General features: G+C 37.8%; 4 protein-coding genes, 1 long non-coding RNA gene and 1 pseudogene across 6 annotated transcripts; 5 read left to right on the top strand and 1 right to left on the bottom strand.

The window, feature by feature from the left end:
* Positions 1-10,136: 10,136 nt before the first annotated feature.
* On the top strand, positions 10,137-13,696 carry LOC147477782 (dynamin-related protein 4C pseudogene; annotated as a pseudogene). The gene has a single exon (XR_015208068.1). The product of XR_015208068.1 is annotated as a dynamin-related protein 4C pseudogene (transcript).
* A 3,232-nt stretch (positions 13,697-16,928) lies between these two features.
* On the top strand, positions 16,929-17,713 carry LOC147477781 (uncharacterized). The gene is made up of 2 exons (XR_015208069.1): positions 16,929-17,073; positions 17,242-17,713. It is a non-coding gene; the product is annotated as an uncharacterized LOC147477781 (long non-coding RNA).
* A 92-nt stretch (positions 17,714-17,805) lies between these two features.
* On the top strand, positions 17,806-20,445 carry LOC147477780 (F-box/LRR-repeat protein At4g14103-like). The gene is made up of 4 exons (XM_086583170.1): positions 17,806-17,960; positions 18,491-19,471; positions 19,627-19,800; positions 19,920-20,445. Exons 2-4 carry the CDS (start codon positions 18,521-18,523, stop codon positions 20,202-20,204), a joined length of 1,410 nt encoding a protein of 469 aa, XP_086439296.1. The 5' UTR covers positions 17,806-17,960; positions 18,491-18,520; the 3' UTR covers positions 20,205-20,445.
* A 13,464-nt stretch (positions 20,446-33,909) lies between these two features.
* On the top strand, positions 33,910-39,186 carry LOC147477779 (uncharacterized). Its single transcript, XM_086584890.1, has 6 exons — positions 33,910-34,045; positions 34,463-34,566; positions 38,074-38,159; positions 38,711-38,822; positions 38,959-39,033; positions 39,108-39,186. Exons 3-6 carry the CDS (start codon positions 38,083-38,085, stop codon positions 39,159-39,161), a joined length of 318 nt encoding a protein of 105 aa, XP_086441016.1. The 5' UTR covers positions 33,910-34,045; positions 34,463-34,566; positions 38,074-38,082; the 3' UTR covers positions 39,162-39,186.
* A 594-nt stretch (positions 39,187-39,780) lies between these two features.
* Positions 39,781-42,217, top strand: LOC147477778 (uncharacterized). Its single transcript, XM_086586080.1, has 4 exons — positions 39,781-39,914; positions 41,160-41,352; positions 41,643-41,804; positions 41,936-42,217. Exons 1-4 carry the CDS (start codon positions 39,781-39,783, stop codon positions 42,215-42,217), a joined length of 771 nt encoding a protein of 256 aa, XP_086442206.1.
* A 2,218-nt stretch (positions 42,218-44,435) lies between these two features.
* LOC147477777 (uncharacterized) lies at positions 44,436-44,837 on the bottom strand. The gene has a single exon (XM_086586079.1). The coding sequence runs from the start codon at positions 44,835-44,837 to the stop codon at positions 44,436-44,438; it is 402 nt and encodes a 133-aa protein (XP_086442205.1).
* Between the last annotated feature and the right edge of the window lie 27,252 nt (positions 44,838-72,089).

Raw genomic sequence — 72,089 nt, 5'->3', positions numbered from 1 at the left:
ACGCGGGTATCTATTTCTTCAAATAACAAGTCCAAACACTTGCGTGAGACAAGGCCTCTGAGTTCACGAAACAAAGGAATCCGGTTGTGGTGCCGAAGTTACAATCATACTTCTCTCGAAGGTAGCTCCAATCTCGGACATCTGGATCTCTAGAATCGGGTGGATTAAGCTAAACATACTCAAAAAATCATGACAGTTTGCATTTCCTAGTACATGCTTCACCTGAGCATGAGACCCTTCAACTCTATTAGTCGTTGTACTCCCAAAGTGAAATGTGTTGGTCAGTCCAACAACATACGAATCGATCCCCTCGTGAGAAAACCAAGTCTCTCACAAATAACTAACAAAATTGAGTACTCACCCCCGTAATATTTTTCCAAAGCATCTCATCTACTGAAAATAACCTCTCTTCGATTTGATTACGTTGTTCCACGAGAACTGGACTTCTACAAGTTCTCAGTAGTTGGAAAAAAATATCGTGAATCGATCTTAGCACTTTTCAGGTGTTTTTAGAAATTTACTTACTACGTGTTAAAACTCCATAATTCCTTACTCACCGCTTTTCTTTTTAGAATGCCAATCTAGTTCGAGTAGGGATTTCATTCCAACTTCTAAGACAAGAATCTAAATGATCACAACTGAAATCTACACCTTGGAGAACTAAGTGAGAAGGATTTGATAGATAGATTTTTTTTTTACACAAGTTATCTAAAATTTGTAAGTTTGTTTTATAGTTAAATGAAAGAGAGAGAAAGATAGGGAATGATTAATCCTACTCATGCAAGGCCTAGCCACAAATCTTTTAGAAACAGGTCACTACCATCTCAAATCCCTAACATAATATACCTATCTCTAAACACATCATGCTAAATTTGTAGCCTGATCCTCACATGAGCATCATTAACATCTCAAATCCCTAACATCTCTAAACATATCATGTGGAATTGAAATGATATTTCATCTCTGAAATATCATTCCAACTCCTAGTTCTACTTTACAACAGTTGATCAGATATTTGTCAATCTCTGTCATTTTGGGACAAGATGAAAAATAGAACCTAAGTCTTTTAAGTAGTGATTTTGGAATCCTAAATTTGTAGCCTAATCCTCACATGAGCATCATTAACCCTCCCCTTGGGAGAGTTTTAGCTTATGATCCTAGGATTTGATTAAAACTACAAGTAAGATAAGTAAAAAGAGATAGAAAGAAGAAATGAATACAAAGCCAACTAATTACCTAAGGAAAACAGAAGTTTTTATTCAAGAACTAGAAGGTGTAGTCCTCCATTAACAAGTTACAAGCTTTTTTTTCTTAAAACTAAAAACTAAAAACTAAAAGTAAAGACATAGAAGTAAATGAAAAGTAAAAGTCAAGGAAGTAAAAGCTAGCTAACTCCCAAAATCAGCCCCCCTTTACATAAGAGAGCCTTTTTCTCTTCTCCCACGTGAAACACTCTCTTCTCATTTATTTTTCACTTATCCACAACTAACCCCCATTTGACACCTTTCATTTTTTTAGATAATCATCACCTAAATCCAACTAACTCATTAACTTCATGCAAGGTGTCAAATTTGCAACAATTATTTGCACCTTTGTCTTGACTTGCATGATGACTCATCAAATCTTATGGGCCCGCCTTAGTGGGTCCACGGCAAAGTCCAAAGGCAGTCCGGTCTTTTGGCATTTTACAACTTCCCGCCTATGCGTAGAGTTTGTCGCACTGATCATCGGAACAGCTCACTCATCGCATTCGGAGTCCTGGTTCATGAGATATGAGCTTTGGAAGTTTGACGCTTCTGTGCACGTAATCCCGTTTCTGACTGGATTCTGTACTATTTGAGTCTTTGGGCTTTAGTCCGGATTTGTTGGGCTTCACATGGGCTTGATCTGAAGGCATGTGTTTACTCCCTATTCCGTGCTTAAATACTGGCTTTATCATAATTTTTACATTAGTTGCTCCAACCTGCAAAAAGCACGAAGATGCGATTATTTCATGATTATTAAGCACAAAATTGACCGAAATGTTATGTCTCTACAGGTTTTTATAATACAGTTTTGGGTGTTTATCAGTAACTTTTGAAAGAACGCACATAGCGATATGCCATCTACATAGATGTTTGTGTGCGTTAGGGAAAACTCTGTCAGCGGCACTCATTAGGGCCAATTCCCTGTCAGACACGATCACAGATGGGCTTATGTCACCAAGCAAGCCACTAAAATGATGTAGGGCCCACTCATAGTCGACTGTTGTTTCAGACTGAAGCAGCACCTGACACACGGTGAAAGATTTCCACGTTGAAGTCACCCCAACAAACTGTACGAAAGGCCACCGATACCTGTTAGTTTTGTAGGTAGCGTCTAACATGAAAACTATTGGAAAAGTCCGAGCCAACTTAACACCTTCTGGATGGGCCCATAACAATCTCGTTATCTCCTCGGTATTCTCATCATGTCTCAACTCCTCAAAATAATGTTCTTTTGCTAACAACTCATGCAATCTCTGCAATTGAGTGAGACCGTTCATATCCAATTTCCTCACCTTCTGCCTTGCAGTGTAGACTTGGGATATACTAGAGATGTTATCATGATACCTATTCTTGATGGAATCCAAAATTTGTTTAGGTTTTATTCCACACTTACTCATCTCTGACAAATACTCGAACTCTGGAACAGTTAGTTGAGTAGCAAATGCATGTCCTTCAAGGGTCTTTGCCAATGGATGGTTGTGAACACCATTAAGAACGACAATTTTCCAACTATATATCGACAATGCCGCTTTGGAAAACACCTTTTAACTTAAATGGACATCCCGATTTCTTGGTTCCCAACCTTCTCTTATTAGCCATCTCTTCGCCTTCCTTCTTGTGTGACCGAGACACACCCGAGCACTTGCAAGCCAAATTCAATCTCGCTACTCGGTTTCCTTTGGCACACTCCGACTTTTCAATGACCACAACAACATTAACTTGTCTTCCTCTAGCGGTTGCCCAACCGATTGCCTCGCTACGTGTATGAAAGACCTAAACACATAAAAAACAACAACTATTATTAATACACTAATAAAATTACATTTAGAAAATTTAAAAAAAAAATGAAATCAATGCCTACTCAATCATACCTCTTCCGTAGTAAAAATTTCTGTTGTATCACTTAAAATCGGTTGACAATCCACATCATTTGAGTTTGCAGAGGATCGGTTCCCGGATAGCGGCAAAGAATTCTACATATAGAAGAATAAAACAAGAGTCTCAAACAATTTGCATTTAGTTTCAAAGTCACAAAAAAAAAAAAAAAAAAAAAAAACTTTTAATTAAATTTAGTCCAAACGACCCAGCCATGTAGTTTCATAGAGGGTCCAAATGACCTGGCCATGTAGTTCTATAGTGTCCCCAAACGACCGGACATGTCCTTTTATAGTGTTACCAAACGACCCAGCCATGTAGTCCTATAGTGTAACCAAACGAACCGGACATGTCGTTCTATAGTGTTTTCAAACTACACCGCCATGTCGTTCTATAGTGTTCTAAAACTACACCGCCATGTAGTTCTATAGTGTTCCCAAACGACCCAGCCATGTCGTTTGGGCTCGGGTTTTGCATTCATTCAAGTGTTTTGCATCCATTTATTCATTCATTCAATCAATCAAGTGTTTTGTATTCATTTTAATCAAGTGTTACCTCATTATTTAGGTTTGCACTTTGTCGTCGACGATTTCTCGGCATCTCATTTGCTCGACTTGTCGCATCTTCAAATTCTTCACCTTGACCTTTAACATTTTGTTCCACTTATTCACTTTCAACATATCTTCTATTTTCTCCTTCTCTAATTTGTTGTTGTACCTCAAACATTACCTCAAATGTTTCTTCTTCATCTTCATGTTCCATTTAGAGAAACTTAAGTATTCTAATATGTAGAGAAATTTGAGTATTCACTACACCATAATAGCCATTTTCTAACGGGCCTAAATTTACGTTAGTAACGGTTATATCTGTTATACATAGTATGACGGATATATTTGTTAGTAATGGAAGCAATCGTTAGAAAATATCAATAATAATATTTTTAATATTTTTTAGTAGCTTGGTCACGGTTATTCTAACGTTTACATCCGTGAGATAAATACCAAAAAATAAAATAAATTAACAAAAAAGAAAAAGAAAGAATGACAAATAAATAAAGCAGGCAACATTAGCTTAAGCTCAAGTTCTATTTTCATTCTCTCTCTCTTTGTAAAACCTTTGTAAAACCCTAACTAGTTGAATCAATGAATTTTCGTCTCTCCTCGCAAACCCTTTCAATTCCCTCTCTCTGTTTAAACGAATTCAGAGTTAAGTCTAACCCTTTCAATTCCAACTCTCCATGTAATCGGTTGGAGGAGGAAGACAAACATCTCGATATGCTCACTTTCACTGTAAAACCCTAACTTGATTGGAGGAGAAAGTCGACAAATCAAGAGCGCAAGCCGGGTTAACGAGAGCTTGACGGAAGGAAGACGAACTAGGTAAACTTCGATCTTAGACAAATTTGTGTCTCCTCTAATTCTTTGCACGACCTAATTAATTGCTTTTCTTTTTTGGTTTTAATTTGGGGATTAGTGTATCTCGACCCTTTGCTAAAAAAGGAGGTATCCTTGAAATTTGAGGTATGTAACGACGTTATCTGTCATTTTTCTTTTGTTGCAACAACTCTGGAATAATTAAACCAAGACTTGAAGAAGAACTGAAGAACTATATGTATGTATATTGAAAACAAAATGATGTGTTTGTGTTGAAGGGTGGATTTTTTCATGTTGTGACACGATAGGGGTCTCAAAACACGACTAAAAAGTGTCTGAATTACTTAACTTTTATACAAGCTAAGGTTTTATTTTGATGTAGTAGTGTGAAGAATAGGTGTGAAATTATGTGAAGTTTCCTGGAATATTGTGAACGTAATTGTTTGTCCTTAATTTTTTGTTTGGGTGTTAAACCTGCTTACTCAACTAGTATTCTATATTAAACCAATGAGCTTAGTGTCAACCTAGTAGGATGAATTCTATATATGAGGAAGGTTTGATCAATACTGGATGACGCACACATCTGTAGAAATATATGCATTTATGTAAGATACATATTTGTATCACTAAGTTAGCTTCCTTGTATTTAAGGTTGTAGAGCAGATGACAACTTGGGTATAAATGAAGGTGACTTGGAGCAACTAGTAGTCAATCGGCCCTGGTTAGTTTTTCTCTTTTATCAATTTTAAATTAAACTTTTCATTTTCGTTTATGTCACTAACAATGTGTATTTGTTTGATGATTGCAAGGTTCACAAAATTATATTGAAACTTTATTGTTGCTATCTATCGCTATTTGTGATTACGAGAACTCTGGTACATACTATCTATCCTTTTTGCATTTTTTCTTATTTGACCAATATGGAGTCATGCATGGTATCCTTTTGTTTCGTTCTGATTGAGCTGCTGCTTGTTGTATTGTGTTTGTATCCTGATAATGTAGAACCACCCCCCCCCCCCTTCTTCAACTTGAGTTACTTTCTGCTATGTGCCCATGAACTGTTCTGTCAAAATCTGTGTAACAATCTCAACATTAATTTTATTTGCATGTTACGGGTCCTTTGTTCAGTGCTTGTTCCCACGACACCATAACAGGATATTTGGCAGATTCATATTTGATTGGGGTTACAACATCATATCTTTTGACATATTTTGCTTAATGAAATTTTGATTGGGGATACTTGTTTAAATTTATTTGTGTATTTTTCTCCCTTTGCATCTACAATGTGTTAATTATTCAACACAAACGTGCTTTCTAAGTGCTTGATTTGTGCCAGATAGTATGCTTCACACTTGTTTATGGCGTAATTACTTTTGTGATTCGTCTAGTTAATTCCTTATGAAAGTTAACACTTGTAGGGAGTTGGTTAATTTATGGAGTAATGGAGAAGATGGTGAATAGGGTAGCCAATAGGGTGTTATGTAATCTTTGTAGTTGGAAGGGATCCATTTGAATGAAACCGTAGCATTGTACAGTGGCTGAATTTAGGCATTAAGTCATGCCAAAGTAAGTGTTTTCATATTTTTTTTTTCCCTTCACTTAGTCAAGTATTAATTCATGGCTGGCGTAGTTAGATCTAACTCTTTTTTCTGTTTTCCTAGAGGTGGATGGAGTTTTACCCGAAAACAATTCCCACCCCAAAACCGTTTCCATTGAAATTCCATGTTGAAGAATTATGTTAGTTTCTTAAGGAAAGGTGCAATCATACACAACAGGGTACTGAAAGTATGTTAAAATTGGTGCTAGAGATATTTTGACCATTCCCAAGGGGACTTAGTTGCAGTTATGGTTTGCCATCATTTTTTGATAAGTAATGAGTTTGCTCACAATCATTCCCTTGGAGGATGAGGTTCTGGTGCAAGGCTTGAGCCTGTCATTTGTTAAAGGTACCGAGTTTTCCTTTTAATTTTTATCAGTTCAGTTCTTCACTTTCCATGTTCCTACTTACATTGGTTTTAGACTTGCTTATTCTTCGACATATACTCTTCTTATGGTTATTCCAAAGCTAACCGTCATTTTTTCTTTATCGAGTACAGTTTAATCAAATATCATACTTCGATATCAGAGAAATGAGAAGAGGCCTAAAATTATTAACAAGCCACCTAAGTCTCTCTCTCCCAAATTATTCATTACATGAAAGGATAGGTGTATATACATACTTTAATTTACTAAATTCATTTCTCTTGATGGGGTTGCTTTGGAGCCAAACATGGTTGTTCGAGGGTTGAGTAACATAGTTCTTGGTTGTGTACATGCCCCCGCTGGAAGTTAAAATTTCATAGAGATATTTTAGAAGTTCTCTACTTAATATATTACCATTTGTAGGCGTAATTATATTAAATATATGTGGGGTTGCTGAATTGGAAGTGGGTAGTTTGTTGTTGAAAGGGATTCTCTTGTTGGGGTTGGATTGGATATTAAATTATTGAATTGATCTTTGGTGCAGATATAATGATAGTACTGATTTTCTTTGATCCTTTTTGTCTTTCTCTATTCTTGCTTATACATTTATTGTTGTGCGCATTGTTTGATACACTTGCCAAGATTATCTAATATGCCCCATATGTTTGCTTTAATCGCCTTTGTTTTTCTCGTTGGTATTTTGGTTGTGGTTGTGCTTGTTAGGTTGGGGTTTGTTTCAGTGCTTGCTTCTTCATCAGAACTACAGTGCAAGTACAGATGGGCTAGGGTACAATAATCACAGTATGCCGAGGCTTTAGATATGATGCAGAAATTTCCTCACTTACGTAATGATTGCTTAAGGGTAGGTAAGTGGCTACTTTCATCAAATTTTTACTAGCTATAAAACAAATGACAAGCTTGGGTTTCCTTTAGGTTTCTTAAATAAGTGGTCGGCAATTCTGAGATTCAGTTTCGTGTTACTAAAGACAAATGCAAGGTTCTTGGGTTTGTGAGAAATTCTTGTTATATTGTTTCTTTGTTTCAATGTCAAGGACGGAAAACATTTGGTAAGTCTTAAATATCGTTTCACTTTTTCTTTGGCCCAAGTTGCATTGCTTATTAAAGGTTGTTGCTTTGCTGCAAAATTTTTCTTAAATTTTTTATGCCAAACTATCAGTTCTGCAGGTGGTTGCAATTGTCGAGCAACCCCTTCTTTTACACGTGAACAAATCAATCTCTAGTTGAGGATAATATGGAAGACTGTTGAAAAGCTAGCTAGACTATGCAATTTGATTTTAGTTGTTAATGTTTGTTGATATGTCTATTTTGTATATGGTTGAAATGAATTAAGGAAAGAAGTAGAAATCATTAAGAGTAGGATTTGTTTATATGTATGTAAATTGGGATTTGGATTGAAAGCTTTGTTTCTATGTAAATTGAGATTTGGATTGGTGGCTATATTTTTATAATAATGTTTAATTGATTGGTGGTTTTGTTTATTGTTATTCATTTATTGATCAAGTTTGTACAATGTGATCTTTATAAGTGAATAATCATATGTGCTAGTGCTAGAGCTAGATGTGCAGGGAGGAAAACAATTTTACCAAGGAAAATAAAAATATTATTTTTTAGTTGGCTATACTTTACTAACGGATATTTCCATTACAAAAACAGTTACTAACAAAGTGACACATATATTACTAACGGATATATCTATGACATAGCAAGTAACTAAAGCGCGCTAAACTTACTAACACTTACATCTGTTAGAAATTACAAATTTAAACAAGCTATCAATAGTTGGCTATCCGTTACAAAGAATTATAGTAACGGATATAACTGTTACTAAAATTAATTTCAGTAACAGTTGTATCTGTTACTAAATTTGGCCTAAGTGACAGTGACACTCCAGAGATAACGGATATAACCGTTAGTAAAAATATAAGTAACGGATATAACTGTTAGTAAATGCCCTTTCTGGTGTAGTGATTCTATGTAAACCCTAAACTCTAAACTGAGTGAATGAGTATTCTATATATATTTGAAATTTTGATATATTTCGAATAATTGAGTGAAATATATTTGTAAACCCTAAACTCTAAACCCCCCAAATTAGTTTATTATTTACAATTGAATAAAAAAAATGGAAAATAACAAGTTTAGATATAAAACAAATTATTATTTTAGATTTGGATAATTGAGTGAAATATATTTGAAATTAATTTTTTTTTATGTCGGTACGAAATTTGTAAACCATAAACCCTAAACCCAAACCCCAAACCCCAAACCCCAAAACTAGTTTATGATTCAAAATTTGAAAAAGAAAATAAAAAATAATAAGTTTATAAATAAAACAAATTATTATTTTAAATAATTAAGTAAAATATGTTAGTACGAAATTTGTAAACAACTCTAAACCCTAAACCCCAACCTAGTTTATGATTCACAATTTTAAAAATAAAATAAAAAATAACAAGTTTAGATATAAAACAAATTATTATTTCAAATAATTAAGTGAAATATGTTGGTACGAAATTTCTAAACCCTGAACCCTGAACTCTAAACCCCAAACTAGTTTATGATTTACAATTGAAAAAATAATAATAATAACAAGTTTAGATATAAAACAAATTATTATTTTAGATTTTAACATGTTTTATTACATGTAGCATGTTTTATTACATGTTTTAACTTGGTTATAAAGATACTATGTCATAACAGATAAAGAGTGTAGAGTGCATGTAGTTTTATTGATGTAATTGTGTTGTTTCTAACCCAATTTTTTAAATCGGATTTTAATTTTTCTAATTCAATTGAAATCGTTTGAGTACGTTTGGGTGCGTTTGAGTGCGTTTGGAATCGTTTGAGTGCATGTCTACACTCAAACTACGTGACCAAGTCGTTTGAGTGTATACTCAAACTACATGACCACGTCGTTTGATTGTATACTCAAACTACATAGACAAGTCGTTTGAGTGTTACTCACACTAACACTCAAACGACTTGTCCATATCGTTTGAGTATACACTCAAACGACTTGGCCATGTAGTTTGAGTGTAACTCAAACTCAAACTAACACTCAAATGACGTGACCTTGTAGTTTGAGTGTACACTCAAACGATGTGACCACGTAGTTTGAATGTATGTACACTCAAACGATACGGTCACGTAGTTTGAGTTTACACTCAAACGATGTGATCGCGTAGTTTGAGTGTGCACTCAAGCGACGTGGTCATATCGTTTGTATGTATACTCAAACGACTTGGCCAAGTCGTTTGAGTATAAACAGAAACGACCCGGAGGGTTCGTTTTGGCGATACCGGTTGAATTGGTTACTGGGCTTGGGCTTTGATGGCAAACTTGTAATATGACAAATTTGTAAAATTTCTTTTTTTTTGATGGGTTACCCAATTCAATTTAATGAGTGCCCGATGGAATCACCTTAAAGAGTTACATCTCATTTTTCGCAAAAGGAACCTTGGATTTGTATAGAAAAATGATAATACTTTTTCAAAAATAAAACAACAAAAAGGAGAAAAAACAAGCAAAAGAAGTTGGAAAGAATCTAACAAAATAAAGAAAAGGATTATCGGGAAAAAATAATAATAAAGAAGGAAAAGAAAAAAAAGCTAAACCCTATTTGTGCTTTTGTTCTACTTCCTACTCTATAAATTTTGATGTGCTTTGCCACGCTTAAAGAGCTCACAAAAGTTGCAGAGAGTACTCAGTTGTATGAACTATTACTCGTTTTACAATGTAAAAGATGTTGAATTGTTGGTCCCACAATAAAGATACTGGTCCCACTGAATTATTTCAATGTGTAAGCCGTCTTCCAAGTCAACTCTAGCCAGGCCAAGTGACTGATTATCTGGTTACTAAGCCGTTTCTTAGAAAAAAATAATGTTATAATAACTCAAAGTCTCAAATATCCCTCATATAGGCTCATAATATGTGACTTGCAAGAAATTATAAAGGGTAAAAATGAAAAAGAAAAAGGGGCCAAATGTCTAGTTGACGGATGACCTACTGTAGATCAAGTGATCAACCAAGCACCGTAGAAGACCATGGGATAGATGTAAACCATCTCTATTTAAAGAGTGCAAAGGAAAATGTGAGAACTAGTTTTCAAAGCACACCAGCATTAACTTTTCTTTCACTGGAAGAGAAAATGGCAACTTCTGATCTCAGGACCTTCAGGTGTGATAACAATAATGAACTTGCATTACCAGTAGTTCCACCCTTAGTGTCCACCTACAATGATCGAATTCGACCTCTTCTCGACGTTGTAGACCAACTTCGACACCTTCAGATCATGAAAGAAGGAATTCAACTCCCTACTATAGTAGTAGTTGGTGATCAATCTTCTGGCAAGTCAAGTGTACTTGAATCACTTGCAGGTATTAGTCTTCCTCGTGGTCATGGTATCTGTACTCGTGTTCCCCTTGTAATGCGCCTTCAACACCATATCATTCCAGAACCTGAGCTTTACTTGGAATTTCAATAAAAAAGAGTATATACTGATGAAGACCACATTTCAGAAGACATTTCCATTGCTACAGATGAGATAGCTGGTACTGGTAAAGGTATATCTAACATCCCTTTAACTCTAGTAGTTAGAAAGGAAGGAGTACCTGATATTACTATGGTTGATTTGCCTGGAATTACTAGAGTACCTGTTCTTGGACAGCCTGAAGATATATATGAACATATATCTGGTATCATCATGGAATACATCAGTCCTAAAGAGAGTATAATCCTTAATGTTTTATCAACTACTGTAGATTTACCTACTTGTGAATCCATTAGAATGTCACAAAGAGTCGATAAAACTGGTGAAAGAACATTAGCTGTTGTTACTAAAGCAGATAAAGCTCCTGAAGGACTTCTTGAGAAAGTCGCTGATGATGATGTTAATATTGGACTTGGTTATGTATGTGTAAGGAATCGTATTGGAGATGAAAGCTATGAAGAAGCTAGGAGGGAAGAGGCGAGATTGTTTGGATCTCACTCCCTTTTGTCTAAAATTGATAAATCCATTGTAGGTATTCCTGTTTTAGCTCAGAAGTTGGTTCAAATCCAAGCTACAGGTATAGGAAGAAACTTGCCTGGTATCATAGGGGACATAAATGAGAAACTAAATCAAAATGTTGCTCAATTGAGCAAATTGCCCAAGAATCTGTCATCTATTGCTGAGGCCATGACAGTATTTATGCAGATTCTTGGCTCAACTAAAGAGTCTCTGCGAAAAATCCTTGTGAGGGGAGAGTTTGACGAATATCTAGATGATTCAGAGATGCACTGTACTGTTAGGATGGCTGAGATGCTTGATAAGTACACGAAACTACTCCAACCAAGCTCAGATGAAAGCACTAAGGATAAGTTTTTAATGGAGGAAATTGCAGTTTTAGAGGAAACTAAGCTGATTGGACCAGGGCCGTCTCAACCCTAGATGTGGCCTTAGGCGACCAATTCAAGCTAGGCCTTTTTTATTTTAAAAATTTATTGAAAAATTGAAAGTAGTGTGTGTGAGAGAGATGTTGAGAAGGAGAGACGTTGGTTAATATGTATTTAATATGTCTTTAATTAGTTAAGTTGATAAAGAGTGGAAAAGGTGCCATAGAAAGTGGAGATTCTTGCATATATTGTGGAATTTTATATTTTCTTTGATTCTTTGTAATTAAGATATCTAACTAAATGAGGACACTCCCACAAAAATTAAGACAACTACGCAATAGCAACCATTAGATTCATCCTATAACTCTAAGATGCAAATTGTGTAGTGGTCTATTGGATTAAACTTTCTTCAAACCAATTCACTCCTGAGATTTAGTGTGTGGGGAGAAAACTAAATAGACTCCTACTATCTTTTTTGTTTATTTTTTTCTTTATAAAAGATGGTAATATCAAATTTATGTAAGGAGAAATAAGGAAATTTGGAGGCCTTCTAAATTTGAGGCCTTAGGCGGCCGCCTAAGTCGCCTTATGGATGAGCCAGCACTGACGCTTACACTGGTTATTTATAAATTATTATGAGATTGTTTATTTGTTTTTGTGTTAGGGTTTCTTCAAACTTTGATAAAATTTATAATTCAATAATTTTTTAAAAATAAAATAAATAAATCAATGAGTATTTTTAATTAGTGATAAATTTTATTAATCATTATTTATTTGATTTTGAATATTAGAAAATTTTGTAAAAGAAAAATTATGTTTTGATTATTAATAAACTATTTTAAAATATTATTCTTTTCCGTCTTAATTTTAGGATCCGTGTCCTAGGTAAAATCAGTGGTGTCTATATGAAAACCCTTAATTGAACAGTTGCACTTATTTTTGAAAAAAAAAAATAGTAATGCCAAGCAGTTGTATTCGAATACCAATTAGTGGAATAGTGCCATACTGAGATCACATTGCATCTGATCACTTAAGACTAGTATACCGCAATGGCGGTGTCGACCGACCTTAACTCACCCAAGAGGATTTGGGAATTGGATTTCAGTTATGAGAGAAGGAAAAACTAAGAGAGGAAAGAACATGACATAATTGAGGTTACTAAAAAAGTAAGTACTCACAAAAATGGCGTTTGTTGTTCAATAATGCACTCACAATCAGTGGATGTTCGCTGGTTAAAGAATTATATGGACATTGTTGTAGGGAAGAAAGAGATGAGGGGAGAGGAGATTGGTTTGACGGTTATTTGAGATGGTGAACAAATGGAAAATGAAATGGAGAAGAAATGTTAGGGGTGGATTTTGTGAAGAAATTAGAAGCAGACAGACAAGAAGACATGGACATGACAATATATTTTTCGCCCCCTAGCGCAAGAGACTTCCTATGGTCGGTCAGATTAGCAAAAGCGCTGTGAAAAGATGGGTGAACGTACAGTTTTGAAACTTTCTTTTATATTTCAAAGAATGGAGAAGAATTTCAAATTTTCAACATGATGGTAGTATAAATGATTCATGAGTCTCGAAGAAACATATATGAAATTTTTGCTAACTTCGTTTATGCTATTGTTCTTATATATTTCCTTGTTGTTAGAATATATCAGAATTATAATATGTCCAATATGGAAAGTCCCATGTTTCTATAAGTGTGGACATCCATATCTAGTAGTTTCTATTATCATGTTTTAGGTTAGTATAAGTATGTAACTCTGGGTAGAGAACAATCTCTCTCAGACTCTCTCAACCTAAGAACTCTTTAACCCTAATAAATCTCTAGTCTTCTTTGGTCTTCTTCTTGGTGTCTTTAATATATCAATATCACAACTCTCCTAGCATCACCACTAACACAGAATTTAACATGGTATCGGAGCGAGGTTCAGTGGTATGCTAGGAGAGGAAACCCTCACCAAGAAAAAAAAATCAAAATCAGTTTGTTTTAATTTTCAGTATAGTATTCAAGTCAAGTTTCAAGAAGAAGAAGGATTTCTCACAAGAAAAGTTCTTATATCTCAATTCAAGTTTCAATTTTTTTCTCTGGCGGTTTACTGTTCACCGGCACTGTTCACTGTTTACTGTTCATGGTTACTATTCACGGTACTGTTCATCGTCATGTTAAAGTAAGTTTTTGAGATTTCGCTAGTGTTTAAAGTTTGTTTGAAGAATGCTAGGAGAGAGATCCGAAGTTTCTCAGTATTGGTTTCTTAGTATTGTTTCGCTTCCGCAATCTACGTCTTCCACAATCACTCTGTCTTAGCATCACCACTCATCAGTTTTCGAGATTTTTGAAGTATCAAGCCTTTGGAAGGTAGTTTACACTCTCATCCGAGATTGAGGGTAGTATTATTTGTATGCCGTTCTGGATGTTTGGGTTTCTAGCTTCCGCGCAATTGGTATTGATGCTGTCTTCTGTCTCAGTTTCTAGAACATGATCAAGTTGTTTGTTTGAAGTATTATAGGGGCACATGACCTCTATCTCACGAGGAATTATTCTTTCCATTTTCCACTGTTCCAGAAGTTCGCAGTCATAAAAAGGCGCGACCCACCCTCCACCCTCTATCGTGAGTTTTGTTTGATGCATGTTCTATTAGAATTTTTTTTGTGAATTAGAGTATGAAGTATTGTTTTTTGAAGTGGGCATTGGTTGGTTGTATAAGTTGGTATTTAGTTTTCTCAGTTTCAAGTTCAAGTCGGAATAGACAAGCCTTTGTATTTTTCAACAGCTTTGCATATTCCCACTTGAGAGGGGGAATAGGGAGATATGAAGACATTCAGTAGTATATGAGGGAAAGAGAATATGGAGACGTATGAGGAAAAGTACTCATGTCTCCATATTCCAACAAGCCTTGACAAACTCTTCATGACAAGGCAATCCACTATTCAGTCTTCAGATGACATCCCCACTCTGCAGCCTTCTTGATTCGTTCAGCAAATCAAGCCTAAACCGCAAACAAGTTTCGTGTAGCTTGATCAAGCCTCAACCGCAAGTATGTTTCGTAGCGAAGCGATCAAGCCTCAACTTTGCATCATATATGTTTCGTAGCAATCAAGCATCAACAACCAAAGTATGTTTTCGTAGCAGCCAAGCCTCAACTATGCATTATGTTTCAGAGTACCCATAAGCCTAAACGCAAAACAAGTTTCGTGTAGCGATCAAGCCTCAACTGCAAGTATGTTTCGTGTAGCGATCAAGCCTCAATCGCATATGTTTCGGTGCTTGATCAAGCCTCAATCGCAAGTATGTTTTGTAGCAGTCAAGCCTCAATTTGCACGTGTTGTTTCGGTTAGCAATCAAGCCTCAATCAGATCGCATGTTTTTGAGTACCCATAATAGTATTTTGTTGACATTAATGGTGATATTGATAGTAGCGACCAAGAAAACGCCCTTTATCAAGTCACCAAGTATTGTTTTCAATTTATATTATGACAACCATAACAATGAATGAAGTGAGTAGTAGCCAAGCAAAGACGCCACTACACCGGGTGTTATGATTTCGGTTTGTGATTGAGGTACACCTTCAAGATTCGTGTTAGGTCATTGCCTACACCGACAAGCGGTTTCGACTCGAACGTCTCAACAAATTGTTCGAAGTTCTTCAACCAAGAGACAGTTCTATACGAAAGGGGAGCGATATTCTTATCTTTTGTTTTTGTAATCCAAGTTGTAATTTGCATAGTTTGCGTAATTACGACGAGGGGAGTGTTAGAATATATCGATTAGAATATGTCAAGATTATAATATGTCCAATATGGAAAGTCCCATGTTTCTATAAGTGTGGACATCCATATCTAGTAGTTTCTATTATCATGTTTTAGGTTAGTATAAGTATGTAACTCTGGGTAGAGAACAATCTCTCTCAGACTCTCTCAACCTAAGAACTCTTTAACCCTAATAAATCTCTAGTCTTCTTTGGTATTCTTCTTGGTGTCTTTAATATATCAATATCACAACTCTCCTAGCATCACCACTAACACATAATTTAACACTTGTTTATAACATATGTTTGGATTTACGTTGCAGACCTTTACATGTTTGGAGGAACCGCGCGAGGAACTGCCTAAACATGGATGCAATTTCTTTCGCGAAAAATTTTACTGCAAATTTTAAGAAGCAAAAGTTGGTTGAAGGAAATAATAGTGGTAAGAAAGAAGATAGGATTAGTCATTTACCTGATGCCATGCTTCATCACATCCTCTCATTTCTTCCTACAAAGTATGCAGTTGGTACTAGTGAATTGTCAAAAAGATGGAGACACCTTTGGGCTTCACCAATCTGGACTTCGATGATACTCTGAAGCATTCGAAAAGTTCAAATAGTGAGAGAGATATTAATAACTTCATGAATTTTGTGGACAGAGTACTTCATCTCCATGATCTACCAAACATACACAAGTTCTCCCTCAAATGCCTTTACACCGATGATGAATCTCGAATTAATGCGTGGATCTCTACCGCACTAAAGCGTAAAGTTCAAGATATTTTTCTCGACTTAAAACCTGCCTTTCCTGTTCTCCCTATTAGCTTCTTCACTTGTGAAACCTTAAAGACTGTAGAAATAGCTGGAGTCAAACTGACTGATGGCTACTTGTACAAAATTCCCAACCTAATTCGTTGGTCAAGCCTGAAGGTCCTGCATCTTGATTCGTTAAAATTTATCTGTGACACATCAAACCACCTCTCTTTGTATTGCCCTGTCCTTGAAAAGTTTACTGTAAAGTATATTAAATGGTATAATATCGAAAGTTTTAGCATCTATGCTCCAGCACTTAAGAGATGCACTATTCAATGGCAGCTAATATTTGAGTCAGGTGCTTAAAGCGGTCTGTAATGCTAGAGAGCTAACTTTATCTCTCTCCTCTATAGCGGTGAGTCTTTTTCATTCCTATCCTTTTTATTTAGCCTAATAGAAAGGCTCAAGCTATTAAAAATGAACTTGTTCTTGTTTCTATTTACTTTGATTTCCTATATTTATTATTGTTACCTGATTATTGAGTGCTGATGTATTATGATGATTTTGGTTTCAAGGTCATTTCCCATTCAGACCACTTAGATCATATGCGTGCATTTTCTAGCTTGATTATTTTGAAAGTGGCACAAAGCGGTAATTGGACTATTGTACAACTCTTGCAAATGTTTCACTTGCCTAATGTGGAACTTCTTCTCTTTCAAAATGTAAGTAGCCAAGTAAAGTCTAAATCAGTTTCCCTTTGGTTGCTGATTAATATTTGGTGGGCGTATTTGATCACTATTTATAAATATTTGACGGTACTATGTTTACATTGTCCTGTTGAAATCTCTCCCTCCCCCTTCTCTCTCTATCTCTCTCTCTCTCCAATTTAGGGTTTTTCCAGATGCGGATTTGCAGAGCGTGAAGATGGTGGCGCACTTGATGTTATTCCCCAACGCAATCTGTTATGCCTGGAGTCAGTTAAACTCGAGCATTTTCTTGGCAGTGCAAACGAGCTGTATTTGGTTAACTTTCTACTGAAGAATGCAGTAGCCTTCGGAAAGATGACTGTCATTTCTTCTTTAAAGTTATCGGAAGATCCAAAGAAGCAATTGGAGGTGACCAAGAAGCTATTACTTCATAGAGGCTCATCATGTAGTGAAATTGAGTTCTCCTAAAGCAATTGCAGTATCATGGAGCTCAGAGCTAATTGGAGTGAACATTCTAATGGATGATGAGAGGTCTATATGGAGTGACACTAGACCATAGGCTTGAGCGTCCTTTTATATCCTATTTTAAATTATGTTGAGTCAGATATAATGTAAACAGTTCTCCCTATAACACATTCTTTCATTTTTAATACAATCCTTACTTGAGTCAGATATAATGTAAACAGTTCTCCCTATAACACATTCTTTCATTTTTAATACAATCCTTACTTGAATGCAAAAACAGTAGTGGCTGCAAACTCAAAATCTTTCATACTGTGATTAAGCCCAATAAGGTCAAGCCCATAAATGTACCCTGTATAAGTCACTCACTCTCTTTGTACTTATTTGTAGCCCCAGGCATCCATTCCCTCCTCAAAGAAAGAAATTGAAGATTAAAACTGGTTAGTTCTTTATATATTATTTTTATTGAAACGTTCCTTTGTTAGTTATAGTTACTGCTGTTGCACACTTGCACATACAAGTAGTTAATGAAACACTTTCAATTTTAAGAAAATATTGATAGTTTAAGCTTCATTTACGTTTCATATAACACCTGCACTTGAAAGTTTTAATAAAACTTGGTAATTCAGGATTCAGTTCTGTGACAGCAGTACATTTTGGAGAGGGTTTTGCCCATAGCTATTTATGCCCACAATGCCCCTAGAACAGTCGGATGCAATGTATTTGAATACCAATGTGGCACTAGGATTGCATTGCATCTGACCACTTAAGATGACCCTTTAGGTATTGTGAGAAAACATGTTGCGAAAAAAAAGGGTGAAGGGAAATTGGTGTAATGTATATGAAATTGTATTTGTTGAAACTTGAAATATTGAGAACACGGAATGCATTTATGCTACCTCTGTTGTCTGCTATTCTTTTTGCTTGACATTATTTTGTTTATATTACTCGTTGGAACTCTCCATTGCAGGGCTTTTGTTAGGAGAAAAACTGCATAAACATGGATGCAAGTTCTTCGGTGCCAACTTCTAAGAAGCGAAAATTGGGTGAAGGACAGAATAGTGGTGAACATGAAGATAGGATTAATCGTTTACCTGATACCATGCTTACTTATATCATTTCATTTCTTCCTACAAAGAATGCAGTTGGTACTAGTGTATTAGCCAAAAGATGGAAAAACCTCTGGGCTTCTGTTCCTGTTCTGGACTTTGACGACACTCTGATTCTTTCCAAAAGTTCAAATAAAAAGAGAAGAGTCAACAAGTTCATGAATTTTGTTGACAGAGTTCTTCATCTCCATGATCTACCAAACATACAAAAGTTCTCCCTCAAATGCCTTGACACCCGTGATGCATCTCGAATTGATTCGTGGATCACTACCGCATTAAAGCATAGGGTTGAAGAGATATTTCTCAACTTGAAACTAGACAATGCTTGTCTTCTCCCCAGTAGCTTCTTCATTTGTGAATCTTTGAAGACCTTAAAAATAACTGGGGACTTTTATGAAGATGTGGATTATATTTACAAAATCCCCAGTTGTATTCGTTGGTCAAGCCTCAAGTTCCTGAATCTTGATTCCTTAAGACTTTTCTCTGACCGATCAACTCACCAAGTCTCTTTGTGTTGCCCAATCCTTGAAAAGCTTGTTCTAAAATTCATTGAATGGTGGAATATCCAAAGTTTTAGCATCTCTGCACCCGCACTTCAGAGATGTACTATGACTTATAATGACTGGGGGCATGGTTGCGCAACAGAGGTTCATGCAGAGAATATTACATACTTAAAATTGCGAAGCACTATGGTTAATGAATTATCTCTTCACAACCTGTCCTCCTTAGCTACTGCGTATATCGACATTTGCAGTTCTGCAGAAATTGGCAACCGTATGAGTAAGGTTCTACAAGCCGTATGTAATGTCAAAGATCTAACATTTACTGACTATGCTATTGCGGTAAGTCTCATTCCTATCATATTTATTCAGTGCAATAGAAAACCTTAAACCATGAAAAATTAACTTGTGCTTGTTTCTATTTTCTTAGATTTTTCTATGTTTATTATTGTTACCTGAATTACTGACTGCTGATGTGTTTGGATTTGGGTTTCAAGGTCATTTATCGTTTAGATCTCTTAGATCATCTGCATGCATTTTCTAGCTTGATGTGTTTGAAAGTGAAAATATTACACTACCAGTCCCGTGATGATCAAACTGGTTCAAATGTTAGACAACTCATAGACTTACTGTATCACTTGCCTAATGTGGAACTCCTTCTCCTTGAAAATGTAAGTCACCAAATTCCAATTTGTTTTCGCTTTTATTCCTTTACTAATAAGAAATCTTAACATCCTATGTTTACTTTGTCCTGTTGAACATCCCTCCCCTCTCCTCCCTTTTAATTTAGGGTTCTTCCGGATGCGGATTTGTAGAGCATGAAGATGGTGGTGCACTTGATGTTATTCCTCAACGCAATCTGACACGCTTGAAGTCAGTTAAACTCGAGCAATTTCATGGCAGCGCAAACGAGCTGTATTTGGTCAACTTTCTGTTGAAGAATGTAGTAGCCTTGGAAAAGATTACTATCATTTCTTCTTCGAAGTTGTCGTCTGATCCAAAGATGCAATTTGAGGTAGCTAAGAACTTATTACTCCATAGAGGCTCAACACATAGTGAAATTGAGTTCTCCTAAAGGGATTGCTGTATCATTGAGCTCAGAGCTTGTAAGTGGCAGTTGCAAACTCAAAGTAGGTCTTATGTTACTCGACATCTGTCATACTTTGAACATTTTCTTTTTACAAGTTTCTATGAAAGCGGACATATGGATGCCTATATATGTATGAATGTGGTGGAAAAATTACATTATGATCATAAAGCACTTATGTACTCAGTATTATAATCAAGTGTTACGTATATCACTAGTTCTTGAAATCTGGTATGAGAAGTTCAGTGTTCAAAACATCAATTTCTCATGTATCAGAGAATAGTTGTTAGCAGACTTACGAGGATTAGCTACTTGTGGAAGGTGATAATCTAAATGCAAGAACTGAGTAACCCAATGGAGAGCTTCAACTGGAGGGCAGCATCTGTTGCTAGTTTTGTTTTAAATCTGTTTGGTTTAAGTGGATTCTAAGAGCCAGGAGCAAAGAGGCGCATGAACCACGCCATTGGTAGTCCCCAAGACCCCAAACTGAGTTTCTGAACTCTATTCTTTGTATTTCGCTTAATGTGTAGAGTGTACGTAGCTATAGGCACAGTAAGTTTTATGATCAGACCATTCTTTTGACTTTTAAGCCTATTTGAGATGAGTATTTTGTGCAAAGCTGGTGGCGTGGTCTGAGTTCTGAGGGGATATAGATATTTCAAACCAATACAAAAGCAGTAACATCATTGAACTTAGATGATCCAACAAATCAAAGTAGTACGTTGATGTTGATTAAAACTCACCTTTGGTTGTGAAGTTTGCAATCAATAAGCATTCTTTGAGAATAGAAATGTCAACACAGGCTATTAAGCCCAGTCCGATTAAGCCAAAACCCGACCCGCACCATATTACCACCGTTAAAAGCTAAAACCTCTAATCTCCAAAACCCTGCCTTCCTCAATATCATACTTAACGAAGAAGTGTAGTGACCCAAAAACTGGTTTGTTCTTTTTATCTCTCATATTCCTTTGTTTGAATGTTCGTGTGTGTTTCCAATTTCCATACTTACAATTGTTGCACCCTTGCACTAACATGTAGTTAAGACGTACGCTTGCATTTTAAGAAAAACTATTGGTAGTCCAGGCTTGATTTGTGGTTTCTCTATTTCATTGTTACTGTTGCAAACTTGTACTATGACCGTAGTTAAAACAGTTGCACTTATTTAAGAACAATATTGGCTACATCATTCCATTTAGGAGAAGTTTTTGCCTACAGCTAGTTTCCCCTACAACATTGTTATATAAAGAATCGAAATAGTTTCAATAGAAAGCAAGAAATGGGCCTCAGCCCCCTCAATCCAATCCGGTTATATGTAAACTCCTCCCTCACGAACATACTCATATAATCTTCCCATTATTTACACCTTGCTAATTAACCTCACTGTTTTCCAGATTATGAGCAATTTGCGGCCTAATTCTTATCCCCCGAAATTTTCTATTTCCCATTCTACTTTTTTCATTAAATCAAACCCTTAAATTAACTGAAGATCCTTACATTGAAGAACACTTTTCCAATAAAGCAGGCAAACAACAAAGATTCTTCATCTTTACACTAAAAAAGAACACCGATTTCATTGTGACAAAAAATGGGTTTATAGATAACCATTTTATAGATACAAAATTGAGTGGGGGATTGGGGGAGAAGTTGAATCTACTTATTGCTGGTAGTGTATTTGTGGAAATGCCCATGGGGAATACAATTGCATGAACCACAATCATTTGTCTATACATTTATCTACTCGACGTTTCTTTGATACCACATGTGTGTAACATTATGATTTTTGGTTATATTGGTGAAATAATCATAAACATGTACCAACTATTATACTCTTTTCATTAATTGCTTTGGGCGAGACAAAGGTTGATGGATGAAGGACATCGTGATTGGAAGAGGTCATAAGCCTACTACTGCCATATTCAATTTGTTCATTGGTGGATACTTTCTATTTCTAAAACACAAGATGTTTTCAATTCCAGGAATGAACTAGCCATTTGCATCGTATTAACTTTAAAATCTGAACAAGCTCGACTTCTAATTTTCATTTGGAAATTTAAATTTACATAGTAGTGTGACATGACAATTTGAATTTACATATGCAAATTTAATTTTACAGAGTAATTTGATATATGAAAAGTTGAATTTACATATGAAATTTTAAGTTTATATAGTAGAATTATTTGTGAAACAAAACAATATGCAAATTTAATTTTACAGAGTAATTTGATATATGAAAAGTTGAATTTACATATGAAATTTTAAGTTTATATAGTAGAATTATTTGTGAAACAAAACAAGCCTAATGAAAAAACGTATGGAAATATATTTTTACATGTTAGTTTTTGAAACTAAACATGTCGGTAAAAACTTAGATAATCTATGAATTTTCATAGTTGTTTAACCTATGTAAAATTGTATTTATATATAAAAATTTAGATTTTCGTAGTAGATTACTAAAATAAAACAATTCTAATATCGGACGTATGCTATGAAAATCTTAATTACACAAAAGATTAACCTATGAAAATTTTAACCCACATAAGATGTGATGTAGGAGTTCTTTTTGTTCAAGATGGATAATGGCTATTGAAAAAATGAAAAAAGTACGGTTTACAATAATATTTTCTTTCTAACATTGGACTACAATTATTTCCACAAAGATGAATAACAAATACGACTCATGAATCACCATTGTAATCATACAACTTTCACCCAAACCAAATGCTCAAACCCTCGCATTTTTTTTGTATGTGATGACCTTGTATTATGCAAATTTAAAACTACATAGCAATATCACTGAATTTTCATAGATGTTTTTTCTAACATCTGAGTTCTGAAAGGTGACACAGGCTATGCAATGAAAATTCATATTTTCATATGTATATTTTCTGACATCTGACAGGTGACACAAGTTATGTAAATATGAATTTACATATACACATGGATTTTCACAAACGTTTTTTTTTTTTTTTTTTTTTTTTTTTTTTTTGGAAATTTTATTAATAATGATAACGAGTTTTACAAATAATTAGGACAAGCGTGCAACAAGTTGCGCCACAAGTCATTTCTGAATGTCAAATCCTATCCTCCTAAAAACAAACTCGTTAGAACCAACTGTCATTACATTGCAGTCCATAACTTTCTGCAATCTCTTAAGGAGCTCAACAGAGTGTTGTGCCAAGAAACCAAAAGTGTCAAAACTGAAAGGAATGAAAAAATGCTGGTTAGCTCTACAAGCATCCTCGTGTTTCTCAATTTTCCCTGCCGCTGCTCTATTAGCTGCTTCACCCACCTCAAAGACTCCATTCCCAAACCCTACCAATGGAGAGGCTCGGTTACATCAACACATGCATGCCTCCCCTCGGACCAATCAGATCAATATATCCGCGGGCCGAAGTGTCGATCTCCCCTCATTCGGATCGGTGAGAAAATTCACGGGGAGCCTCCTTCTTCACCACCTTGTACCCGACCCTCCAAAATGCATCACATAAAATATCTCCGACATGATCATGTCGGTTATTTGAAACACAGGAAATATCTATAATGTCATGGTCCCCAAAAGCATCTAGTCCGCTTTTTTTGCAAAAGCGGGGGCCACCATCGAGTACAAAGGAATCATAAGACGATACCGGAGAATAGAACGATACTCTACCGGCGACATATGCTCTGTCCAAGTCCCTCCATCGGAATAGCAAGTAGGAAATCCTTTGCATGTTCTGACTGTAAGCATCCAATGACTGCTTTCTGACGAGCAGATAACATAAACTCCCTCTCAAGACCAGCAACAATCTTACCATAGAACGCTTCCGCCAAAACTTTTTGTGGTTTTGAGGGGACGGTAGCACTCACAGACCATAGAACCGAGGTCAAAATCGGTGAGACAGGATACTCAATGCATTGCTAGCAACATCAAGAATCTCATCCAAAGGTAATGGGCGGAACTCCTCGAATGTGGTTACGGAAGCTCGGTCCGACAATGGGGAGGGAGGCCACAAAAGCAAATGTAGAGACATCAGTGGCACAATAAATACCTAAACCGCCTAGACGTAATGGGAGTGTCGATAAACGCCACTGTAAATCACCGAAGCCAGGACCATCAGAAACCACAATACCCTGGAGAACACTGCGGAGATGCCGATCAAAAGTCTGAGCTGCCTCTCTGAAAAAGGATGGTGGACAAGTACGAATCGCAAAGACCAACTTAGAGAGCCCAACACAAGCTCGTAAGAGCGCTAACTCACACTGTGGGTCTTCTAATACAGCCAAACGGTCCATCAGAGTCATAGCCTTGTCAATACGCTTGCGAGCAAGACTCATGACAAAAGATGCATCAGTGCTAACTGCACCTCCAAGCAACCTGACCCCCTGCTGAGGATGGGACAAATCTGAAGGAAAGAGACCAGGGGTAGAGCGACGTGGATCTAGAGTTGGCCAAAATATCTCAGTTTTGGCCACATTAAGAACCAACCCATAAGAAGGTCCTTCTTCCTGAATCATACCCAAAGCTGTCGCCACCTGTTCTGTATCCCCGACCAGAGTCCCATCATCTAGGTACCATGCCTGTAGCAATAACTGACAACTGGACTGGATCCGTAGAATAAGAGGATGCAGCACCAGTGCAAATAGAAGGGGACCCAGAGGGTCGCCTTGCTGGACCCCAGTAGCAGACCATATGTAGCCATCCCCCACGTATAACCTCGCAGGCTGACAATACAAGTACTCGACCCACGGGGCAATAGCTGGGCATCGGATACGAACCTCTTTCAACATGATAGTCCGATCAACCATGTTAAAAGCATTCTGAAAATCTACCAGCAGCATAGAAAGAGAGCTATTGTCGCTGTTAGCATACACCATACGGTTGACAGCGTGCAAAATTGCCTCTGCTCCACCAGAAACACCCACCCCATACTGGAAATCCTGTAAGTACGCAACCACATCTCTGGAAACTCCTCTCATTGCAATCTTAGAGACCAGACGACGCCAAACCATGCCCACAGCTATAGGACGAATACTGTTATCCGGCTTAAGAAGTGGGGTAAGCGGAGCACTCGCTATGAATTCCGCTAACGTCTGTGGACATCGTCCCTGTAACCAAAGATTCACCACAGGGGTTAATGCATCTAGCAAATCAGACGATATAGCTGCTGCAGCACCACTCATTGCATCCAACAAATCTTTGAGCTCGGAGACCATCACGCCACAAGAAGTGCCTTTGAACGACCTAATGCATGACAAAAGGTTATCTCTCTACAAAAAAAAAGGAGGCTCAAAGAAAAACGGTTGGTCTCACAGGTGGTTGTCGCATTGGGTGTTTCTCTTTTAATGCTTGGATAGTCTCTGCCGAGTTAGGGGCGACCCCTGATGATGACAACACTTTTACCGCTGATGTAAAATGTCCATCAGCAACCTTCTGTAAGCATCGACGCACTTTTCCCCGGTAGAAAATAGATCATTGTTCGGGTGGCTGGATTGAAGGAGGCTCTACTGCAGACTCTAAGAGGCGAAACAGTCCACCAGGCTCGTTCCATATTGTCAGCGCATGTAGTATCTGTTTCTGCTGAAGGTTTTTCCTAGTACCAGATCGACGTTCCTGACGATTCTGTGGTTGAAAAACCTGTAGAGTGCAGCACGGGAGAAGGAGAAGACGAACCCATGACAAAACTGCACTAGGATCAGCCGTAATATCCCAGAGAGCAGACTTCAATGCACCAGAAAATGCCAAACGACATGCACGTGGTATACTTTTCACAGTGCGAAAGGGTATACGGAATGCCCTATCAATTAACGTCTCATCAAGAGAGGGAACAACACCCAGAGGCCTCAGGATAGCACTAGCGTCTCCTTGTGATGAGAGTGCTATGCAAATCTGAACTTACATATGCAAATATGAATTCTGATAAACTTTTTTCTGACATGGCCTATGGAAATCTGACAAACGTATCAGCCTTATTTTTTCCATTACATCCAGAATTCAAAGATCAAGAATTCAAACAAAATTAGTATCCAAAAGTTACATTCAGAATTCAAAGACAAACTAACATTGCATAAAAGATCAAAGATTTACGTCCTTAATTCAAACAAAATTAGTATCCCAAAGTGATCCACCAGACCACCAATAAAACACAACACATCATTTCATGATATTCTTTCTTTGAAATGTTTTCTTAGTTTACACCACATAGATATCATATGTTTTATGTATCATATTCCTTTCCTTTAAGTTGTACATCAAATTAGGTTTTCCCAGTCTATTTGCCTCTTCCTCCCCATTCAACTCAGTCTCTCCAATGTCCTTCAACAAAACCTATAAAAAATTTGTCTAAAAAGAGTTTCTTTCGTCTTGGCGATCTGAACATCTCTAATTCTTCATTTGAACTCTTGAAAAAGTGCTAGCATAGGCAAAATAGTATAACAAAACACCTTGGTAGAGCTAATAGGTTTTACCTCCTGTTGCAATAAAGGAGAAAATAATAAATAAGTCTGTTAAACTGACATTTCAAAATTTACTTTCACATATATGAAAATACAAATTTACACGGCAAATTCAGCTATACAAATAAACATAAGAAAATATAAATTTTCATAGTTATTATTGTAACCAAAACAGTACTGATGAAAGCAAGCATACAAATGTAAATGTACATTCACATAGAAATATGAATTTACATTCAAATTTGCACAGGCTATGTAAATATGATACAAATTCAAATCTTCATATCAACTACAAAGTGTGAATTTCATATCAACTATAGAGTGTCAACTAATATCAATTTCAGACAACTTAAAATATGCTTAAATACGAATTTACATACGAAGCTATATATGTAATTTACAAATTCATACATATATAAATTAGGCATTTGCATATATAAAAATATAAATTCTCATAAAAAAAATTGTATTTACAAACAATTTTTTAAAAAAAAAATATGATTCTCACCTTAGATTTCGTTTATTTATAAACAAAATTAAAAAAAAAAAAATTTTTACCTTCGATTTCGTCTTTTTATTGGTAGTTGCTTTCCTTTTTGTTTGTGATATGAAAACTTCCGATTTTTTTGTTTTGTTTTGTGTTTCTCTCTTATTTTTCGGTTGTTTTGTCATTTTAATTTGATTTTGCAGGATATCTAGGGTTTACAAGAATAGAGGATCCGGCGAGAAGAAATAGAGAAGATAAATTTGAGATCCTTTGAGTTTTATGTGTGGGGAGTATTTTAGTCAGTTTGGGTATTTTAGAAAAATAGGGAGTTTTTATGGGTTAGTATGTAATGAGGGGGTTTTTATGCTGGTTGTGTATCAACCTGGGAGATTAAATCCAAAATCTGCAATTGAAAGTGTTATTTTTTTTGTCTAAATCAATCATGAGTATGGACGTAATGTATAGGAACTTGTTAAAACTTGAAACGTTTAGAAGGAGCACATTGATGCTACCTTTGTTGATGCTATATTCTTTTGTTTATATTTTCATTTAGTTATGTACTGTGGAAATTAATGTTGCAGCATCAACTTTTAAGACAAAAAAGCAATAATGGATGGAAGTGGTTCGGTGCTGAATTCTAAAAGGAGGTTAACAAGAAAAAAGGAAATGAGTTTGGATGGACAGAATGGCGGTGAGGATGTAGATAGGGTCAGCTGCTTGCCTGACAACATTCTTCATCATATCCTCTCCTTTCTTCCTGCAAAATATGTTGTTGGTTCTAGTGTGCTATCAACGAAATGGAAATACCTTTTGGACTTTAGTTCCCAAGATTGAGCTAAGTGATAGTCTGTTATACTCTACTAAAATCAAGAGAGGGGATCCAATGGTTAAGGCAAGCTTCATGAATTTTGTGGACAGAGTGTTGCTTCTCCATGATGCATCAAGCATACACAAGTTTTCTCTTGAATGCGGGGAAGCTTATGATTATACTCGTGTTAATGCATGGATCTCCACTGTACTAAGGCGTAACGTTCAAGAGCTCATTCTCTGGGTTCGTGCGGGTTACTTTGTGTTTCCCCGTTGCCTTTTCAATTGTCAATCTCTGGCAACATTAAAAATTTGTAGAGAAAAAGAGAATTTTTTTTCTCTTTCATGTCTAGAGCGCACCTGCGCCTTAGATTGGCGTGACCTGCGTTGTGACCAGTGTTTTGAGCGCACCTGTGCCTCCGATGGGCGCGACCCTCCAGTGTTTTGGGCGCACCTGCGCCTCCGATGGGCGCGACCTGCGTTCCACCAATTTCAGCCCGAAATTCACTGTTTTGGAAGCTTTTCTGAAAGAGTATAAAAATAGGTTTTTTCTGTAGAAACCTAACTTTTCCAAAACCAAGAAAGAGAGAGATTATAAGAGAGCAATTCTTTGTGAGTTGAGTATTCATTCTTTGTGAGTGAATTGAGAGACTTGTAATCTGTTACTCTAGACATCTAGTAAAGCTTGGAACTCGCAGTGTGGACGTAGGCAAATTGCCGAACCACGATATATCTCGTCTTGTGGTTTGTTCTTCTTTTACATTAATTGTTTTACTTTATATGCTTGTTATTTGATATTGAGAAGTGTTGGGATATTGCTTGGAGGGTGTTGAAGTCTTATCTATTGAGAAGGATCGATCCTTGTGTTGGATTGATCCGTTTGTTGTGGGTAACATTGTTTCCGCAGTCATATATTCACAACAATTAGTATCGGAGCGTAGGTATACGACCTAGGATTTTGAGTTTAGTGCTCGAAATTTGTGTAGACAAGGTGTTCGATTAAATTCCGAGGTGAAATTTTTTTTTTGGGTTATTATGTGTAATTTGAAAGATGGCTCCCAAGATGTCAAACACAAGGTTTGAAGTAGAGAAGTTTAATGGGAAGAATAACTTTGGGATTTGGCAAGTCCAAGTAAAGGACATCCTCATCCAACAAGGTTTGCACAAGGCTTTAAAGGGGATTAAATCTATGGCGGCGAGTATGAGTAATGATAATTGGGAAGAGTTCGATCTTCAGGCTTGTTCATCAATCCGGTTATGTCTTGCTAATGAGGTCATGTATAGTGTGATGGGAGAAAATACCGCTGCCGGTATTTGGCTCAAACTAGAGTCTATGTATATGACCAAGAGCATGACGAACAAGATGTACCTTAAGAAGCGTCTTTATCGGTACATGATGGTCGATGGTTCAACGATGCAAGAGCACGTTAGTGAGTTCCGTCGACGTCTAGCGGATTATTTGAATGTTGGTATGAAGATGGATGATGAGGATCAAGCGGCATGTTTAATATTCTCCTTGCCAGAAAACTATGAGCACCTAATGACTACATTCATGAATAGAGAAGTCATCGATCTTGACGAAGTTCAGAGTGCACTTCTTTCTTATGAGTTGATGAAGAAGACACATATAGAGAATAACATTGATGCAGGTCAAGGACTAGTGGCAAGAGGAAATTCGTATGAACAGAATTATTTAAGTAATGAGAATTCTAGGTCCAAGTCAAAGAAGCCTTTAAAACATGTACAGTGCTACAATTGCAATGAAAAGGGACATTACGCAAGTAATTGTCCTCACCCGAAGAAAGAGAACAAGAGAAATGGTCAGAAGAAAGGTAAGGCAAAAATTGAGGCAAATTATGCTTCAGGCTCTGAAGAGGATGAGTTCAGTCTCTGTGTGTCCACACAAGACTATATGATCGAAAGGTGGATTCTTGATTCCAGATGTTCCTATCATATGTGCCCGAATAGAAAGTGGTTTACTTCTTATGAGAGCATTGATGGTGGTTCCATTTTAATGGGTAATGATGTTGCTTGTAAGACGATAGGAATTGGAACTATACGGGTCAAGATGTATGATGGTGTAGTGAGGACTTTAACCGATGTGAGACATGTTCCTGAGCTAAAAAAAAGTCTTATTTCTCTTGGTACTTTGGACTCCAAAGGCCACAAGTTTGTGGGCGAAGGTGGAGTCCTAAATATTGTTAATGGCTTTTTAGTTGTTATAAAGGGTAAAAAATATGGAACCTTGTATACTCTGATAGGTAGTACGGTGATAGGCGATGTAGTAGTGGGTGCATGTAGTAATGATTCCGAAAGTGCACTAAGATATGACATACGCGTTTAGGGCATATGAGTGAAAAAAGGGTTTGTCCGAGTTGTGCAAGTGAGGGTTCTTGAAGAACTTGAAGAAGCCAAGTATGGGGTTCCGCGGAGCATTGCGCCTATGGGAGCAAAGCAAGAGTCAAGTTCAAGTCAAGCAAGCACACGACAAATGCATCCTTGACTATGTGCATAACGGATGTTTGGGGACCCTCCAGGTGGCTTCTAAGGAGGTAACCGCTATTATGTCTCATTCAATAATGATCATACTCGCTATGTGTGGGTGTATATGATGAAATCGAAAGATGAAGTGTTTGAGACATTTAAGAAGTGGAAGGCAAGGGTTAAGAATCGCACGATAGGAAGGTAAAGACATTACTGTTAAACAATGGTAATTGAGTATACCTATGGACCTTTCCAAGAGTTCCCGGCGCTAATAGGGAATTGCCGCATTAATCGATCGAGGGTTCACGCCAGAAATGGAATGGCGAGAGGATGAATAGAACTTTGCTTGAAAGAGCAAGATGTTTATTGTCTAATGCCAATCTAGGCAAAGAGTATTGGGCATGCAAAGTCCATGGCGTGTTACTCGTATAATAGGTCACCGCATTACCTATAGATTGCGGGACACCTTATGAGGTGTGGTCGTAACCCACCGATTATAGTATTTTGAAAGTATTTGGATCGACAAATTTACTACCATGTGAGGGACAACAAGCTAGATCCTAGAGCTAAGAAGGCCATATTCTTAGGGCGCGCAAATGGGGTAAAGGGATATAGATTGTGGTGTCTAGAAGACCACAAGTTCCCGGGTCGAGGATGTTACCTTTGATGAGACTTCCGTGTTATCTTCAAGTAGTTCGGAAGTAGTTGGGCGTAATGGTGAAGTCTATAGAAGTTCAAGCTTTATCGAGCTTGAGTTGTCCGGATGCGCCAGATGACCGGTTAGATCATGATGAGGTACCAAATCATGGAACCACACAAAGAACAAAAGAAGAGCAAGAGCATCCGCGAACTTGTAGTGGCTGACCCTAGGCCACAGAGACAAGTTAAAGAAGTGCACAAGTATGGGCACGAGAAGCCGGTGAAACACTATGGTCGGGATTTAGTGGCATATACACCGAATATCGAAGATGATGAGCTAGATAGCTTCAAGGAAGCTGTTAGAGATGCTCATTACAGAGATTGGTTGGTAGCTATGCAAGCAGAGATGGAATCTCTTGATAAAAATCACACATGGGACCTAGTTTTATTGCCAAAGGGCAAAAGGACTATCGGCAGTAAATGGGTGTTCAGAAAGAAAGAGGTCCTTCCTGAGTCCGACAATACTGGGTACAAGACAAGAGTGGTAGCAAAGGGTTTTTCACAGAAGGAAGGAGTTGACTACAATGAGGTATTTTCCCCGGTGGTCAAACATACGTCCATTCGTGTGTTATTGAGTTTAGTTGCTCACTTCAACTTGGAGTTAGAGCAACTTGATGTGAAAACCTTTTTTGCATGGGACTTGGAAGAAGAGATCTATATGAGATAACCCGGGGGTTTGTCGCTTCTTTGAAAAGAAGATTATGTATGCAAATTGAATCGGTCAATTTGTATGGGTTAAAGCAATCACCCGTGCAATGGTACAAGCTTTGACACATTCATGATGCAACATGAGTACACCCGGGCAAGTATGACTGCTGTGTCTACTTTAGAAGGCTTCGTGGTAATGACTTCATCTATCTCCTGCTTTATGTGGATGACATGTTTATTGCTTCCAAAAGCATGGTAGAGATAGACAAGTTAAAATCTCAACTTAGCTCTGAGTTTGAGATGAAAGACTTAGGTGGAGCCAAGAAGATACTGGGCATGGAGATTGATAGAGATAGGAAGAAGCGACAAATAGTTGTATCTCAGAAGAAATACCTTCAGAAAGTAATTTCTCGATTTGGTATGGAGAATGCAAAGTCGGTTTCTACACCTTTAGCTGGGCATTTTAGGCTTTCAGCTAAGTTCTCTCCTAGTTCGGTGGAGGAACAAAAGCATATGACTAATGTTCCTTATGCAAGTGCCGCCGGGCGTTTGATGTATGCTATGGTGTGCACTGCGCCCGATATTTCACGATTAGTGTTGTAAGCAGGTATATGGCAAATCCTGGGAAGCAGCATTGGGAGGCAGTGAAATGGGTACTAAGGTACTTGAAGGGTACCTTGGATGTGGGATTAGCTTATGGTGGAGGCACTTGTTATGTCGGATTATGCAGGTGATCTAGATAGACGACGATCGACTACTAGTTATGTGTTTATGATGCATGGTGCACCGGTTAGTTGGAGGTCTATGCTACAGGCTACAGTTGCTCTATCTACTACTGAGGCAGAGTATATGGCAGTGGCAGAGGCAGTGAAAGAGGCACTATGGCTTCGAGGTCTTCTAGATGACACTACCAAAAAAATGGGTTTACCCGACAAACGCCATATAGAATAACCGACGGCTTCTGTGTGTAGGAAGTTCCCTGCGCATTTTGTCTGTCGGGTATAATCTGGCCATCTATCGGGTATAATCTGGCGATCTCCCTGGGTACCCGACGGTTCTACAAGAGTTATTAACTGTTGGCATATCTCTTCCAAACACCAGGCCCACCCAAACTAATTTCACTTCCTACCTAAAATATTTGGTAAAACTAAAATAACAAAAAAAAAACCCCTAAAATTGTTATCCCTCTCTCACTCACGCTTGTTGTAACCGCTTCACTGTCTCTCTCTTTCCCACTCCAAAAAGGTACACCCACTCTATCCAATCTCAAAATGTCAATAATTCTCCCTCCCTTCCAATTGGCCATCTGACATATGAAATTAGATTCATTATTTTTCGTAAATCTAGGGTTTTCACCCCTTTTATTTTTGTTTCGGGTAATTTTCGTTCATTTCAATCCAAATTTCTTAGAAAATTTTGATATTGAAATTGATTTTTGAAAATTTTCATTTTGAGCTTTGAATTTGTGAAAATGGTTTACATTTGTGAAGATGAGACTTCGGTATTACCCATTTCAGTCGTGAAATTGAAGATAAGAACCGGTAATGGGTTATTATTTTCGCTTTTTATTGCCTAATGTTTATACTATTTCTACTACAAATGATGTTAGTGTTAATTCTGAAAATGATTGTTCCAAACCCATTGTTTTAGTTACTAATGGTGATGGTATTGGTGCTATTGGACTTCTCGTTCTTGTCAAGGCATTGGTTGGAGTGGGGCTTTCTAATGTTCATGTCTACACTCCTCAATCGTGGGTTTTCTTATGTTTTGTTTGATTTTATTTGTTTTAGTATTTTGGGTTTTGAGTTGCTATTGATTTGATGCAGTGATCTATCGGTTTTCGTCACTCGATGTCAAGCTTTGAGACGCTTTATGGTTAGTCCTATTGAGATTAATGGTGCCACTTTGCTTATGAGGTTTCTAGTATGTTCTCATTTCCTTGTATGTATTGGTGATTAGATTGAAAGTTCATTCTTGATTTAGGATATAGGTTAACACCTAATTATAGTTACTTTGGTAATTCTAGATAGTCAAGTGTAATAGAGGCTTATTGTATTTAGGATTTTGCTCTAGCATCACAATTATATTGTAATTGATTGTTTATCTGGAAGGAAGTTGATTTGGTTTTAGGAAGATATGAAGGGAAGGAGTGCACTTACGATAATTGTTGGTTGAAGAGGCAAGCAATATTCTCGTCTTTCTTGTTATATCCAAATGACAATGATGGAATTTGCATTGCTTGTAGTTTTTCTTGCCATGGTGTAGTCACAAGGTATACCCTAATACCCCCCTTTTCCATTTTTTTTTTTTGACAAAATAGAAGAGATTGCATACAATTCCATTGACTTCGATACTAAAACAAAGAACAAAAGTAACACAGGAGGACCAAAGCTTTACAATGGCAATGGGACCCTAATACCCCCCTTTTCCATTTTATCAAAGTACATAGTGTACATGTTACAATGGGTTTTAAGTTGTTTAGTAGGATATTGAGTTTGTAAATGAGAACTTTGTAATTACTACTAGCTTTTAAATTTTGCATATGTTTTTTCTAATAATGGGACTTGGCTTTTAACCGATACTCATCTTATCGCCTTGCATTGGGTCATTGTAGCTAACCTGATTCACTTTCACTTTCACTTTTCAATTTCCAATTTATTTAAGCTTCAAATACTTACTGAATGTGCAGAAAGAAGGGGACACAACTATGTGCTGGAGTTGAGAAGGCTGGAATTTAGACGTTGAAGCATATCTTCTGATGATCAAAGATATATTGTTTGTCGCGATATCATAGTAATGTCATCAATCTCTGACTTTTTTAGCAATCTATTTCCTTGTAGCAACCTTGAAGATTTGCCTGTGCAAAATTTAGCATTGACGTTTACTTTTCACCGTGTTACTGCCATTTCAGTAGCTTTCTTTTAGTGTTGGATAATCTTGTTTTTAATTTGCAATTTATTTTATATGCTGAAATAGTGATTGCCCACTCTACCCTACCATACAAACACTTAACAATATAATGCAGACTCGCAACACACTCAAGAACACTGAACTTTACCACACATCTTAGCAAGCACCTAGAACACAAACTCGTGGACAATGTGGTTTCCTCCTAGTTCAAGTTACCACATTCTCCTTATATATATATTTTTTCTTGTTCTTTACCTGAAGTTCAAGTTGGTACTACGCTTTGTTAACAGCCCTTCTGCTCAAAGTTTTTGTTTTGATATGATGGTATGTATTATATTTTATATGCAATGTCAACAAATTCATGTAAGATTGTTCATAAGCATTTGAGTTGAACTTGTGGTGGTTGCTTTTATTTTATAATTTTATTGATTCATTTTTGTTACATTGACGAAGATAAGTGTGCCCTCCATAGATTTGAACTCATTCTCTCTTAACATTTGAAAAACAACTTTTCATGCTCCAAGCATATTGAAATGAGTGTGGAAAAGTGAACAAGTATTGTCTAATTACTTACTCAAAAATAGTTAGGATTGCTCACCTTTAAGTATCGACTCCTTGCTTCAACAACGTTGGTTTAGTTTACATAGCTGCATTATAGATACATTTAACTTCAAAAGTTAATAGTTATTTAATTAAACACTTGTTTGATAGAGAGGAGATTGAAGCGATGAGCACTGCAAGGTCACAGAGTGCAGGTTGAGTCTTTTAAGGGTTACTCAAAACAGGAGATATCCGAATGATGGAAAATATCTAAGTCGTTATGAAGACCAGCTCAACCGAATAACTAAGATGGTAAATTCTAATTTCCCTTGCATTATATTAATGTTTGTCGCTCCGTTACTCTTTCCCCAATCTGTTTACTCTTTGTTTTTTGGTCTAACCTGACATCTCAACTTCATCTTTTTAACCAAATTAAAAGGCATCCATTGACTTGCTAATGCTTTTACGTTCAAGGGGTTTAGTTTACAATGTTGGGTTTGTCTTTTTTTGTTTTAACGATAGAATCAATTGTCCGATAATTTCATTAAAAAAAATTACATAGATACCAAAAGGCTTGCAGAAAGTTTTCTCATTCTGTTTTTAGTGTATTACAATGACACAGAGATGCCTCATAGAAGTACCAAACCTTGTGCTTTGCATATAAGCACAAATATCTTTTTTTTTGCCAATATTAGTAACTCTGTAAGTATTGATAAACATTAGTAATGGTGACTAGTAGGTATTGTCTTATTAATTCGAATCAGAAACACTGGATTGTTGAGATATTGTGTGTGTGGAGTGTGTTTCAGATACTGAAGGAAGATGATAGTAACTGGATTATTTGAGTTTCTCTAGTCACTGGGGTTTCAAGTCATCTATGGTCTATGACAAGATTTTGTAGAATTCTTACTCCTTTTACATTGAGATATTATTTGTTTCTTCCTTCCTTTCTTTCTATTCTACTATGGTTTGTGCAGTATATTGTTTTTTCACTATTGCTAGCTGTCAACTGCTCCGTGTGGTTTCTTATATATAGTTTTGGTTTGCTCGGTATTTTACTTCAAGCATCTTTTATTAGAATATATCATGTTATTGATAGAATCACGTTACAGTAGAGTGCTTAATGATTTAATCACCTAAAGCCATTACTCCCATTAGTATTACTGTATTTTCCAGTTTTATGGTGAATCGTGTTATATATTAATAATTTTTTTTCATTTTGGCTACTTTGCCCAGTTCACCTATCTTGTACAAGGATCTTGATGATGGACTCCAATGATTTTTGTTCGAGTTAGAATTTGTTCAATGTCAAGCTACAACATGCACTCGCCCACTGTAAGCTTTTTAAAGCAATATTGTCTCATTAACATATAACATTTTGTTAAAACTCATGTAGTCATTCCTATATTTTTACTAATATATTGGTTGTTCCATGCATCTTCGGGTTGGATTTTCATGCGTCTTTGTTAAATCCTGAAGCTAAATCATTTGAGTCTTTTCATTTTCTAGTGAAACAGGAAATCTGCATATTTCTAATCAAGTAGCTAAATCATTTTAGGCATTTGGTTATGGTTAGATGTACTTATGACTGAAATATGAAAATATACGTTCATTTGTTTAAACTTTAAAGTTCTACAAATTGTCATTAAATCAATTCACGGTTGTTGTCTAAACATTATTTTTTTTTTTATTTGGGGCCGTTAGGAATTAGCCCATAGGCACCACTTCTTTTCTTGAGAACTACTGAAAACAATCATCTTTTTGAACTCAAGCACATTATAGTATACTAAGGCCTCTTCAAACACAATGCCGGACAGATCTGCTGCGGCACCACCATTCACACAAACTTTTTAATTTTTGAACTCTATTTGGCGGGTTAATATGTGACTGAACGGTAGAATAATTCGAACAATTGCAAAGAACGATTGAGGATGTCATGCTAGTGTAAGTTCCTTTCGGTATGATACTATTTGGCGGTCAATATCTGTATTTTTCTCGCGGTTGCACCATTGCCCATGCTCTTGAAAACTAAGTATCCCGATTCTCGACATATACCGGAAAAACTTTGAAGAGAAGTACCACTTCTCATGCCAGTTCACAACTGATTTATATGCCATGAACCATACAGATTTCATCATCACTAGTACATTCCGGAGATTGTTGGAAGGTATGTTCACTAGATGCACTAACTTTATGGTCTTTTAATTTTCAGACCTAATATTTGACCTTTTTCTTCTAAATTCTTACAACAAGGACACTGTTGGACAAGTATGGACAAGGGTCTCTTCTCATTTCCTCTCTGTTTGTGCTTCCTCGTTGGCATCATATACATGCGGTGCACGCTCATCTTTTGTCCGTTTCGCACCATTTCTTTAGGGGTATATGTATGCGTCTCCACTTTTTTATTCTTTATGGTGATGAACATGTACAGAGTCCAATTTTCCATTATGTGACTCACTACATTTTCTTTGTTCAATATCATCTCATTATCTTCAACTTTGACAGCTGGGATTCAAGCTTCTTGCAGTGGCTCGTTTTGTTGAGGAGAAAAGGTGTGCATCCTTTTTATTCATTATTCTTGCTTGCAAAGAAAGATGGGTGTTGATAATTTGGAGGGTTTGATAGCAACAAATGATACTTCAATCCACGAAGAAAGAAAGCTAAAAAATAAGAAGAAGAAGAAGAAGAGAGTCGGGAAAACGCCGGATGTAATCGGGCGCCTGTTGAAGATGATTTGAATGAACCTACCATTGGTGAGAAAACTTGCAAGTTTAGAGTTACTTGAAGATGATAAAGTCAAAACTCCCAAAATAGAGATGACTTCTCCCAGCACTAAGCCACCAAGTGCAGATTCAGTTCATGTGTTGCTTAAGCAGGCACTACTTGCTGATGACCATGTATTATTGTTGGATTGCTTACACACGCGGGACGAAAAGGTTTGTCACTCTTATGTTTTATCCTAACAAAATAGGGTTAAAGTAAAGTTTTACTAAAATTTTAATTAATTTCTGAGGCCAGGCATGTATTCTTTGTCTTTAGATGTTAATATGCCTATCTTTGTGTATCCTATATTATCGGCCATTTGTTGCCAATGCCATTGTCTCATCTTGTCTTGATCGGCACATTGGATTCTCTCGGGTTATTGCAAATTCAATCTCCCTTTGACTCCATCGGACATTCTCAAGCTCTTGGATTTCTTGATTTCTATAATTCATCAAGATAAATTATGCTATTCATGGGTTGTTGGATTACACACATCCGATATTTATGAATGTTTCAACCGGTTACCTCAGACCATATAAATCATTAATTCAACCTTGAATTCACAAAGTACTGAATGCGAAACATTTTTGTTCTCCCCTTTTCATCCGAGTAAAATTTGATTGGAGTCAAAACAAAATTAGCACTTCCATTTATGGTTGTTATTTTTGTATCCAAATTCCAAAACACTTTGGTGGATTTTAATATTGTGCATTTTTAATACCAGGGGTGCAGTCTTAGTTTGTGCGCTCCCGTGGTTGAAAAGTCTGCTTCTTCAACATGCAAGCGCTATTATGTTCCAAGATTCTTCTATACGTGCACTGAATTCTTTATATCAGGTCTCTCTCTCTCTCTCTCTCTCTCTCTCTCTCTCTCTTGTAGAGGTATACTGTATTGCAACCACAAATTCAGATGTTTTCCGACACAGATTTACTTCCGTTTTATTTACTATCTGGATATTTATTTGTCTTGCAGATTATTGAGTCTAGAGTTTCAACTTTTCAGTCGGCTCTTCAGCTATCTAGTGTTTTGGATTACCTTTTTGTAGGGGTAAGTGAACTTAGATTTATAAAAGGAGGTCTTGGTGATAATACTTCTTGCTAATCCTATTTCACTTTCAACAGATTTATGATGACATGGTGATGAGTCAAATACTTTTTCACCCACTATTTTTTTGAAGATAAGGATGAAAGTGATGAGGATGAACCTCGATGATGCTCTGAAACCGATAATGAGAGTGATGAACCCCACCAATAAATGGTTTTAGTGATCTTGATGTGAGTGATGGCATGAGTGAGTGACATTATTGTTAGTAATGGATGCGGTATTTGGAAGAAAGGGTGTAGAACTCCACCATCTGGATGTATCGTCCCATTTCTCTGAGGCGCTATGGGCATCCATCGCTTCTTTGTTTGTGGTGTTATATTAAAGCCTCGAGGGTTTTATGCAAAGTTTTGACCGTAGGTGATTGTATACTTTTTCAATGTATTTTATGCTAAATTGTATCCATCGGTTGCTGCTTTTTGGTGTTTGTATTGTTGCGTTTAGCATCAGGATTTTACTAAAGTTTAGACCTTACGTGATTGAATACTATTCTAATGCGTTTATATGAATTACAGTTTTGGGTTCAGAGTATCAAGAACATGTTTGGAGTAAAAAAGGATTGGGATACCAAAGAATTATTACAACCAATATTTTTTTTTAAAACAAAAACTAATAATGCGACGGATACCAACTGTCTAGTAGTAAACTACCCCAACGGACCTATCCGACGGCCTATAGCACTGGTCCTATCCGATGGCTAGTGACAGCAGGCCTATCCGACGGTTAACAACAGCAGTCCATATCCGACGGTTCTTGGCAGCAGTAATACCCGACGGTCCAAAGCAGTGGGAATATCTGTCGGCAAAGATCATCAACCCCGACGGCCTGTTCTGACTGTTCATAACTGTCGGAAACCTATGCCGACCGAGCGTTTTCCGATAGTCGTGCGGCAGTTTTGGTCTGTCGGGTAATACCTTTAGCGACAGTCACCGTCAGTCGGATAAAGTGACTTATTTTGTAGTGTGATATGGGTATTGAGCAGAACAGTGTTGCTTTGTATTGTGATAGTCAGAGTGCTATTCATTTGGCGAAGAACCAAGTTCATCATGCTCGGACCAAGCATATTGATGTCCGTTATCACTTTATACGGGTTGTCGTTGAGGATGGTGATGTAGCACTTGAGAAAGTGGACACCCATGACAATCCTGCTGATATGCTGATGAAAGTTGTCACCAAAGTTAAGTTCCAACACTGTTTGGACTTGCTCCAAATCCTACATGTTTGAAAGAGCCCTTTGTGGGCATGGCCCTTCGGGCGATTAATTTCCTTATGGATGTGTTCCCTCTTGGATGTGTTATTGGTGAATGTGTTCGGCTTGGTTTTATGTGTTAAAACCTCACCGAGATGGAGAATGTAGAGAAAAAGGGTTTTTTTTTCTCTTTCATGTCTAGAGCGACTTCGCCTCCCGGATGGGCGCGACCTGACCATGTTTTGGCGCACCTATGGGCGTGACCCTCCAGTGTTTTGGACGCACCTGCGCCTCCGATGGGCGCGACTTGCGCTCCACCAATTTCGGCCCGAAATTCACTGTTTCGGAAGCTTTTCTGAAAGAGTATAAAAATAGGTTTTTTCTGTAGAAACCTAACTTTTCCAAAACCAAGAAAGAGAGAGATTATAAGAGAGCAATTCTTTGTGAGTTGAGTATTCATTCTTTGTGAGTGAATTGAAAGACTTGTAATCTGTTACTCCGGACATCTAGTAAAACTTGGAACTCGCAGTGTGGACGTAGGCAAATTGCCGAACCACGATATATCTCGTCTTGTGGTTTGTTCTTCTTTTACATTAATTGTTTTACTTTATATGCTTGTTATTTGATATTGAGAAGTATTGGTATATTGCTTGGAGAGTGTTGAAGTCTTGTCTATTGAGAAGGATCGATCCTTGTGTTGGATTGATCCGTTTGTTGTGGGTAACGTTGTTTCCACAGTCATATATTCACAACAAAATTGATGTAGGAAGTCACTGTTGTTTTAGGACTCCCACTTCAATGTGTTTTCCAAAACTGAAGGTCCTGAAACTTAAGCAACTCATGTTGAAACTTAAGCAACTCATGTTTTGTGGTGACCTCTCAGTTCAACAAGCCTTTTCAGCTTCCCAGTCCTTGAAGAGTTTTATACACATCTCTTTGAATGGGAGAAGTTTAATACTGTCAACATTTCTGCTCCCGCACTTAAGAGATTGATACTAGATGTATTTGATGATTCTGATACAGTTGAGGATTGTGAAATAAATATTTATGCTGAGAGTCCCATATATTTCGAGTTGGCAAGTCAACTAGCGTACTGGTATAACCTACAGTCCTAAACAACCTATCATCACTAGTTGAGGCGCGTATCGACTGTAGGTTTGGACATAATTATGATCGTATTAGTAAGCTCTTTGGGACGATTTGTAATGTCAAGGTTCTACATTTATCTATCCCTACCATTACAGTAAGTATGCTTTTTCTTTTCTACATTTTCGCATTGTTCATTTTTTTTTTTTTTTTTTATGATTTTCCAGTATATATATATTTGATTCCTGAGCACTGATGCTTCGTGATTTGACATGTCAAGGATCTCTTCGAGTTGGATACCATAGGGTATCTGCCAACATTTGCCAGTTTGACCGATTTGAGAGTGTTTGTAGATTCTGATGATTCTGATTATGATTCTGACTTTGGATATCTGATAAGCATACTTCACAAGATGCCTAATATAAATACTTTATTTTTTGAGGTTTGCACTTCAAGCACATACTTCTTTTTTCTTTCCCTTTCTTTTATTTTTTATTTATTTATTTTTGTGTGTTTATTACAAATATTTTTACATTTTGAATCTTGCTAAATTTGATTTTGTTATCCATATAGGCGCCTGTCAGTTGTGTACTTATTGAGCATGGTCCGACTCTTGAAACTGTTCCTCAATGTGTACAGTCACACCTCAAATCAGTTGAACTTAGGTACTACAGTGGAAATGATTTGGAGCTATGTCTGGTTAAGTTCTTGCTGAAGAATGCAATGGCCTTGGAGAAGATTACTGTAATGGCTTCCTGGAATTTATCACAAAATCCAAAGAAGGAAGTTGTGGTCTTTAAGCAGTTACTAAAGCTACCTAGAGGCTCAACATGCAGTGTGATTGATTTCTGCTAAAGTATTCACAGTATGATCTAAAGTAAGAGTAACCGAGTACAGAACCAAACCTATATTCCCATATACCAATTTGCAGTAGTCATTTTCGTCTCCTCTTTTTTTCTGTCGTTCTAGTTGTTGTATAAAGAGGTTAAACTCGTATTCAACACTAGTTGGTGAACATGTGCAGATTTTTCATACCAACCTATGAAGCACAGTAAATTCCTATCACTGCACTCGTGTTGTCCATGAGAACGCACCAGAGTAAGTTGTGGTTAGCTACGTGTATCATTGATTGAAGAAATGTGTTGGACTCAAATTTTATGTTAGGAGATTTCACTAGAAAGTCACACCTCAATCTAGCTGCTTTCTATCCCAAATGATTTCAACTTGGAGTTCATACCAAGGAAATCACCTACCCAAGACTTTGGTAGTTATCACAACAAACTCAAATAAGCAAAGCCACTAATTTATCATCACCCATAACAAGAAAACAATAAATAAGGAAGTAAATAATGTAAAGAGACACAAAGATTTAGGTAGTTCGGTAAATGTTATCTACATTCACACAAGAGCCGAGTTTCCTTTATAGCAAAGATTGGAGAGTTTACAAGAGATATCAAGAATCAAGAACAAGAGGCCTCACTCAAACCCTAACTCAATAGAACTCCCACAATACCCAAAAAATGAATCTCTCAAAGTTATCTCAAAACCCTATTCTATTTCCTTTATATAGGTACACATAGAAAAATGTGAGAAAATAGACTTTGAGCCGAAATATCGAAAATCAGTGAAAATTTCGGAAGGCATGAGCGCAGGTCGCGCCTCGGCCAAGGCTAATCTGAGCGCGGGTCACGCCCAACTCCAATAACTTTCTCACAGCATGCGCGCAGGTCGCACCTCGGCCAAGGCTAATCCGAGCGTGGGTCGCGCCCAACTCCAGTAACTTTCTCACAGCATGAGCGCAAGTCACGCCTCGGCCAAGGCTAATCCGAGTGCGGGTCGCGCCCAACTCCAATAGTGTCAACGCATGGCGCGGTTTGTCCAAAGCATGGTTGAGCGCGGGTCGCGCCCCCTTCTCCAAACGGAAAACTGAAGGTAACAAGGTCGGATACCGGAGCAAAGTTTGACGATTCCACAAACCCAACATTTTCTTCCAGTAATGATAGAGTTCGGTGATGTTATTCTCGATGTCTAGAGCAGTTGTTTGGTGATTATGGACAGAGCGGAGCGAGTGTCCTTGCGCTGGGGGAGAAAAAAAAAAACTTGTCTGTCGCCCCTCAAATGTCCTGTCTGTCTTTAGAAAAGAAAATTCCTGTTTCCTCAAACTCTTAACGATTTCTCTCTCTCTTTCTCTCCTGATTTCCTCGATCTTTCTCCTGTAATCTTTCTCCTCTCTCTCCAATATTTCTTTAAAATTCAAACTTCGCTCGTTCCTCACCGCTTTGCGGTTAACTTAGTATTTCTGATTGTATAAAGTGAAAAGTATGTTTAACCAGACCTTGATAGATGGACATGTTCTTTTTTTTCTTCATTTTTCTCTTTTCTCATCTTTCCTAACTTAAACAATTAAATGAACTTTTGTGGTAATGAACGTCATGTCCAGATGCATGTCCTACTAGTGACAGATGTAACATGAGGAAGATACAAGGAAGGGTTTTGCAATGAACTAACTATGATGTATATTGCTAGAGCACCTTTAACTGGAGTTTGTGAAATTGTGTAAGTTGACGCAGTTGAAACAAGTCGATGATGATTATAAGAATCTTTGTAATTGTTCAAGATGTTGGTTCGTACGGCTTAGTTTCATGGTTTCAAAGTGACTAACCGTGCCCCTAAGTTTGGGAGTTTGGACATTGGTTAATCTACACTCTAAATATGCTGTATACATTTTTATTTTTTTTTTTATTTTTTTTCAAAAATGCAAGTGGTTTTGTTGTATTAACGGCCAAAAAAAATGATTTACATGTTACAGCTCACTCTTAGACATTCTCATCTACACATGCTTTCCACTCTAGCAGTCTACACTGCATACATAAATCTCTCACTCACTCATCTTCCTTGTCTCTTATAGATTGTTCCGTACTTCAAGTAGTATTTTATCTAGCTTTTCTACTACAGGAAGGAGAAAGTGGCAAATTCCTAATAGACCTCGTAACGATGCCAAGTAATCCGCAGCTCGATTTGCTTCTCTATACACATGGACTACAGTCACACGTTCCATCTGTTGCATTAGGTCCTAGATCTCCAACACTTCATTCTCAACCATCCAAGGCATCGTTTCCATTTTGTTAAGGATTTGAGCTACAATTCTTGAGTCTGATGCTACTTTGATGTTCCGATAACACTCTCGTACCCCAATTCTCAATCCATTTAGGATTGTCTTTAATTCCTGGTGGAGAACCAATAGCATACCTCCTTGCTCTGTATAGCACAGAAGAACTGTGCCATATTGATCTCTGAAAATTCCTCCATTTCTAGCACTATCTGGAGTTACACTTCCATCAGTATTGAGCTTGAGTTCTCCTGGATCCGGTGGTTCCCATATGAACAATAATTGAGTCGACAATCTGAGATTAATTCTGATGTTAAGTCTCGCAATAAGACATTGGTTTCTCATGTTGTCAGTAAGCTCCTTCATTATGCTTTGAAGCAGTCTTCTTATCTCCTATTTTAAGCCTCTACATAAGATAGCTTCACTTTTTCTCTTCTGCTTGAATCTTCTATCATTTCTTTCTCTCCACGGCCAGTAGAGAGTTGCTGCAAGACATGCTTTAACTACTCCAACCATTTGAGTTTTCCTACTCGCATTATCCATTATCCATTCCCAATCATCCTTTAGTATAAGAGAGAATCTCTATAGACCAATGAAGCAAAGGATCTCATACCACACCTTTTTAGAATAAGAACAGTTGACGAAGAGGTGGTGGGTACTTTCCTTATATTGATTGCATAGGATGCACTTAGATGATCTAAGAATCTTAAGATGTTGTAGCTTATTCTATGTCAAGAGAGCACCAACTAGTACCGGCCTGCCACATAAGAAAGTTATGTCTTGGCAACGCCCACTTACTCCACACCAGTTTGTTCCACCATACTGGTGTTTCTATTCGCCTTATCCCCTTGTATGCAGAGGCAGTGGTATAGACCCCATGTTTTGAGATTGTCCATGTCCATCTGTCAGGATCTGCTCTAGTAAATAAAACTGTGTTATGAATTTCTTCCTTGATGGCAGCTGGCATGGCAAAATGGGAACAGTTCCAAGTACCTGCTATAGTCAAAGTGCTTACAGTAGCTTGATCATGAATGCCTGATGCCTCTTTGATGCTTGCATCAACTCTTTTAGCTAGCAGGCGACCGCCAAGCCATGGATCATGCCATGGTCAGAAAGAAGTAGAAGTCCCATTTGTTATCCTCTTTTTGACCATTTTCTGAGTGTCCACTCTCCTATCAAGTATGTTCCTCCATGACCATAAACAATCTTTGGGTATTGTCATAGTCCAAAATTTGTTGGCTTTAATTTTATTAGCCCACATCCATTTCACCCACAAGTTATCTTGTTTTGTTGCCAACTTGTATACCAATCCACATATAGCTGCTCTGTTCCAGTCTGCTATTTTTGTAATGCCTAAGCCCCCAAATTCCTTAGCAGTGCATAGTTTTTCTTCATTGATAGGGTGAATTTTCTTGGTCATATCTGCTCCATCCCATATAAACTTCGTGCACATTTGTTGATAAACTTCGTGCACATTTGTTGAAGCTTTTCAGAGATTGTAGTTGGAAGAATAAGAGTACTAGCCTAGTAGACTTGTATGTTAGTGAGAACTGACTTAACCAGCTGCAATCTGGTTATAGAAGATAGCTTTCTTGCCTTCCAAGAAGTGATTCTTCTCGTCATAGCTTCAAAAAGTGGTTGGCAGTCCTTTACCCCCAGTCTGGATGCAACTAGGGGCATACCCAGGTACTTAGTTGGTGGAAACACAAGTTTGATTCCATTTGCTCTTGCTAAGTCCTCAGCACCATAGATAAAGTGCCCAGCCACCATAATACTGCTTTTGGCTTGGTTCATGTGAGGCCCAGACACATCTTCATGTGAAGCCCAAACACAAGTCTGATTCCATTTGCTTTTGGTTGTATACATTTCATTGCTGTGTAGGCCCTTTTTCAGAACCTTGAGGGGCAGCACAGTTAGTCCAGCCTTGGGTTTGCTCCCCAAATGTCACTAGTTCGATTTCTGAGATTAGTCGAGGTGTGTATAAGCTGGCCCGGACACCCAGTTAGCAAAAAAAAAAAAAAAAAAAAGTAGGGCTTGTTTTTGCAGTGAAATTATTTTCTTAATTAACAAACTAGATTGTTTTTGTGTCATAATTATGAGTGTCCAATTTCCTTTCTTTTATTTTGTAAAATACTGTGGAATTCGCATTTGCAGTGATGGGTGAAGATAGGATCAACAATTTTCCTGAGCACATCCTTTCTTTACTCCCTACAAAATATGCAGTCCGCTACAAGTGTATTATCGACAAGGTGGACATATCTTTGGACTTTGGTGTTATGTTATTGGAGTCTGATTGCAACCGCCAGCACATGAAGCCTTATCCAAATCGGTTTTGATTTTGATAACCATTAGTTCATGGATTTGGTTATGTACTAGGACTCTATAAGTGGAGTTGGTTATCATAACCAACTACTACACATGCTCCTTATCTCAATCAGTTTTAGTTTTCCTTTTGCTTTAGGATTTGTATTCGATGGGAGCCTATAAATAGGACCCATCCTTAGAGTTTTATAATCACACATTAGAGAGAAACTTAAGAGCATAGATTACAAATTAGGTGAGCTATTTTGTGAGTGCTTTGTGTGAGATTGATTGAGAGAGATATATTAGTGTTTGTAACTACTTTTTGATAATAGTGAATTGTGGTGCGCTTGTGGATTAAGGTAATTGCCTAACCACGTATATCTGTGTGTTCCTCTTCTTTGTTTATTTCTTCTGAGTTTTCTAGATTCTAAATTCGTCGTGTTAGTTGGGGTAGATCTCTAACAACTGGTATCGGAGCGTAAGGTTTTACTGTGGATCTTGGGTATTGATTGTTCCTGTGTGAGCAATGACGAATGACGAAGGAAAGCTGAAGATCAAAAAGTTTGACGGAACAAATTTTAGATTTTGGAAGATGCAAATTGAAGATCATCTATATCAGAAAGATCTATATCTTCTATTGATGGGATCCAAACTTGAAGCAATGGCTATGGGGAACCTGCTTGACAGAAAGGCACTTGGTACAATTCGGTTATCTCTGGAGAAGTCAGTAGCATTCAATATCAAGACTGAGAAGACCATTGTGGATCTCATGAATGCTCTCTCTGCTATGTATGAACAACCCTCTGCTGCTAATAAGGTACATCTTATTATAAAGCTCTTTACTTTAAGGATGTCTGAAGGAGATTTGTTCAAGGAACATCTCAATAAGTTCAACGAGACCGGGGATCACCTAGAGTCCGTTGAAATATCTTTTAGTGATAAAGTTAGAGCTTTGGCCATTCTTGGTTAGATGCCGCCAAGTTGGAAAGCTACGGTTGGTGCCATCGCTGGCTCTGCCGTAAAATTAAGTTGAAGTTCAATGATGTAGTTAGTATGATATCGACCAAGGAGATCCGGCAAATCGGATGTTGCAACTTCCGAAGTCCGCATTGAGTTTTTGAAAGTAGGGGGTAAGAGTTCATACAGGGGTTATGATAAGAACATATCTAAATCTCAAGTTGATATATCCGAGATAGATTGCTATAATTGTGGCAAGAAAGGACATTACTCTTATGATTGTCGGTTGCCCAAGAAGAAAGGTAAGAAACATAGAAAGAAAAACCCAAGAAGCCAATGTGGCCGAGGTGTTAGATGATGCATTAATTTGTTCTATGGAGAGCGTAGACAACTCCCCGGGTCTTTGGACTCGGGTGCTTCATTCCATACGACCTCAAATAAGGATATGATAGAAAGCTATGTTCCAGGTAATCTTGGTACAGTCTATCTGGGTGATAACAAGCCTTGCAACATTGCTGGTAAAGGCAATGTACAGATCAAGATTGATGGGTCTGTATGGAAGCTAAAAGATGTAAGGCATGTTCCGGATTTGAGAAGAAACCTAATCTCAGTAGGGTAACTAGCAAGTGAAGGTTACACTACCCATTTTACAGGTGAAAGTTGGAAAGTAGCAAAAGGTGCATTGCTTATTACACGTGGAAAGAAAGATGATACTCTCTATTTAACCACCAGTGGTTGTGGTTATGTTGATGTTGCTGATGACAAAGAAGATCCAAACACATGACATCGCAGACTTGGCCATATGAGTGAAAAAGGAATGCAAGTCCTTCATTCACAAGGAAAGCTACCAAGTTTGAAGTCTACTGGGATAGACTTATGTGAGAACTGCATATATGGGAAGCAGAAGCGTGTTAGCTTTCAGAAAATGGGAAGAACTCCAAAGTAGCGAAGCTTGAGTTGGTTCACACAGATGTCCGGGGTCCTTCATCCGCCTCCTCTCTTGGTGGTAAATCATACTTTGTGACTTTCATTGATGACTTCTACTAGAAAGGTATGGGTTTATTTCTTGAAGTAGAAATTTGAGGTTTTGATGTATTCAAGAAGTGGAGAGCTATAGTTGAAAAATGAGACAGGGTTGAAATTGAAGTGTTTGAGATCCGATAATGGTGGAGAGTACAATGATATCGGGTTTCAAGGAGTACCGGTCTGAAAAATGGTATTCGATGGAGAAGACACCGCCAGGGGACACCTCAAATGAATGGGGTGATTGAGAGAATGAATAGGTCATTGATGAGCGCATACGTGCATTATACGTGAAGGGTTACCAAAATTGTTTTGGGCGGCGTAGTTAGTAAAGCGACCTACTTGATTAACCGTGGGCCAATAGTTCTATTAGATCACGATTACCGAGGAGGTCTAGGGCTTACAAGCAAGTAAGTCTCTCTTATTTGCGAAAGTGTTTGGATGTGTGTCATATGTGCATATCGTTGATCAGTCTAGGGGGTAAACTTAACCCTAAATCACTGAAGTGGATTCATTGATATGGTGGTGATGAGTTTGGTTATCGATTTTGAGATTACCATAATCGAAAAAATCATAATGGAGTATTATAGATGTGGTATTCAATGAGAATATAATATACAAGGATAGAAATGACACTCATGTTAGTGGGACTAACTTTGTTGACTTGAAGACACTGAAGTTAGTCATGGCACAATGCAACAAGAAGTTACTTGATGTTCCACAAACAAACACGTAGTGGTGATGAGGTCGCTACATCACGACTCGAACCAACCAATGATCTTAAGAAGACTTCTAGGCAACATGTGCCGAGTCAAAAGTATCCCACATCCACTTATGTGACTTACTTTCTCTTTACTGATGGTGGTGAACCCGAGTGCTAAGATAAAGCATTGGAGGTTGATGATAATGAAAGGAAAGTGGAAGTTTGCAATGAAGAATGAGATGAAGTCCCTCGTCTCTGATTACACAATGATATTCTCTTTAGTTGTGAAACTAAATACTACAATTTCAGTATCGAGTATTGTTGCAGCAGAAGATTTATACTTTGAGCAGTTAGATGTGAAAACTATCTTCCTCCATGGTGACAAAGAGGAAGAGATGTATGTGTAGCAATGTGAGTGTTTCATTGAATTGGGTAGAGAGAATATGATATGCAAACTAAGAAAGAGCTTGTATAGTTTGACACAAGCCCCTAGGCAATGGTACATGGTTTGCACGCATCAAGATATTTCCCGTTGATAAGAGCCCAAAACTGTAGTTTTAACCCCTTAACAATAATACTTTTTAACCAATTATGCGAGTAAATAAGAGTTAATGCTGATTACGTGCTTTTATGTATTTCAGGCATTGAAGTCAATTATGTGCAGAAATGTACCACTTTGGCGAGATAAAGGAGCAAAGGTTGGTTGCTAAGGAGTTCTGTGATTAAAGGCCAAGATTTAAGGACAAAAAGCCTTTGTAAATCCCGGTCAAAAGCTAAAAAGTCAAAGTTAACGCGGGTAGAAACAACACACAAAAGTCAGCAAAACTTCCAAAGATCGTATATTTGGACTCAGACCTCGGAATTGGGCCTACCTTATGTCAAAACGACCGGCTCGGAAAGAGATTTCCAATGGTCCAAACTTTGACCCAATCAAAAAAGCAAAAATAGATGAAAAACTTGCTGAAGTCAGATCTAGCTGAAAAGGGTCCTGTGGACTGAAGAGAATGAGTTTTGGACTCGATTTTCCAGCCCAAAACATGGTTCCTCAGCCTATGCACGAAAATGTGGATCTGGTCTCCTCCATTTCAACACACAAGACTTAGCTCTTAAGAAATACTGAGTTTAGATAGAAGGTAGCCATTAGAGATAATTCTAGATCTAGTTTTGAGTTTTATTCCATTAATTAGTTTTTAATTATTGTTTTAGATCTAGTTTACCTTTCAATTAATTAGTGTTAGAACAAATAGATTATTTTTTTAGAATCAAATATTAGTTTATAATAAAGTATTCAATTTCATTCCAATTTAGTTATTGATTAAAGTCTTGTTTAATTTTTAGTATTGTTAAATTGTTAAATTAGTTATCTTTATTTCAATTCATAATTAGTTAATCATAATCTAGTTCAATTATTAAATTCATTATAATCAATTTCATTTCTTAGTTGTTAATTTAGATTTGAATTATTGATTAGTTAAATTAGTAAAGTTAGAATCTTTATATGATGTCTAGTTTAAATTCAATTGAAATGATAGTTTGATGAATCAAAGGTAAACCTCCATTAGAGGGGTTTGATGAAGCCTTGATAAGAACTTGATTGTATAGTGTAGAACTAGTTGTAAGAATCTATTCCACTCTAGAAGGTTGTTGATTCGCCATGAGAATGGGTTGGACTTCCTCACATTCTAGTCATTATTTGGTAGAGATTGCCATGATTGATTAGGGATTAGAACGACCAATTCTTATTGTAAAAACATAAGAATTGGATTACAACAATCTATGCTAGTTTATTAAGTTGGATTCAAGGTGGATTCAATCCCCCCTAATTCTTTATCTATATTCAAACCTTAGCATTTCATAGTTGAGTTATTAATATCTTGTTATTTGAATTCACATCATAGTATAAATTCCCACCATTACTCTCAATAACTTTGGATAGACTCGCAAATGTAGAAAACATTGAATGCTAAAGAACTAGGAGGAAACGAATCTTTTACTCCACTCTATTTCGATAGATTCAGAGTATAATAAATCATTGATAAATAGTCTTCCTATAGTTATAGTTCTACTTCCGCTTGAATTTCATCATTTATTCGTGAGTAGTATTATCAATTTTACGCTTATCAAATGGCGTCATTTGCCATCTTAGTTCCCTTTAACATTGTATTCTTTAGAATTGTTAGTTTTCCAAAGTCCCATAACCCATCCACCCTTGTTTGATTCTAATTGTGGTTGTCCATTTCAAAGATTCAAATTTTCCTCTAATTACACGGAGCCGACGTGCCCCAGGCAAGCTAAATCGAGTGCCACCCTACCAAATGCCTAGAACTCCAGTTTTAAGCTAAAACCAACATTACACCAAGGCAAAACTCGAGTCCCCCACGCTGAAGTGCTTGGACCTTGAGTTTTTCCCCGAGCCACCCGCGTCTCTACCAAGGCTAAGTTTGAGCCTTCACACTGAAGTCACTGAGCTCCAGCTTGACTGAAGCGACCACCAGCCTTTACCTAGGCCTATTCCGAACGCCGCACGCTTTGGTTTAAACTTCCGATTTCCATAGGTTTGTTTCAAATTTTCATTTCTTCAAGGTTTTCAATGTTTTAACTTGTTATATACACCGAGCACGCTGATACAAGATGCTATTCATAAGCGGGCAAGGAGGCATTCGGTGCTTTTCTTCCACACCTCGCATCTCCTCGTTAGAGGTTCATACTAGCATATCGGACTGTTTGGAGTGTTATTGTGTTTAGATTAAGATTTGGTCTTAGCCTTGCATGAGATTAAGGTCGACCGAAGAAAACGACTAACGAATCAACCGCAAACGCCAACAAACACACCTTTCTAGTATACCACTAAAACTACACATCTAGCTAATATACCACACACACCACCTGAAATAATGGTGAAGAAAGAGAGTCTCCTCTCTTCGACTTTTACAAAGCCTTGAACGATAGCCGAAATCTTGCATCGTTCTATCGGACCCAATGGGAGATTTCGAATCCCCAAATATATTTAATTTGTTATCCGTTTTTATGGGTTAGACCATGAAAAGCATTATCGGCACATCGTTAGGATTGACCAAGACCTTACTACATTTCACCATCCTACGCCATGGCTGAAACAAATTAAATTGAAGGTGTTTCCTTTCACCCTAAATTTATTGGCGTGCTCTTGATTAACTGCCCAAGCCTAATTACGTGGACTTGTGGGAAAAACTTGTTCAACTATTTATGGAACACTTCTACCCACCACTGAAAACCGATGAAATGTTTTCCAAGATTTATTTTTTTCGACATAATCCTCATGAATCATTTTCGGAGGCTTTGAATCGTTTCACCGATCTTCTTATAGAGTGTCCACACCATAACCTCATGAAGACACGTTAGTTTGTGCCTTTTTCAAAGGACTTCTACACCACCATAAAGAAGTCCTTGACATAATGAATGGGGTAGTTTCCTAAGTAAGGGAGCCTAAAAGGCTTATAAATTTTTAGAAGATCAAACTAAGCGTAATAATAACCGGGTAGTGACGATTTCTCCCGTTCCGCTAGTTCTTCTACAACAGTTAAAGTCGCCGGTATGTTTGAGATGAAACCCGATCCTGAACTTAAAAATTTATTCGAATCTCTAACTAAAAAGGTAGATGCTATTTCTGTTCAACAAAAGCCTATTCCTGTCATGAATGTCAACACCAATCCATGTAATTTCTGTTTGAGTCCAGAGCATCCCGACTCCTATTGTCCTTTCGCTTATGAACAACAAACATCACAACAAGATAATGTTTGCTCGATTAATAATTATTCTATTCCTAACACCCCTTGAAGACAACACCCCAACTTCAGTTGGAGAAATAATCAACAAGTAACACCTCCAGGGTTTAATAATCAAAATGTTATGCAAGCAAACAATTATAACCAAGCTCCACCACGACAAGGACAAGGTCAGGGAAATGATAATAATTATAACAATAATAATTCTAATTCTAATAAAGGTATCGCTCCGCTAATAATAATAACTATCACAACCCACCCATTAATAATCAACGTAACATAGTTCTTGTCACACAAACCAAAGAGAAATACTACTCCACAACCGGATCGCTTTGATACCTTTATGCAATCTCAACAATAGATTTTACAAGTCATCCAACTTTCCTTACTACAATTAGTTCAAGAGAAAGTACAACCCAAAGGTGTGTTTCCGTGTCAAGCAATAACTATACCTAAAATAACAAACGCAGCCTTTGAGGTGAACGGTAATACTAGGTACGGAAAATAAAAACGTGGGAGAGCTAAATGCCATCACCACTCTCCGCTCTTGGAGAGGGTTGATAACAACGTAACTATGCCTATAGTTACCCCCACCAAATGGCCCCTACATTAGAGATTGATCTAGATACCAAAATAGAAACTGAAGATCCTACCCCTCGTAGAGGTACCAGCTAAACCACAACCTAAGAAACAGAAAACAAAGGTTAGACACCCGGAATGATCCATAATGCTTAAATATAAAGTGAAATCACCGCTTTTCCCCGAAATTAGCTATGTTAAACAGGATCCCTACAAACTTCGACGAGATTAGGGTAGTTTTCAAAAATCTACCGATAAACCTACCATTTCTCAAGCAATTAAAAAATTACCTCACCATGCTAAGTATCTTAAAGAGTTGTGCACTACTAGGCTTAAGACTAATATTCCTAAAGACGCTTCTAACCTAATAGTTTCCAACTTTATCGTAACATAATGGAATCGTTAAGATATGAATGACCCTCGTCGTCCCCATCAGACAATGCACCTTAGGAGATTCCCACACGACGATCGATTTACTAGACTGAGGCGAAGGTTAACTTACTCCCGTGATATCTATACAAACAAATAGGTCTACAAGAGTTGCAACCTACTAAAATGACATTGCAATTAGCGGATCGATCTATTAAGTACCTAAGGGTGTGGTTGAAAACGTGCTTGTTAAGGTCCGGATTTCTACTATCCCGGCTGATTTTGTTATCCTCGATACAGAAGCTTTAACGACTCGTTTCGGATCATTTTAGGCGTCCCTTATTGGCAACCGCCAACGCCTTCAATAACCGCAATGGTTCGATGTCCTTGTCTTTTGGCCATCTTTTCGCATTGAGGTAAATATTTTAAAATGATGAAACAGTTACCGATTCGTCAGGAATGGGAGGTTAGCATGATCGAGAGCTTAGCTCAAGATTACTTTAATAACAAGTTTCCAGAAAACCATATGCATAAATTCCTTTCTTTTAGAAGTTCAGATTTTGTCGATGACTCCTACTCAGAGGAAGTCAACACCATCTTCAAGTCTACACAAATCGTAGACCCTCCTCATTTGACCATCTACAGAGTTTGAAAACCTGCTACCTAAGCAAGTATTCATTACTCAAGATGAGGACCCTCCAGAAACATTTATCGATATTCCTTCCACCCCGGCGCTTAAACCTTTTCTTCCTGAGTTAAAGTATATCCAACTTGATCCGATGGTAGTCATCCGTAATAATATCTTCTCTCATATCTGGCAAGGAGGAAGAGACACGCTTGATCGAGGTGATTAGGGAATATCGCTCGCAAATTGGTTGGTCCTAGCCGACATTAAGGGGAATTGACCCTAATATATGCACTCATCAGATCCATTTGGAAGATAACGCAAAGACCTTCGCGAACCTCAACATAAGCTTGAACCCCGCCATGAAAGAGGGTGGTCGAAGTTCGCTGTCTTACGGTTACTCGATCTTGGTATCATATACCCAATCTCCGATATCGAATGGGTAAGTCCCATTCATGTAGTTCCTAAGAAATCGGGATTACCATGGTACGTAATGCCAAGGGTGAATATATTGCCATGCATGGTCCTATGAAATGGAGGATCCGATTGATTACATACGCTTAAAATGCCATGACACGAAAGGATCATTTTCCTTTACCCTTTATAGATCGATGTTTGAACGCCTAGTTGGTCATGCCTTTTTATTTTTTGGATGGCTACTCCGCTATTTCCAAATTATTATTGATATTGATGACCAATAAAGACTACCTTCCACATTTCCTTTTGGGAACATACGCCTATAAACGAATGCATTTTAGCCTTTGTAATGCTCCCCCGTACTTTCTAGCGGTGTATGCTTCATATATTTAGTGACATGATAGAGCCGCTTTCATGGAAGTATTCATGGATGATTTTTCTATCTATGGAGACTCTTTCATTGACTCACCGCTCTAAGGTTTTGACACAAGCGGGAGAGAAAGAGTCCGGTTTTAAATTGGAAAAATGTCATTTCATGGTGAAAAAGGCATAAGATTAGGTCACATTGTATCTAGTGATGGCATCGTAGAGATAAGGCCAAACTAGATAAGATAGCTAAATTTACCTATACCATGGACTGTCCCATGAGATTAGAGCCTTTCTAGGCCATTACAAGTTTTATAGGCTTTATCAAAGATTTTTCAAAAATAGCTAGGTCGTTAACTAATCTGCTTTTAAAGGGATGCCATCTTTGATTTTAATTTTAACTGTAAACAGGCTTTTGAAACTTTAAAAGCCGCTTTTAACTTCTCACAGACCCATTATATAGCCTCCCATTGGTCTAAACCTTCGAACTCACGCTGTGATGCTAGTGATTATGTAGTTGGTGCTATCTTGGGACGAAACTAGATAATAAGTCAAATGTTATTTATTATGCTAGTAAAACTCTAAACGATACTCAAAGGAATTATACAACTACTGAAAAAGAATTATTAGATGTCATTTATGCTTTAGATAAGTTTCGTCTATTTGGGTGGTTCTAAGACTCTAGTTTACACGGACCATGCACTTTTTAGGTACCTTCTTCGCGAAAGAAGGAGATGCTATGCAGAGATTAACCTGATGGATTCTTCTCCTACAAGAGTTCACATTAGAAATAAAGACAAAAGAGTGGTCGAAACATAGTTGCCCACCAATTTATCTAGACTACAAACCACGATGATAGTGATTCTAAGTCCATAACTGACTCTTTTCCCCGAAAGCATCAGGATGCTATTTTTCCGCACTCATGGTATCTCGACATTGTGAATTATTTAGCCGCCCGATGTTATTCCTTATGATTGGTCAAGAAATGAACATAAGAAGTTCTTGGCCAGAGTTAAGCTATACTATTGGGATGAGCCCCAATTTTTCAGAGTATTGTCTTAATCGATTATTCGGTCGATTCTATTCCCAAACGGGAATATAATGAGGTTCTCTCATTCGCCATGACAAAGAGTGTGAGGTGGGCATCTTGGTGGTATGAAAATAGTCGCTAAAATTCTTCAATGTGGGTTTTATTGGCTGCTTTAAAGATTCTGGCACTGCAAGACGTGTCTTCGCCACCAACTTGGGGCTTAATCAATGCCGCGTAATATGATGCCATTAAATCTAATCATGGTGGTAGAAATATTTGACATATGGCGATTGATTTCCTGGTCCCTTTTCCAGCTTCCCCACGGTTTCATTTATATTCTAGTTGTCGTGGACTACGCGGTCTAAACGGATAGAGGCCATGGCTTACGTAGCAAACGACCACCAAAGACAACAGGTTTTTGTTAAAGAGTATATTTTCTGCACCATTTGGTATTCTGAAGCCATCATTAATGATGGTATAACACATTTTACAAATGCAGAGTTGTTTGCATCTCTTCAAGAAAAAGTATGGAGTTACACATAAGGTGTAGTGACTCCATATCATCCACAAAACTAGCGGACAAGTAAGTTTCTAATAGGGAAATCAAAAGATCTTAGAAACAACCGAAATCCCGAGGAAGGAAAGACCGTCAAAGCCGCCTATCCGGCATATATGGCATATAATCTTTCAAAACTCCCGACACGGCATGTTTGATGCCGATACCTTGGAGAGGTGTAGGTCGGATGCAGTAACGGGTGCGTGCGATTACATCATTGGACACGTTCCCCTAAATACTATTTTAGCAGGAATATCTCCTGACTCGACAGTGCTACCATGCATCATAACTTCGAGACTCCCGCCCACTGAGGATGGCCGTTAGAACAGATGAAGACAGAGTGGATGCAGTACCAAGTTCCTAAGAAGATATGTTTGCTCGCCTCCCCACCCCCACCTTCTTCCTATGGCGCGTACGAGGAACCCACGCCGCCGCCATGATGGATGGATAACTCAGCCCATCCGGAAGCCAGGAGTCATCTCCTTCCCCATATGTGCCATCCACACTACCAGTGCCAGTTTTTTAGGATATTATCGCTGATGTTATGTTGTTTTATTGTTTTTATTAGTTCGATGTTGGATTTTTGAATTCGAAGTTAAATTTGAATTTGGTTGTTAAATGCTGTTTGAATTTCAATTTTAATATAATATAGTTCTTTTCAAATTGTGCATTGTTTTTATTGTTAATCCCACTTTCCAATTGTTTGGGGGTGGTATTATTTATGATAGCATGATTTGTTATATCATCCTCCATTTAAAGTTGTTTGGAACGATGGTCGAGAATATTGCCGAGTATTGGCATGCCTAGGATTAGATGTGGTGGTAGGATGAAATCTAAAAGAGTTTAGAAGTTACTATTATAAATTCAATCTAAAAGATATTAGGTTTTGTTTTAGAATCAAGAATAAGGGTTGTTTCCGCTTTCGGTTTTGGAATTTTTTTTTCCTCGCAATTGTCTTTAAAGCTTTGGCAACTTCCGATTCGCTTTAAACTTAAACCTATAAAACTTCCTTCATTCTACACTCACAACCCACACTACATCTCACTTTCATCTCTCACCTTTCACTCCCACGCTTCCTTTTTCTTCATTTTAGCAATCAACATTGAGCGCTACCAAGGCCTCAAAGTGGAGCCATGCCTCACGACTGCCAAATAATTCTTCAGAATAACCCGCTACCACCAAGCCCTAACTCGAAATAGCCACCCACTTCAAACACTAATTCCAAATCCCGAAGGCCACCCTCTACCAAGCATTCCCAATCATCCTTAGTAGTATGAGAGAATCTCATATAGACCAATGAAGGAAGGATCTCATACCACACCTTTTAGAATAAGAACAGCTTGACGAAGAGGTGGTGGGTACTTTCCTTATATTGATTGCATAGATGCACTTTAGATGATCTAAGAATCTTAAGATATTGTAGCTTATTCTATGTCAAGAGAGCACCAACTAGCACCGCCCCGCCACATAAGAAAGTTATGTCTTGGCAACGCCACTTACTCCAACACGGTTTGTTCCACACATACCGGTGTTTTCTATTCGGCTTTATCCCCTTGTATGCAGAGGCGTGGTATAGACCCCATGTTTTGAGATTGTCCATGTCGACCGTCGATCCGCCTAGTAAATAAAATGTTATGAATTTCTTCCTGATGGCAGCATGGCATGGGAATGGGAACAGCCCAAATACCTCGCTATAGTCAAAGTGCTTACAAGAGCTTGATCATGAATGCCTGGATGCCCTCGATGCTTGCATCAACTCTTTTAGCTAGCAGCGACCGCCAAGCCATGGATCATGCCATGGTCGAAAAGAAGTAGAAGTCCCATTTGTTATCCCTCTTTTGACCATTTTCTTCGAAAGTGTCCACTCTCCTTATCAAGTATGTTCCTCCATGACCATAAACAATCTTTTTGGGTATTGTCATAGTCCAAAATTTGTTGGCTTTTAATTTTATTAGCCCACATCCATTTCACCCACATTCGCTCTTTTTTTGTTGCCAACTTGTATACCAATCCACATATAATGCCTGTTCCACCGCTATTTTGTAATGCCTAAGCCCCAAATTCCTTAGAAGGCATAGTTTTTCTTCATCGATAGGGTGAATTTTCTTTGGTCATATCTGCTCCATCCCATATAAACCCGCGGCACATTTGCCGATAAAACTGCGGCACATTTGTTGAAAGCTTTTCGTAGGATTGTAGTTGGAAGAATAAGAGTACTAGCCTAGTAGACTTTGTATGTTAGTGAGAACTCCACTTAACCAAATGCAATCTGGTTACATAAGATAGCTTTCTTTGCCTTCCAAGAAGTGATTCTTCGCCATAGCTTCAAAAGTGGTTGTAGTCCTTTACCCCCAACCGATGCAACTAGGGGCATACCCGTGTACTTAGTTGGTGGAAACACAAGTTTGATTCCATTTGCTCTTGCTAAGTCCTCAGCACCATAGATAAAGTGCCCAGCCACCATAATACTTGCTTTTTTATTTTATTCATGTGAGGCCCGGACACATCTTCATGTGAAGCCCAAACACAAGTCCGATTCCATTTGCTTTTGGTTGTATACATTTCATTCTTTGTGTAAAGCCCTTTTTCGAACCTTGAGGGGCCATAGCTTAGTCCAGCCTTGGGTTTGCTCCCCAAATGTCACTAGTCTCGATTTCCGGGAGATTGAGTCGAGGTGTGTATAAAATTTGGCCACCCTACACTTGGCCAGCAAAAAAAGTAGGGCTTGTTTTTGCGGTTGAAATTATTTTCTTAATTAACAAACTAGATTGTTTTTGTGTCATAATTATGAGTGTCCAATTTCCTTTCTTTTTATTTTGTAAAATCATGGAATTCATTTTGCAAAGATGGGTGAAGATAGGATCAACAATTTTCCCGAAAGCACATCCTTTCTTTTTACTCCCTACAAAATATACGAGTCCGCCTACAAGTGTATTATCGACAAGGTGGACATATCTTTGGACTTTGGTGTTATGTTATTGGAGTCTGATTGCAACCGCCAGCACATGAAGCCTTATCCAAATCGGTTTTGATTTTGATAACCATTAGTTCATGGATTTGGTTATGTACTAGGACTCTATAAGTAGAGTTGGTTATCATAACCAACTACTACACATGCTCCTTATCTCAATCAGTTTTAGTTTTCCTTTTGCTTTAGGATTTGTATTCGATGGGAGCCTATAAATAGGACCCATCCTTAGAGTTTTATAATCACACATTAGAGAGAAACTTAAGAGCATAGATTACAAATTAGGTGAGCTATTTTGTGAGTGCTTTGTGTGAGATTGATTGAGAGAGATATATTAGTGTTTGTAACTACTTTTGATAATAGTGAATTGGGCGCTTGTGGATTAAGGTAATTGCCTAACCAATGATATCCGCATGTGTGTTCCTCTTCTTTGTTTATTTCTTCCGAAGTTTTCTAGATTCTAAATTAGGTCGTGTTTAGTTGGGGTAGATCTCTAACAACTGGTATCGGAGCAAAGGTTTTACCGTGGGATCTTGGGTATTGATTGTTCCCGTGGTGAGCAAAATTTAATGACGAAGGAAAGTGGAAGATCAAAAAGTTTGATGGAACAAATTTTAGATTTTGAAGATGCAAATTGAAGATCATCTATAATGAAAAGATCTATATCTTCTATTGATGGGATCCAAACTTGAAGCAATGGCTATGGGGAACCTCGCTTGACGAAAGGCACTTGGTACAATTCGGTTATCTCGAGAAGTCAAGAGGCATTCAATATCAAGACCGAGAAGACCATTGTGGATCTCATGAATGCTCTCTCTCGCTATGTATGAACAACCTCTACCGCTAATAAGGTACATCTTATTATAAAGCTCTTTACTTTAAGGATGTCGAAGGAGATTTGTTCAAGGAACATCTCAATAAGTTCAACGAGACCGGGGATCGCCTAGAGTCCATTGAAATATCTTTTAGTGATAAAGTTAGAGCTTTGGCCATTCTTGGTTAGATGCCGCAAGTTGGAAAGCTACATTTGGTGCCATCGGTGGCTCTGCAGGTAAAATTAAGTTGAAGTTCAATGATGTAGTTAGTATGATACCCTTGACCAAGGAGATCCGGCAAATCGGATGTTGCTTCAACTTGAAGTCCATTGAAGTTTTGAAAGTAGGGGTAAGAGTTCATACAGGGGTTATGATAAGAACATATCTAAATCTCAAGTTGATATATCCCAGAGATAGATTGCTATAATTGTGGCAAGAAAGGACATTACTCTTATGATTGTCGGTTGCCCAAGAAGAAGAAAGGTAAGAAACATAGAAAGAAGAAACGCCAAAGCCAATGTATCGAGGTGTTAGATGATGCATTAATTTGTTCTATGGAGAGCGAGACAACTCCCCGGTGCTTGGACTCCCTGTGCTTCATTCCATACGACCTCAAATAAGGATATGATAGAAAGCTATGTTCCAGGTAATCTTGGTACAGTCTATCTGGGTGATAACAAGCCTTGCAACATTGCTGGTAAAGGCAATGTACAGATCAAGATTGATGGGTCTGTATGGAAGCTAAAAGATGTAAAGGCATGTTCCTGATTTGAGAAGAAACCTAATCTCAGTAGGGTAACTAGCAAGTGAAGGTTACACTACCCATTTTACAGGTGAAAGTTGGAAAGTAGCAAAAGGTGCATTGCTTATTACACGTGGAAAGAAAGATGATACTCTCTATTTAACCACCAGTGGTTGTGGTTATGTTGATGTTGCCGATGACAAAGAAGATCCAAACACATGACATCGCAGCAGACTTGGCCATATGAGTGAAAAGGAATGCAAGTCCTTCATTCACAAGGAAAGCTACCAAGTTTGAAGTCTAATGGGATAGACTTATATGTGAACTGATATATGGGAAGCGAAGCGTGTTAGCTTTCAGAAAATGGGAAGAACTCCAAAGTAGCGAAGCTTTTGAGTTGGTTCACACGATAAACCAGGTCCTTCATCCTGCTCCCTCTCTTGGTGGTAAGTCATACTTTGTGACTTTCATTGATGACTCTACTAGAAAGGTATGGGTTTATTTCTTGAAGTAGAAATTTGAGGTTTTTGATGTATTCAAGAAGTGGAGAGCTATAGTTGAAAATGAGACAGGGTTGAAATTGAAGTGTTTGAGATCTGATAATGGTGGAGAGTACAATGATACTGGTTTCAAGGAGTACTGTGCTGAAAATGGTATTCGGATGGAGAAGACACTGCCAGGGACACCTCAACAGAATGGGGTGATTGAGAGAATGAATAGGTCATTGGCGAGGCGCATTTAACGGTGCATGCGTATACAGGAAGGGTTACCAAAATTGTTTTGGGCCGAAGTAGTTAGTAAAGCAGCCTACTTGATTAACCGTGGGCCAATAGTTCTATTAGATCACAGATTACCTGAGGAGGTCTAGGGCGACAAGCAAGTAAGTCTCTCTTATTTGCGAGTGTTTGGATGTGTGTCATATGTACATATCAGTGATCAGTCTAGGGGTAAACTTAACCCTAAATCACTGAAGTGTGGATTCATTGGATATGGTGGTGATGAGTTTGGTTATCGATTTTGAGATTACCATAATCGAAAAATCATACGGAGTATAGATGTGGTATTCAATGAGAATATAATATACAAGGATAGAAATGACACTCATGTTAGTGGGACTAACTTTGTTGACTTGGAAGACACTGAAGTTAGTCATGGCACAATGCAACAAGAAGTTACTGATGTTCCACAGTCAAACACAGAAAGTGGTGATGAGGTCGCTACATCACAGACTCCAGCTCCAACCAATGATCTTAAGAAGACTTCTAGGCAACATGTGCCGAGTCAAAAGTATCCCACATCCACTTATGTGACTTACTTTCTCTTTACTGATGGTGGTGAACCCCAGTGCTAAGATAAAGCATTGGAGGTTGATGATACGAGCGAGTGGAAGTTTGCAATGAAGAATGAGATGAAGTCCCTCGTCTCTGATTACACAATGATATTCTCTTTAGTTGTGAAACTAAATACTACAATTTCAGTATCGAGTATTGTTGCAGCAGAAGATTTATACTTTGAGCAGTTAGATGTGAAAACTATCTTCCTCCATGGTGACAAAGAGGAAGAGATGTATGTGTAGCAATGTGAGTGTTTCATTGAATTGGGTAGAGAGAATATGATATGCAAACTAAGAAAGAGCTTGTATAGTTTGACACAAGCCCCTAGGCAATGGTACATGGTTTGCACGCATCAAGATATTTCCCGTTGATAAGAGCCCAAAACTGTAGTTTTAACCCCTTAACAATAATACTTTTAACCAATTATGCGGTAAATAAGAGTTAATCTTTGCCGACATGCTTTTATGTATTTCGGCATTGAAGTCAATTATGTGCGAAATGTACCACTTTGGCGAGATAAAGGAGCAAAGGTTGGTTGCTAAGGAGTTCTGTGATTAAAGGCCAAGATTTAAGGACAAAAGCCTTTGTAAATCCGGTCCAAAAGCTAAAAAGTCAAAGTTAACGCTGGTAGAAACAACACACAAAAAGTCAAAGAAAACTTCCAAAGATCGTAGATATTTGGACTCGGACCTGAATTGGGCCTACCTTATGTCAAAACGACCGCTCGAAAGAGATTTCCAATGGTCCAAACTTTGACCCAATCAAAAAGCAAAAATAGATGAAAAACTTGCTGAAGTCAGATCTAGCTGAAAAGGGTCCCGTGGGATTGAAGAGAATGAGTTTTGGACTCGATTTTCCATTGAAAACATGGTTCCTCAGCCTATGCACGAAAATGTGGATCCGGTCTCCATTTTTCAACACACAAGACTTAGCTCTTAAGAAATACTGAGTTTAGATAGAAGGTAGCCATTAGAGATAATTCTAGATCTAGTTTTGAGTTTTATTCCATTAATTAGTTTTAATTATTGTTTTAGATCTAGTTTACCTTTCAATTAATTAGTGTTAGAACAAATAGATTATTTTTTTAGAATCAAATATTAGTTTATAATAAAGTATTCAATTTCATTCCAATTTAGTTATTGATTAAAGTCTTGTTTAATTTTTAGTATTGTTAAATTGTTAAATTAGTTATCTTTATTTCAATTCATAATTAGTTAATCATAATCTAGTTCAATTATTAAATTCATTATAATCAATTTCATTTCTTAGTTGTTAATTTAGATTTGAATTATTGATTAGTTAAATTAGTAAAGTTAGAATCTTTATATGATGTCTAGTTTAAATTCAATTGGAAATGATAGTTTGATGAATCAAAGGTAAACCTCCATTAGAGGGGTTTGATGAAGCCTTGATAAGAACTTGATTGTATAGTGTAGAACTAGTTGTAAGAATCTATTCCACTCTAGAAGGTTGTTGATTCGCCATGAGAATGGGTTGGACTTCCTCACATTCTAGTCATTATTTGGTAGAGATTGCCATGATTGATTAGGGATTAGAACGACCAATTCTTATTGTAAAAACATAAGAATTGGATTACAACAATCTATGCTAGTTTATTAAGTTGGATTCAAGGTGGATTCAATCCCCCCTAATTCTTTATCTATATTCAAACCTTAGCATTTCATAGTTGAGTTATTAATATCTTGTTATTTGAATTCACATCATAGTATAAATTCCCACCATTACTCTCAATAACTTTGGATAGACTCGCAGTCGTAGAAAACATTGAATGCTAAAGAACTAGGAGTGAAACGAATCTTTTACTCCACTCTATTTCGATAGATTCGAGAGTATAATAAATCATTGATAAATAGTCTTCCTATAGTTATAGTTCTACTTCCGTTTGAATTTCATCATTTATTCGTGAGTAGTATTATCAATTTTACGTTTATCAAATGGCGTCGCTGCCATCTTAGTTCCCTTTAACATTGTATTCTTTAGAATTGTTAGTTTTCCAAAGTCCCATAACCCATCCACCCTTGTTTGATTCTAATTGTGGTTGTCCATTTCAGCATTCAAATTTTCCTCGCAGAATTACACGGAGCGCGACCCGTGCCCTAGGCAAGCTAAATTGGAGTGCCACCCGCGCCCAAATGCCTAGAACTCCAGTTTTAAGCTAAGCGCGACCCGCACCTTACCAAGGCAAAACTCGAGTCCCCCCACGCTGAAGTGCTTGGACCTTGAGTTTTTCCCTGAGCGCGACCCGTGCCCTACCAAGGCTAAGTTTGAGCGCCCCCACATCGGCGCCTGGAGCTCCGGTTGACTCGAAGGAATTATCCTTACCTAGGCCTATTCTGAACGCGACCCGCGCCCTTTGCTGAAACTTCCCGATTTCCATAGGTTTGTTTCAAATTTTCATTTCTTCAAGGTTTTCAATGTTTTAACTTGTTATATACACTGAGCACGCGTATACAAGATGCTATTCATAAGCGAAGCAAGGAGGCATTCAGGTACTCTTTTCTTCCACACCTCGCATCTCCTGTTAGAGGTTCATACTAGCATATCAGGACTGTTTGGAGTGTTATTGTGTTTCGTTAAGATTGGTCTTAGCCTTGCATGAGATTAAGGTCAGACCGAAGAAAAACGACTAACGTAATCAACCGGCAACGTCAACAAACACGCCTTTCTAGTATACCACTAACTACACATCTAGCTAATATACCACACACACCACCTGAAATAATGGCTGAAGAAAGAGAGTCTCCTCTCTTCGACTTTTTACAAAGCCTTGAACGATAGCCCGGGGAATCTTGCATCGTTTCTATCGACCCAATATGGGAGATTTCGAATCCCCCAAATATATTTAATTTGTTATCCGTTTTTATGGGTTAGACCATGAAAAGCATTATCGACACACGCGTAGGATTGACCAAGACCTTACTACATTTCACCATCCTACGGTTGGCTGAACAAATTAAATTGAAGGTGTTTCCTTTCACCCTAAATTCTAAAGGCGGCGTCTTGATTAACCCCAATTTCGTGGACTTGTGGGAAAAACTTGTTCAACTATTTATGGAACACTTCTACCCACCACTGAAAACCGATGAAATGTTTTCCAAGATTTATTTTTTTCGACATAATCCTCATGAATCATTTTCAGAGGCTTTGAATCGTTTCACCGATCTTCTTATAGAGTGTCCACACCATAACCTCGCGAAAGACACGTTAGTTTGTGCCTTTTTCAAATGACTTCTACACCACCATAAAGAAGTCCTTGACATAATGAATGGGGGTAGTTTCCTAAGTAAGGGAGCCTAAAAGGCTTATAAATTTTTAGAAGATCAAACTAAAGCGTAATAATAATAACTGGGGTAGTGACGATTTCTCCTTAAAAAGTTCTTCTACAACAGCTTAAAGTCGCCGTATGTTTGAGATGAAACCCGATCCCGAACTTAAAAATTTATTCAATCTCTAACTAAAAGGTAGATGCTATTTTACGTTCAACAAAAGCCTATTCTGTCATGAATGTCAACACCAATCCATGTAATTTCTGTTTGAGTCCAGAGCATCCCGACTCTATTGTCCTTTAAACATGAACAACAAACATCACAACAAGATAATGTTTGCTCGATTAATAATTATTCTATTCCTAACACCCCTTGAAGACAACACCCCAACTTCAGTTGGAGAAATAATCAACAAGTAACACCTCCAGGGTTTAATAATCAAAATGTTATGCAAGCAAACAATTATAACCAAGCTCCACCACGACAAGGACAAGGTCAGGGAAATGATAATAATTATAACAATAATAATTCTAATTCTAATAAAGGTATCGTTCCGGCTAATAATAATAACTATCACAACCCACCCATTAATAATCAACGTAACATAGTTCTTGTCACACAACCAGTAGCAAATACTACTCCACAACCAGATCGTTTCGATACCTTTATGCAATCTCAACAATAGATTTTACAAGTCATCCAACTTTCCTTACAGCAATTAGTTCAAGAGAAAGTACAACCCAAAGGTGTGTTTCCAGGTCAAGCAATAACTATACCTAAAATAACAAACGCAGCCTTTGAGGTGAACGGTAATACTAGTACGGAAAATAAAAACGTAGGTGAGCTAAATGCCATCACCACTCTCCGTTCTTGGAGAGTGGTTGATAACAACGTAACTATGCCTATAGTTACCCCACCAGCTGTCCCTACATTAGAGATTGATCTAGATACCAAAATAGAAACTGAAGATCCTACCCCTGTAGAGGTACCAGTTAAACCACAACCTAAGAAACAGAAAACAAAGGTTAGACACCCAGTTGATCCATACGCTAAATATAAAGTGAAATCACCGTTTTCCCAGAAATTAGCTATGTTAAACAGGGATACAAACTTCGACGAGATTAGGGTAGTTTTCAAAAATCTACCGATAAACCTACCATTTCTCGAAGCAATTAAAAAATTACCTCACCATGCTAAGTATCTTAAAGAGTTGTGCACTACTAGGCGTAAGACTAATATTCCTAAAGACGCCTTTCTAACTGAATAGTTTCCAACTTTATCAGAACATAATGGAATCGTTAAGTATATTATGACCCCGGTCGTCCCCATCGCATAATGCACCTTAGGAGATTCCCACACGACGACTGATTTACTAGACCTGGAGGCGAGTGTTAACTTACTCCCGTATTATCTATACAAACAAATAGGTCTACAAGAGTTGCAACCTACTAAAATGACATTGCAATTAGCGGATCGATCTATTAAGTACCCTAAGGGTGTGGTTGAAAACGTGCTTGTTAAGGTCCAGGATTTCTACTATCCTGCTGATTTTGTTATCCTCGATACAGAAGTCGCTAACGACTCTGTTCGGATCATTTTAGGGCGTCCCTTATTGGCAACTGCCAACGCGCTCATAAACTGTCGCAATGGTTCGATGTCCTTGTCTTTTGGCCATCTTTCTGTTGAGGTAAATATTTTTAAAATGATGAAACAGTTACCAGATTCGTCTGTAGATGGGGAGGTTAGCATGATCGAGAGCTTAGCTCAAGATTACTTTAATAACAAGTTTCCAGAAAACCATATGCATAAATTCCTTTCTTTTAGAAGTTCAGATTTTGTCGATGACTCCTACTCAGAGGAAGTCAACACCATCTTCAAGTCTACACAAATCGTAGACCCGTCTGTTGCACCATCTACAGAGTTTGAAAACCTGCTACCTAAGCAAGTATTCATTACTCAAGATGAGGACCCTCCAGAAACATTTATCGATATTCCTTCCACCCCGGGCTTTAACCTTTTCTTCCCGAAAGTTAAAGTATATCCAACTTGATCCGATGGTAGTCATCCGTAATAATATCTTCTCTCATATTATCTAGGAGGAAGAGACACGCTTTGATCGTTGATTAGGGAATATCGTTCTGCAATTGGTTGGTCCCTAGCCGACATTAAGGGAATTGACCCTAATATATGCACTCATCGTGATCCATTTGAAGATAACGCTAAAGACTTCTCGCGAACCTCGGCGCTTGAACCCCGCCATGAAAGAGGTGGTCGTGGGAAGAAGTCTTACGGTTACCGATCGCGGTATCATATACCCAATCTCTGATATCGAATGGGTAAGTCCCATTCATGTAGTTCCTAAGAAATCAGGGATTACCATGGTACGTAATGCCAAGGGTGAATATATTGCCATGCATGGTCCTATGAAATGGAGGATCTGTATTGATTACATACGTTTAAATGCCATGACACGAAAGGATCATTTTCCTTTACCCTTTATAGATCAGATGCTTGAACGTCTAGTTGGTCATGCCTTTTATTATTTTTTGGATGGCTACTCTGGCTATTTCCAAATTATTATTGATATTGATGACCAATAAAAGACTACCTTCACATGTCCTTTTGGAACATACGCCTATAAACGAATGCATTTTAGCCTTTGTAATGCTCCTGGTACTTTCTAGCGGTGTATGCTTCATATATTTAGTGACATGATAGAGCGTTTCATGGAAGTATTCATGGATGATTTTTCTATCTATGGAGACTCTTTCATTGACTGCCTGTCTAAGGTTTTGACACAGTGCGAAGAGAAGAGTCTGGTTTTAAATTGGAAAAAATGTCATTTCATGGTGAAAAAAGGCATAGTACTAGGTCACATTGTATCTAGTGATGGCATCGAAGTAGATAAGGCCAAACTAGATAAGATAGCGACTCTACCTATACCATGGACTGTCCATGAGATTAGAGCCTTTCTAGGCCATGCAAGTTTTTATAGGCGCTTTATCAAAGATTTTTCAAAAATAGCTAGGTCGTTAACTAATCTGCTTTTAAAGGATGCCATCTTTGATTTTAATTTTAACTGTAAACAGGCTTTTGAAACTTTAAAAGCCGCCTTAACTTCTGCACCCATTATATAGCCTCCCGATTGGTCTAAACCTTTCGAACTCATGCGTGATGCTAGTGATTATGTAGTTGGTGCTATCTTGGGACAGAAACTAGATAATAAGTCAAATGTTATTTATTATGCTAGTAAAACTCTAAACGATACTCAAAGGAATTATACAACTACTGAAAAAGAATTATTAGATGTCATTTATGCTTTAGATAAGTTTCGTCCTTATTTGGTTGGTTCTAAGACTCTAGTTTACACGGACCATGCGCCGCTTTTAGGTACCTTCTGCAAAAGAAGGATGCTAAGCGAGATTAATCCGATGGATTCTTCTCCTACAAGAGTTCACATTAGAAATAAAGGACAAAAGAGTGGTCGAAAACATAGTTGCCGACCACTTATCTAGACTTACAAACGACGATGATAGTGATTCTAAGTCCATACCGGACTCTTTTCCTGATGAGCATCTGTATGCTATTTTTTCCGCACCATGGTATGCTGACATTGTGAATTATTTAGTGTCTGATGTTATTCCTTATGATTGGTCAAGAAATGAACATAAGAAGTTCTTGGCCAGAGTTAAGCTATACTATTGGGATGAGCCCTACCTTTTCAAGTATTGTGCGAATCAGATTATTCGTCGTTCTATTCCCCAATGGGAATATAATGAGGTTCTCTCATTCTGCCATGACAAAGAGTGTGGTGGGCATCTTAGTGGTATGAAAATAGCTGCTAAAATTCTTCAATGTGGGTTTTATTGGCCTACTCTCTTTAAAGATTCCCAAGTGCACTGCAAGACGTGTCTTCGTTGCCAACAACTTGGGCGAATCACGAAGCGTAATATGATGCCATTAAATCTAATCATGGTGGTAGAAATATTTGACATATGGCGCATTGATTTCCTGGGTCCCTTTCCAGTTTCCCACGGTTTCATTTATATTCTAGTTGTCGTGGACTACGTGTCTAAATGGATAGAGGCCATGGCTTACCGTAGCAATGACCATAAGACAGTTGTGTTTTTTGTTAAAGAGTATATTTTCTGTCGATTTGGCATTCCCAAAGCCATCATTAATGATGGTATAACACATTTTTGCAACAGAGTTGTTGCATCTCTCGTGAAAAAGTATGGAGTTACACATAAGGTAGCAACTCCATATCATCCACAAACTAGCGGACAAGTAGAAGTTTCTAATAGGGAAATCAAAAAGATCTTAGAAACAACTGTAAATCCTGATAGGAAAGACTGGTCAAAGCGTCTATCTGATGCCTTATGGGCATATATGACTGCTTTCAAAACTCCTGGACACGGCATGTCTTGATGCCGATACCTTGGAGAGGTGTAGGTCGGATGCAGAACGCATGTCGGTGCTTCATTGTGACATGTGTTCCCTAAATACTATTTGTGAAGATCTCCGGACTCGACAGGCTACCATGCATCATAACTTCGAGACTCGTGCCCAGCGCGAGGATGAGCGTTGGGAACAGATGAAGACAGAGATGGATGCACAGCGCAAGTTCTAAGAAGATATGTTTGCTCGCTTCCCACCCCACGGGGGTTCTTCTTCTGAGGAGGCGTATGTGAGGCACGAGCGTCGTCGCCGAAGGATGGATGGCTCTGGCCCATCGGGAGCTCAGGAGTCATCTCCTTCCCATGTGCCATCCACTACCAGCAGTGCGTTCTTTAGGGATATTATGCGTTGATGTTATGTTGTTTTTATTGTTTTTATTAGTTCGGATGTTGAATTTTGAATTCCGTAGTTAAATTTGAATTTGGTTGTTAAATGCTGTTTGAATTTCAATTTTAATATAATATAGTTCTTTTCAAATTGTGCATTGTTTTTATTGTTAATCCCACTTTCCCGAATTGTTTGGGGGTGGTATTATTTACGATAGCATGATTTGTTATATCATCCTCCATTTTAGAAGTTGTTTTGGAATGATGGTTGAGAATATTGCCGATATTGGCATGCCTAGGATTAGATGTGGTGGTAGGATGAAATCTAAAAGAGTTTAGAAGTTACTATTATAAATTCAATCTAAAAGATATTAGGTTTGTTTTAGAATCAAGAATAAGGGTTGTTTCCGTTTTGGTTTTGGAATTTTTTTGTTTCCGTAATTGTCTTAAAAGCTTTTGGCAACTTCCCCGATTCGCTTTGGAAACTTAAAACCTATATAAACTTCCTTCATTCTACACTCACAACCCACACTACATCTCACTTTCATCTCTCACCTTTCACTCCCACGTTTCCCCTTTTTCTTCTTCATTTTAGCAACTTTTAGCTTTTGAGCTACCGCTTGCTTGATGGGCGCCGCGCTTCATCTATGACCGGTCGGTCGAATTTCTTCAGAGCGCAACCCACGCCCTACCAAGCCCTAACCTGAGCGCGACCCACGCCCAAAACACTAGAATTCCAGTTTTCATCCCGGGCTACTGACCTCTACCAAGACTACAAAGTGAGCTACCGCAGCTTAAGTGCTTGAACTCGAATTCACCAAGGTGCACCCCGCGCCCTGACCTTTGTGGGCATGAAAAATTCCAATTTTTTATGGGTTGTTCCAGGATTGTTGCAGCTGTTCTAAAGAGTAGTTTTGTGATGACTTCTCCTATAGTGATACCGGAGCAGTCTTTCAAACACTTGTTGGGAAACGGGACTTATGGATATTGGTTCC

Source organism: Coptis chinensis, chromosome 9 (genome assembly GCF_015680905.1).
Source record: "Coptis chinensis isolate HL-2020 chromosome 9, ASM1568090v1, whole genome shotgun sequence".
In the NCBI taxonomy this organism is placed as follows: domain Eukaryota; kingdom Viridiplantae; phylum Streptophyta; class Magnoliopsida; order Ranunculales; family Ranunculaceae; genus Coptis; species Coptis chinensis.
This window is presented reverse-complemented; position numbering and strand designations above follow the sequence as displayed.

Bases quoted from the DNA above. Each gene is read 5' to 3' on its own strand.
- LOC147477780 (XM_086583170.1), top strand. From the start codon at position 18,521: ATGGATGCAAGTTCTTCGGTGCCAACTTCTAAGAAGCGAAAATTGGGT. The intron at 19,472-19,626 runs GTAAGTCTCATT...TTGGGTTTCAAG, and splicing joins TTACTGACTATGCTATTGCG to GTCATTTATCGTTTAGATCT. The intron at 19,801-19,919 runs GTAAGTCACCAA...CTTTTAATTTAG, and splicing joins AACTCCTTCTCCTTGAAAAT to GGTTCTTCCGGATGCGGATT.
- LOC147477778 (XM_086586080.1), top strand. From the start codon at position 39,781: ATGGCTAGTGACAGCAGGCCTATCCGACGGTTAACAACAGCAGTCCAT. The intron at 39,915-41,159 runs GTTCTGACTGTT...GTGACCTCTCAG, and splicing joins ATCATCAACCCCGACGGCCT to TTCAACAAGCCTTTTCAGCT. The intron at 41,353-41,642 runs GCAAGTCAACTA...TGACATGTCAAG, and splicing joins GTCCCATATATTTCGAGTTG to GATCTCTTCGAGTTGGATAC.
- LOC147477777 (XM_086586079.1), bottom strand. From the start codon at position 44,837: ATGAAGGAGCTTACTGACAACATGAGAAACCAATGTCTTATTGCGAGA.
- LOC147477779 (XM_086584890.1), top strand. From the start codon at position 38,083: ATGTGTTGCTTAAGCAGGCACTACTTGCTGATGACCATGTATTATTGT. The intron at 38,160-38,710 runs GTTTGTCACTCT...TTTTAATACCAG, and splicing joins TACACACGCGGGACGAAAAG to GGGTGCAGTCTTAGTTTGTG. The intron at 38,823-38,958 runs GTCTCTCTCTCT...TTTGTCTTGCAG, and splicing joins CACTGAATTCTTTATATCAG to ATTATTGAGTCTAGAGTTTC.